This window comes from Arachis hypogaea, chromosome 18 (assembly GCF_003086295.3).
Source record: "Arachis hypogaea cultivar Tifrunner chromosome 18, arahy.Tifrunner.gnm2.J5K5, whole genome shotgun sequence".
Lineage (NCBI taxonomy): Eukaryota > Viridiplantae > Streptophyta > Magnoliopsida > Fabales > Fabaceae > Arachis > Arachis hypogaea.
This window is the reverse complement of record NC_092053.1, coordinates 17,536,682-17,608,770: the sequence shown is the minus strand read 5'-3', so window position 1 is coordinate 17,608,770 and position 72,089 is coordinate 17,536,682. Positions and strand designations below refer to the sequence as shown.

General features: G+C 34.7%; 2 protein-coding genes, 1 long non-coding RNA gene and 1 pseudogene across 3 annotated transcripts; all 4 read right to left on the bottom strand.

The window, feature by feature from the left end:
* Window positions 1-3,845: 3,845 nt before the first annotated feature.
* Window positions 3,846-6,327, bottom strand: LOC112769671 (uncharacterized). Its single transcript, XM_025814156.1, has 4 exons — window positions 5,195-6,327; window positions 4,810-5,121; window positions 4,611-4,719; window positions 3,846-4,520 (listed from the first exon to the last, which is right to left on the bottom strand). Exons 1-4 carry the CDS (start codon window positions 6,325-6,327, stop codon window positions 3,846-3,848), a joined length of 2,229 nt encoding a protein of 742 aa, XP_025669941.1.
* Window positions 6,328-6,381: 54 nt separating this feature from the next.
* On the bottom strand, window positions 6,382-7,521 carry LOC112769669 (uncharacterized). Its single transcript, XM_025814155.1, has one exon. The coding sequence runs from the start codon at window positions 7,519-7,521 to the stop codon at window positions 6,382-6,384; it is 1,140 nt and encodes a 379-aa protein (XP_025669940.1).
* A 29,882-nt stretch (window positions 7,522-37,403) lies between these two features.
* Window positions 37,404-42,716, bottom strand: LOC112771813 (coatomer subunit alpha-1-like; annotated as a pseudogene).
* Window positions 42,717-42,749: 33 nt separating this feature from the next.
* LOC114925837 (uncharacterized) lies at window positions 42,750-44,206 on the bottom strand. The gene is made up of 3 exons (XR_003815633.2): window positions 43,978-44,206; window positions 43,611-43,766; window positions 42,750-43,076 (listed from the first exon to the last, which is right to left on the bottom strand). It is a non-coding gene; the product is annotated as an uncharacterized lncRNA (long non-coding RNA).
* Between the last annotated feature and the right edge of the window lie 27,883 nt (window positions 44,207-72,089).

Here is a 72,089-nt window from a genome sequence, read left to right as displayed (position 1 = left end):
TAGTATCATACCATTATCCCAACTTTTATTTTTGTTCACTACTTTGATCCATAACTATCCATTGTATTAACTTTTGAGTTGTTAACTAATTACTTTCTTATTTGATTTAGATATCTAGATGTATACATATTATATAGGCACTTATTTTTCATAGTTGCTTTTTACTTCATATTTTATCATTCTAAGAAAAAATTAAGACTTCAAGCATTCAAAAATTTTGTATTGAATAAGTAAATAAAAATTTTTATAACTTATTCAATTTTTTTAACATGTAGAATAGTTAATTTTAAATTAATATATGTATAATACTAAAAGCATTATGTTATAGGTACCAAGAGTACATTAAAATAATATCATATAATAATTTAAAGGAAAAAATTATTCTTTATACATTAATTTAAAAAAAATCATGTGTAAACTATTTTGTTTTTATTCTATCAAAATACGTAACAATGATTTACATAAGAATTTAATAAAGTTGCTTTAAAATGGGTGAATTTATTTTTTATGTAAAGTAACTGACAGTGTACAAGAGAATTTCTGTTAATAATAAACCTTTCTTCTCAATATAGACAATATTGAAATTTAAATTGATATTTCAATAAATAATGTTGTTTATTAAAATAAAGCACAGAACTATGGATAAAAACTAAAAAAATAGATGCATATAGAAAAGGATAATGCTAAAATTCTATGTCATTGTGTATGAGAATAATGATTTCTTTTAAAAAAAATTTTAAATTTTTTATCCGTTTTTTATTATTTATTTTATTTAACTATAGTTATTTAAATTAGACTTTACATTTATTGAGTTATGTTTTCTTTCAACAAAAAATATATTTATGAAGTTATTTTCATTTTTTTGCAACAGTACATTCATTATATCATTATTTTAATAAATAATGTAAATTTTAAAAAATTGAAAAAATATAATTTTATGTTGATTATATTTAAGAGTGAATTATATGTACTCCTAAATGAAGCAATTACATAATTCTCTAGTGGATTAATATAGAATTTACAGAATGTGAATACATGATTGAGGACGCAATCTTAGATTATAAAATTAAGGGTAAGATAGGAAAAAAGAAGTGGATACCAAACTCCTCTATCCGCATTATATTTTGTTACAGATTATACTTTTTCAAATCTTCTAAACATATTTGGAGATATGGTGGGATGAGAACCTTTAACTTACGTATTAGTTTTATTTAATTGAATATTGGCAGTGAATTCAAGAATTAACTACTGTATTTGTTGGAAATACAATTTTCACCACAAATTCTTCGAATAGCTAGCATCAAGTAGGCAATAAAAATTTAACCATAGTAAAAGTAATAAAAATGTACCGAAAAAATTTGAATAGGTCAGCTAAACATCTTTGTGTTTGAAATGAATCTATGTTGAACTCTGTGCAAAAACACAAAAACAACTAGACATAACAACGAAAACATTACTAGGATGCAAATAAGCTAATAATGAGTCATATTATTTGACAAAAACACCATCAGAAGAAATCAGGTGAGAGCTGGATCATTCTATCTGGTTCTCGTCTGGTGTTTTATTGAGATCATAATTTCTCATGGTAGCCTTGTCATCGATCCAAACCTCCTCGTCGGAACTGTTGCTGGGCACGAGTTCTTCTTCCAGTGAGTCTGGAACTATCTCCCCTAAATCTTCTGATTTCTCTTGAAGCTCTTCTTGAGATATTCCTGAAAGTTAAATCGCAACAAAACAATTTGAATAACATTACTAAACTTTACAGAGAAAATGGTCTGGCTGCCATATTCTACAAGGTTTGTTAGACTTACGTTCCCAGATTTTTGTGAGTCCTTCTTCTATGAAATAGAATTTCTCTCGAGCCGCAATATCCAGTTCAACCAAGAGATTGTTCTCGCATCGAGCCTAAATCAGAACAAAAGAATCATCAGAACAATTGGGCATTCCAACAAACTACGCAGCCATTACATAGAGTTCTCTGAAAGTGTTCATGGGGAGGGGATTTGTTGACTAAATTCAGCAAGATTTATCCCAAAATTTTATCTTTTAACCCGATACTATTTACTACGTTCTGCTTGAGTTCTCAAGAATATAGTAAAAAAGATTTTGCCTCAAATATATATGCTTTATGGAGAAGTTCATTCATAGCAATCACAGCACATAGCCGAAGATGATGATCCGCATATGTCATAATAATGCAAACCCATTTAAGGTTCTAAAAATTAAATCGTTAATTAAACTGATACAGTTAAAAATTGAAAGTTTTAAAACATTAACCAAAATTTAATGAAAAGTTGGATACCCATATTACCTTTATAACCAAACCAGAAAATAGATTAGTATCATTAAGACGTTCGTCATTAGTATTATTTAAAATATGTTGACTTAGTAGTTTTTGATAGTTATGTTATATTGCTGCAGTCACCATTGAAATCGAATATAGATTCAGCTGTGGATCATTCTTGACCATGTTGAAAAAGTCCTCGTGCAACTAATTAATAACCAACAAGAAAAGAAAAAATCTCAAGTTTTTCTTCACTTTTTTTTTTGTTCTCGGAAAATCATATTTTATAAACTAAAGAAAAATACTAAAAATAAGAAATCTACATAAAATCTACTACCAATTTGGGTGAACTTCTACAAAATAACAATTCTTTTAAGTGATTTTTAAAAAACCCTGTATTTAAATAGCTCGTATAAAAATATTTTTTAATTTAACAATTTTGTTGGATAGAATAACATAACAAAATTTGTTTGTTTATATGTTATGTTAAAAAAAATTTATGTAAAAAAGGTAAAATAATAAATTATAACATTCTAAAAAAATATTTTTTTATTTTTTTAATATTTTTATGTTTACTATTGAATTTTATTAAACACAAGAAAACTATATATTTTATCAGAAAAAAATTTAATAACGTAATGAGACCTAAATAGGTACTTATGGGAGTATGTATATTTAAAATAGAATGAAAAGAAACTATATCTATATATTCAAACCAATAATTGTACCAATTATCCTATCCCTAGCATGCAACTGTACTCTATATATATATAGTTTGATTTTACTTTTTTTAAATCCAATAATATATATGTTAACATTAATTGAGACTTAATATCTTGCAAATTATTAAAGTGATATCCAAAATAATAACAGTAACAATAATAATAATAACAATTAATAAGCTGATTTATACCTTGATCTCCTCCAGTATTTTATGGGAATGTCTAGCATTTGTAGTTGTTAAGAATTCGAAGCCAAATTTCTTTCGATACTTTGCTCCGAATTGACACAAATCCTACAACGTTCAGAGTAGTATAAATCATCAGATAGTTGGCTTTGTCTTATGGTTATGGTTATAGAACCCTTGATTGGTCAGTCAGTTTGGATACGTACCGAAATTAGTTCAGTAGGCGCCCTACTAATAACTGTACCTATGTGACTGTGTGCGGAGAATGCATCCAACCATGCTCTAATAGGCGATTTGGTGAACCATAGATCTCTAGCGAATGAAATTGTGTGCTCAAGTGAAGAGAACGGAGATGCCTCTTGCATCGAGCGGACGAAAAAAAAGCTGCTGGCACACATAAAGAGGTCATTCTCTTCTAATTTTCCTGCTTAGTCCCAACACATAAAAGGGTGAGCGTGAGAACTCTAAGTATACATGTCTTGCTAACGTATTCTCAAGATCCATACACTTAAAAAAGGCAAAATTAAATAAGATCAAAGTCGATCCAGACGACTGATTTTTATTATTATGCTATTTGCTTATAAATAAAATTTCAAGAGTATAATAAAGGGAAAGGTACAAGTGTGCATGTCATATATTGGTAGCCAAATATATCTATGAATCAGCAACCTCTTCACCGGTTTCGATTGTGTTAGGTGTGGGTTCTTCTAAGTTGCCATCCCTTGTCAACGAGATACCTTCAATATCACACTTAGACAAATCAGTCAGACTTTGTTGGAGGGAAAGTTCGACCTCACATTGTTCATTGTATTCACCCATGTCGAACAAATCTCTCGGCTTCACATGGACCACTACGCTCCATTCCTTATCGACCTCATCCTCCACATAGTATACAAGGCGAGCCTCGGAAGCAAGAATGTACGACTCGTCATCTTCACGATCCCCAGTATGAATCGGATTGCTAAAGTTAACACAGGTGTGTCCCAAAATGTCTTGCTTTATGCCTCTACCAGACGTGGTGTCTGCCCAAATGCATCTAAACAAGGCCACAGAGAATTGGCCACTGTAATTCATCTCAATGATATCTACCAATCTTCCATAATAGGAGACGCCACCAACAGCCATGTTACTGTCACGAGCGCTTGCATAACTTCTAGTGTCAGATGTGACACAAACCCCGCTATTTTGGGTTCTCATTCCATCCTCTCTTGATAGTGTTCTAAACTTGAATCCGTTGACATTGTACGCCTTAAAGCGCTTTGCCTGAATATTGGGGCCACATGCGAGCCACTGCAATTCTCTCGGGTGCATCGTACTTCCCAGTGGTATCTACCAATGATATAATTATTTTTAGAGTTGAGTGGTAGGAGGCAATATATTAACGAAACTATAAATGGAAGAGCCGTACAGAAGATTCACCTCATTCTTGAACCACTCGGCGAATTCTCTATGGACAACCCTGTCAATGTAGGCTTCGTTTCTTTTGCCAATACTTCGTAGCTGTCTTTTTCTACTAGCCCTAAAATCCCTGAGTATACCGTGTGGATGTACTGTTAAAGGTATAAACAAATTTTGCCTTCGGGTACAATATGATTCTAAGATTAATAACTGCACTTACTCTAAGAAATTCTCTACACCTGCGCAATTGACCAATACGTGACGATGTGCTTGAAGTCTCTCGGTTGGTGAAAGATTCAAACTCTCGGAAGCCCCTACCGCTTTGCCAATTAGTGGGAACATGCTGGTCGCGTTATTAGTCGCATCTTCGCTCGGTCGATCATCGACACGCAATGGTCGATTGATCCTGCTTTCAACGTTATCTAGATATCTCGAACAAAAAGTGAGAATCTCATCAGATAAGTAGCCCTCGGCAATTGATCCTTCCGGTGCTGCCTTATTACGCACGTACTGCTTAAGACGACCTAGGTACCTTTACGAGCGAGATACGTGTTAGGTTGTTAACTTTTGAAATAACTCAAATGTAAAATTAGTCTTATAGGTACCTTTCAATTGGATACATCCACCTATAATGCACCGGGCCTCCTAGGCGTACCTCTTCAACCAGATGCGCGGTTAGGTGTACCATGACTGTGAAGAAAGATGGTGGGAAAATTATCTCCATTTGACAAAGAGTGAGGATCACATGTTCCTGTAGGAGAGGAAGTTGTTCAGGGTCTATAGATTTACTGCATAGTCGTCGAAAGAAAGTTGACAAATCAGCCAGGACGACTGCCACTGGGGCTTCCAATACATTCCTGATAGCTATTGGGAGAAGATGTTCCATGAGAATGTGGTTGTCGTGACTTTTCAAGCCGGAAATTTTTCGCTGTTGTAGGTCAATACAGCGAGATATGTTACTCGAATGACCATCTGGAAAGACCACATTCTTTAAGTTCCTAAGAAAAACGTCCTTCTGTGAATTCGACATGGAGAATATTGCAATGGGATATTTTCCATCTTCTCGTGGCCAAAGTTCACGCCTAATTCCCATCAGCTGGAGGTCTTTTCGAGCTTTGAGGTTGTCCTTGGACTTACCACTGTCGTTCAGTATCGTGTAGATAATGTTGTCGCACACATTCTTCTCTATGTGCATCACGTCCAGATTGTGACGCAACAAATTATACTCCCAATATGGAAGATCAAAGAATATACTCCTTTTTTTCCAAGGAGACTCATCTTGTAATGCAGCCTGTTGTCCGCGCGCTCTTTTACCGGCTTCCGTTTGCACCTTACCAAGCTTGACATGCACATTATCCAACTGTCTCAAAATATCTCCACCCGACAATATTATAGGCGGACCTCTGACCTCTACCTTCCCATCAAATCGGACCCGGTCCTGCCGAAATCTGTGGCTTTGATTCAGAAAGCGCCGATGACCCATGAAACACCATTTCTGACTAAACGTGAGTCGCTTAGACTCGGCATCCAGGTTGCACGTAGGACATGCTCTCCCACCGTACGTATTCCACCCAGATAAGTTGCCCAACCCTGGAAAATCGCTGATTGTCCACAACAACGCAGCATGCAGCTTGAATGTTTTTTTCTCGCTAGCGTCGTACGTATCAACACCACCCCACAGCTGCTTCAACTCATCTATCAACGGCTGTAAGTAGACATCTATGTCATTACCAGGCATCTTGGGACCGGGGATAATCATAGACAGCAAGAAAGAGCTGGGTCTCATACAACTCTATGGGGGCAGGTTGTAGGGGATGAGAATCACGGGCCAAATCGAGTACCTTGAGCTGAGATTTCCGAAGGGATTAAAGCCATCACTAGCTAAGGCTAAGCGAACGCTGCGTGGATCGCCACTGAAGTGAGTATATCTTCTATCAAATGCCTTCCATGCCTCTCCGTCTCGTGGATGCCTCAAAAAACCATCCGAGTTAGGACCTTTCTTGTGCCACAACATGTCAACAGATGTCTTACTGGACATGAACATCCGCTGCAGTCGTGGAACAAGGGGAAAGTAACGAAGAACTTTCGCCGCCTGCGGCTTTCCTTTCTTCTTAACAACCACGTTGATCCGGACAACGGAATTCCTCCTACTCTTTTGCTTCCATCTCGAGGTCCCACATATCTTGCACCTAGACAGTTCTTGATCGCTGCCTTGATATAGCATGCAGTCATTCGGACATGCATCTATCTTCTTGTACGCAATACCGAGCTTTCGTATGATCCTCTTGGCATCGTGCAGTGAAGCCGGAATCTTTGCATGCTCAAAGGACTCACACAGTAACTCTAGTATCATTCCGAATGCCTTGTCGCTCACGCCGCACATGCACTTTATATGGTATAGCCTGACCAAGAAAGCCAACTTCGAGAATTTCGCACAACCCGGATACAATTCCTGCTCTCCATCCTCAAGCAGCTCATCAAAATGACGGGCCGCCTGACTAGGTTCGCTATACAAATAAGGCAATTCTTCGGCATCCCCCTCAACATCTTTGTTTCCCGAGTCATCTTCATCGACAACAGAACCTGGAAAGTTGAATGCCTCACGAACCATGTCGCGCAGTGGATCTCGGTAGACGCTACCAGGGCCAACTTCTTGTGTCTCAGTAGAACTGTCTCCTACGCGTCTCTCCCCGTGATGTAACCAAAAAGTATACTTAGCAGGAAACGGTTTTAATAGCAAGTGATCATAAGCATCCTCTCTAGTTTGGAATAGCCGGAACCCACACGAAGGACATGGACAATGTATCATCCCATCGGATGATGCATTAGCAAATGCGAAATCCAAAAATTTGTTCAACCCGGCCTTGTATTCGACACTACCTCGTGGCTTTGAGATCCAACTCTTATCTATATCCACTTTTATGATGTTCATATAAACAAATGCATAAAAATTTAATAAGGAAACACAAATAGAAAATAAAAAAAAATACGGACAAACTGTTCAACGGGATATATCAAAGGAAAAATTATTATAAAGAACCGTTAGGAAGATTTAATTATTAAAAAGGACCTTTAGTACCAACATTATTAAGGAGTAACTCATTTTATAATGTTTAAGTCCTAGAATCAAATCTTTTATAAATAATTTTTAATTTTGTGATCTTTACCCAACAAAAAATAAGACAAAAGATTATAAAAATAATAAAAAATTAAATAAATAAATAATAAAATTACTGAAAATGTTAAAAATATAATAATAATTAATATAAAAATTAAAAAAAATAAATAAACAGTTATAAATTAATATTTTAATAATGAAATTTCCCTAACAATCTATTAGACTAAATTTTTTAAAAGTAATTAACTACTTAATCCCAAGTGAATATTCATACATATTTATATAGTGTTGAGAATCAAACAACATATGTTAAAGATTATAACAAATAAGTAAAAGTATAGTTAAGAATATATTTAGTTCATTATAATAAGATTTGGTTCTTCTTCACCAATATTATAAAAAGATTTGGTCATTTTTAATAATTTTAGTATTAAATATCCTTTTTAATAATTAAAACTTCATAACGGGAGAGTAATATTCCATATTAATGCAGTAAGTAATCCAAAAGAGAGAACGGGAGAATAACCCGGAAATAAAACATAGATAAAGGTACTTGTATCCGGGCTAATTGATAGAATATAAATGGTATTAGGAAGGTTGCTTACTCATGGTCTAATTCTGCACGTTTAAAAAATTACTGGAAAGAAGAATTTCTGGTTCCGAAGCCAAAAAATGGAATGGAAAAGAAGAGATTCCTTAAAAAAAAATGGGAGGATATGAAGTTAGAGTATAAAGATATAAAACACAAAAATATAAATAACAGATCACAGAGCCCAAACAAACAACAAATCCTTTGAATATTTTCATGTGGAGAGTGAAATAAATTGAAAAATATTTTGGTGAGCATCTTTTCTTTTTTCAAAACTTGATTTCCATCTTCCAAGTTGCCTTTTCATTTTGCGGTATCATTATTCATTAGAGTTTCAGTGGTACATCCTGATTTATGTTTCATTTATGATGATTTTTATAGATACATTGAGGGTACAGTGAGATAAATCACGGTTCCTGATATGAGAAGTGTAACGAATTCATCATACAAATCATTAATCAAAGTAAACAATATAAGAAAATGGCTAATGCATGTGGGAAGTGAGACTTCCAAAAAAATGGTAGCCACATGTATGTTACATAAAGAAAGCCATCTTCATCCTTCTCTTCATATATGGTTTAAATAATTGCTCCTGTAAGAGTGAGTACATTGTCAACTAAAATGAAAATGGCCTTTTCAGCGCTTAAATATTGATATTATTACCAAAAGAGTATAACTAATACTCCACCTTAAATTTGTCATTTAGCAGCTGAATAAAGAAAATCAATGACCATGATCACTGGCTAAGAACTAACTTGTAAATACACATATCAGATACAGTTCAAGAATAATTAATTCAGTCCTATCACAATATAAAGAAACATATCAAGTGAAGAAAAATATAGTAAGAAGTCTAGTTGACAGCTTTATTATATCATGCTGCATATATTAATATCAACTAAAGTTGATGTAAAATATTTCATTGAAAGTAGCATACCGCTGTACTATTCTCAACTATACCATTGGAAAAACGATTTCACTTGGTCATAAAAGTGAACACAATTTGATTAGTATCATTCAAAACAGCTCCAACAGTCATATTAGATACATCTTGCTGCGTTATTTTTATCCAACCCCTCAAAAGTTCCTCACTTTCAATTTATTGTAAGGCTACATAAACAGCTCTACTAGTCATTTTATATTATTAAATAAAAGATTAATACTAAAGCAAACCAAATAGTACAAATCAAAGTAATCATGAACCAATTTGAAATATAAAAAGTGCTAGAATCTCAACACAATCTTAGGGAACAAACTCGGTCAATGAAGTAACAAAAAAGAGAAACTTAATAAAGTCTTGAACAGAGTACTTTTTTTTTTTGTGCAAAGGTCTTAAACAGAACAATAAGAAACAAAAAATGGGATTAACAAAGTACATAAGCTAAGGTTAGTAACTACGAATTCTAAAAAAATGTAACTATATAAGTAAACACGCAAAGTCCATATATAATATCTCCATCAATTTTCATACTTGGAAAATTGCCCAAAATCCTATCTTATGTAAATCAAGTTCTCTAAGAATAATTAGTATATAAACCAGCCAAGATATCTAACTGCAGAAACTAATTAAGTACCAATTTCAATATTCACATAAATAATAATACAAAGGAAATCACTAATTATTTTTTAAAAAAAATTCAAAGTAATAAAAATAAGTACATTAAAATTATTTCTCTAATTGAAGATTATTAAGTCAAATCTCACTTCCTACTATAACTATTACTTAAAAACTCTAAGTGCATACTGTACTCGTTGATTAATCGTTATGTGTATATGGTTACATACTATTTTAATTTATTTAATATATAAACTAAAAGAATGGTCAATCATCCATTCATAGGATACATATATGAAATAATATCTGATTAACAATTGCTTCTCTTCTAGTGACATGTAAACATAAAGAGACTGTCATATATATTCTGATTTATCTGCTCCCTCTCTATCTCTCTTTGATCTGTTTCCTTTTATAATAATGTATATTAGAAACTAGGCCTTGCAGCTTGTATTATGGCATAACAGCAGATAAAATGAGACAGCATAAATCATGCAGGGTGAAACCAGCAGCTATGTCTGAGTATATGAATCAACAAGTGACATAACATATATTTCTATAGACCACAACTAGAATAAAATTAGCTCGTTCATTCTTCCGTCCAGGCAAATGAAGAGAAATATATAATAAATGAATAAATGTATTAATTATTCTGTTGCAATCTGTTGAACATAACAGGTACCAATCAGTCAAACTGAAAATAGAATAAAGAGTCATGTATCTATATGTTTGTTATAACTTAGTAATTCCTCTTGATCTCAACAGTTAATTCATAAGTCAGAGTTTTTGGAAATTAGATTGTCACCAAATATACTATATTATCAATTATCCAACATTATCCAAAACTCACATAATATTGCTTATTTCAAATTAATATTACTAATAACAGGCAAAAGATGCAGTGGTGAGAAGTTGTCAATGCAGGTAAGTATTGGTTATAACACATAGGCAAAAATAAGGTTACATCAGGATCAAATACTTCTTACTATAACCCTCGCCTCACTAGGAAAATGATCAATTCCACTACTCACATATGCAAAAGATGAATGGATGCAATATTAATAAATAAAATTTATCATAATGGATTTCAAATTTCCAAGCTTAGAGGCAGACCATAGATGCAGGATAGAATGCAAAGAGCACAATGGAGATCGTTATGAAAACTGTAGTTTTTTCACATGCATGATTTTAATTATTTTTACCCTTCTTTTGGTCTAGTTTGACATTGAATTATTTGATCAGCACAAGTTAATGATGCATGGTGGTTATGGAAAAAATTGGAGACCTTCACTTACATGTATCAATAATTGACTTAATCTTGTTCCATCTATAGTTGAAAAATTAAATGAGCTTATATATACTAGTAATATTAAAGGATAAATATGTCAGAAGTAGCAAAATATAGAGAAGGATAAGCTTTACTAGTATCAAATTTTTATTAATTGGATGCACAATAGAAGATTTCGATCACACAATTAATTCTTCTTAATTCTCTTTCTATCCCTTATTGTTACAAATAATCCCAATAAAAGATTAATACTAAAGCAAACCAAATAGTACAAATCAAAGTAATCATGAACCAATTTGAAATATAAAAAGTGCTAGAATCTCAACACAATCTTAGGGAACAAACTCGGTCAATGAAGTAACAAAAAAGAGAAACTTAATAAAGTCTTGAACAGAGCACTTTTTTTTTGTGCAAAGGTCTTAAACAGAACAATAAGAAACAAAAAATGTGATTAACAAAGCACAGAAGCTAAGCTTAGTAACTACAAATTCTAAAAAAATGTAACTATATAAGTAAACACGCAAAGTCCATATATAATATCTCCATCAATTTTCATACTTGGAAAATTGCCCAAAATCCTATCTTATGTAAATCAAGTTCTCTAAGAATAATTAGTATATAAACGAGCCAAGGTATCTAACTGCAAAAACTAATTAAGTACCAATTTCAACTTTCACATAAATAATAATACAAGGGAATAACAGAGGAATTCATCGTTGATGATGATGGACAGAGGTATTATACTATAATATTTGTTATCTTTTGGAAGATAAACTTGCAATCTGCTAATTAATCGTACTGAATCAAATCCCTAACTCGAAATCGCTTCAATTAGCCACAATTTATAGAAGATATACCCAAATCCATGTTTAGAACTCTGAACCAATAATGAAAACCACAAGAAAAGCTCAATGTGGAAGAACAAACCGGTGAAAGTGGGAGGTAGCGATAGCTAGGATTCGCGCACTGGAGAGGACGGTGTTGGGATTTCACGCACCGCCAGTGAGATGCTCAACTTCGTCGCTGGTGATGGAACCACGGTTGGCCGCTGCGCGATTCGACGGCGAAGACGGAAGCGCCGAGTGGAGCAGATGGTACGCGGCTCTGCTCCCGCTCGTGTTTGGCTTGCTACCAAAATGAAGTGACGGGTTTCTGCAAATTTGGGGGGAGGAGGGTTTCAATTAATGGCAGTAAAGTAAATGGGGGAATTGAATTAAGGAATTGAATCTCACCTGGCAGAAGTTTCTGGGTGTACTCGCGGGTAGGTTGCGCCAGAGGGAGGTTGGGTGCTCTTCGCGCCTCTGCTCGTGCTTTCGTTCGCGCCAAGAGGTTAAGTGAAATCAGGAGGGTTAGTATGAAGATATATACACCAAATTCGAGGCGGTTCGGACTACACGGCCGATATCCAGGAAGGTTTAGCGGTACCTGCCAGACCGCCAATGATCTTTTCCGGGATCTTCTCAACTAGCGTCGTTTTTGGCATGAGCCGTTGTTTCTCCGCCGCTAGGTTCCGCATCTGTTGTAGTGTACACAAACACAAACAAATGCTTTCTAAAACTTAAATATGTTACCTACCAGAAATGTTTAAGTGGATCCTGATATAATTTAGATGTGTACAACATAACCTAGATTAATAGCGTATGCACAATCAATGGAACAGAGTATTAAGCAGTGAATGAAACAAATCAAATGCAGAAACAACACAATGGCCTCACCTCCAGAGACAGAGAGGCTGAGAATTGTGGAAGTGAACACCTCTAAGGCTCTAACGGGGCCATCATGCTCGTCGAACCTGTCGATGAGGGTTCCCATGCGGTAATCCCATAGTTGAATCACACCACTATGAAGACTCGCAAGGATCCAGGGCCTCTTGCTGTGGAAACTAAGCCCCTTCACTCGGTTACTCTTGGTCTCGAACTTGGTCAACATCTTCTTCTTCTTCCCCCTCTATCACAAACCACTCTTTCATGCCCTCTAACAAATTCAAATTACCAGAATAACTGGGAAGAAGAGATTTGAGTGATGAAGAGCGTGACCCTATAATCCGCATGAAAACTGGGAAGAAAAAAATTGTGTGATGAAGAGCAATCTTTGTGTGTACGTAATACCCTCTCTTTCCCTATATATATTCTACATCATCTATCATTTATGCACAACACACAAAATGGTATTAGTAAGGTCTGTTTTTATCTTGATCATCGTTACGTTTTTGCTCCTCCAACAATGTTCAGGAATAAGAGAACTCGCGAATAAGCCGCCGCCGCACTGTTTCTGGTGGATACCATTTTTACGTTGCGGTGGTATCGATGCCGTCCCTCCTGCCGGCAATAATTAAGATAATATAAAATTAATAATGTAAAACCCGCGCTAGGTGGGTTCCTTTTAGATTGGAATAAAGTTGCACACTATAGTGCTTGGTTATAACATCTATTTTTTTTTTCATTTTTACTTATGTTTAAAATTTTAGTAAAGTACTCCGTGCATGTATGATCTATGATAAGTATAATAAAAAAAAATTATTAAGATATTGTTAGATTAGATACTTAATATGGATTTTTTATATTAAATTAAATTATAAAAATAAAGATATATAATTTTTTCTATTACTTTTTAAAAGAATGCAAGAGTTTATAAAAAAAAATAAAAATATCGCTTAATTATAATAAACACAATATAATATAATTGTATAATAAAATTATGAACAAAACAATTTAAAAGTCTCGTAAAAAATTGAACTATAAAATTAAAATTTTAATGAACAAACCTTAATATAACAAAATATATTTGTTTCTACCATTTACTATAAAATTATAAAAAGATGACAAAATTTTATTAATAAAAAATTATAATAGAGTGTAATATAATTATCACCATATTTAGATAATAAACTTTTAAAAGTCATCATTTGAAGATAAATAATATTATTAATGAAACTAAAAAAATAATATTCATACGACTGGCAAGATTTTCTGCCAAACTAAAATCAAGTCACACGCTAAAAAAATTTTCATCAACTATCAAACCCGGTCAATTAATGAGACACTATGTAATAAACCAAAGTAAAAGTATGACCTGTAAATTAAAATCAATTACAATGACAAAATAAAATGTCTGTTTAGCACCAATTAATAAAAACAAAAAATCTAAAATTAAGATTTCAAACTCAAATTAATAAAAAAATCAACCAAGATGATGAGGATTCTATTAATTGGACCATTGTTTATTAATGACATGTATTTAATCCTTAGTCAAGGTTTAAGTCTATAAAATAATTCTGCTAAACTTGTTGATTCTCAATTAATTATGTAATTTTTTTTTTTGACTAAATTAATTATGCAATTGGAATATCTCAGAGAGACTAAAAAATAAAACACTATAACCATTTGAAACACAATCGCTCTATTTTTTAAAAGTAATTTATTAAATATTTAAAACATCTTATAATGCTAAAAATCTTTAGCACAGTTGCAACATATGAATGAAAAGAATGGTAAATACAGTGAATGGCATGAGGTAGTCCTGGTTCCATCCTTCCTGTCATCCTCGTAGCAAGGCTTGCACATATGGAAGGCATACAAACTGCATACAGTGAATGGTTCGTCGCGCATAATCTTTCCAACATTATCACCACAGATTGACACATTTGTTCATCCAAAGCTGTCATTGACTTTTCCTGAGTAATACCAAAAAACAAAGACATAATTAATGTTATTTAATTTATCATTTAATCACTAAGATATTTAAACTCATAATACCATAAATTGAAGAAACCTCTCCGTGCAACAGTATATGTTGATTATTTGAATTAATCATTATATGTTACATAAGTTCAATCACAAATAAAAAAATAATTTGAAAAGAAAACAAACATATATATACTCTAATGCATACTCTCACAGATTAAAACATGAGCAAAACTCTGCAAAAGTAATTCCAAATCTTATTCACTATGTCTAACCAAAACTTTGAAATGGTAGAGAGTAAAGGTAGTATTCAACTTGATTATCAATATTTGTTATTTTTCACAATTTTGTTATCATAAAAACTTTGACCTAATACCCTCCTGTGCTGTGATGTCTTTCAAACATACCATAATACACAAAGCAAACCATATAATTTCAAAAAGGATAAAAATAAAATACAAATCCTTATAACATATAGCTCGAATTTAACTAGGGGTGGCAAGCGGGGAAGCCCGCCCCGCCCCGCCAGAAGCCCGCCCTTTGGCGGGCTGGCCCGCCCCGCCCCGCCTAGTGAGGCGGTCCCAAAATCCCAGCCCGCTCCGCCTAACGGCGGGCTGGCGGGCCGGCGGGCTAAGCCTGCCAAATATCTTTTTTTTTTTTTACTTTTAACTATTAAATAATATATATAAAAGTATAAAAAAATCTCTTCTATTTTTTACTTTTAACTATTATAATTTTTAAAAGTATAAACAAATTATAATTTTTATATTCACAAATATTAAAGTCTTTGTAATTATAAATATCTAATAAACATAATTATAAACCAAGTTTTCATCCAAAACATAATTATAAATATTGTTTCCAAAGTAAAATAAACATAATTCAAAACATAATTATAAATAGTCTCTAAAACAAAATAAACATAATCCAAAACACTCAATTTTCATCTTCATTCTCTTGTAAGTTGGGGTGGGAGAAGTTGGATTTTGGCAAAAAAAATTGTAAAAATACCCCTTGATAAAAAAAATACTAAGCCCGGCGAGGAAGTCCGCCCCGCCCCGCCAAAGCCCGCCAAAACCCGCGGTTTAAGCGGTGCGGATTAGGCGGACTTTTGCTATTTGGCGGTCCTAATTTTCCAGCTCAGCCCGCCTTTTTTGGCGGGTTACGCGGGCCGGCCCGGCGGGTTTAGGCCCGTTTGCCACCCCTAGCTTTAACCATCCAACGAAAAAAATAACCTAAAGAACAATAGTCAATCAATCAATGATAAAGATGACAAATAGACCTTTTCAATGAAAATGTATAACATAAAAATATTTATCAGTAGGTGCTACGATGTTACCATGCTTTGATATAAAATTTTCAATAACTTGATTTCTTTTATAGACAAATAATAATAAAAGAAAACTACAAACTTCAAGATTCAGATAGATGAGAAAAACTTTATGTATCTTCATGACAGGATTTAGCAAATGACGAAAAATTTGAAGATAGCATTCATCCCCATAAGCTCATAAAACAATCCAATAATTAATAATAGAGGATAACACATAATAGACATAAGTGTTTTTTTTCATCTCACATCAAGCTTGAAAACCATGTCTATATAAGTCATATAGTACTTACTTGACAATTGTGCAAGGGTTGAAAGCATGCTATTACTCTAACAACCATTGTTGATCTGCCTTCAATTCCATTCACATGTTTTAATGCACCCCAAAAGATATGCCACAATAGAGTATACCAATGAAGGCACTAAACTAATAACTACAAAATAAAAAATAAACTAATGTGAGAATGGGTACGGCAGTGTTAATGGAACCTATGCCACCTACAAAAATAGAATAATCTGAGTTAGTTACGTTATTTATGAAATGAAATTGTCTCAATTTGTGGATTCATTCATATCCATCATATATACCTTATTTGAGGCACAACTGAACCAAGTATTAGAATATTATAATTAAGGAACAAAATCAGAAAAATATCAAAGAGGATTATCAATGTAATTTATTAAGATATTATTCCATAACGAGTGTACTCTTAGCGTACTCTTGGTCTATATATTGGTAAGAACCTTGTAATCACATATGAGAAACATGAATAATAAAAATAATACTCTTCTAAATAATTCTTCGTTTCTTTCCTAAACTCTTTGTACCATAGTAACATGGTATCAAAGCAGAGTTTGGTTCTAGGGATTCAAAATTCTGAGAAATTCACATTACAAATTACAAATATGCCACACAATAGTTTTGGCATGCGATAATCACAAACCAATTCTGACAATTTGTCAATTGGTTTTAAACTAAACGGATATAATTATCCATTATGGGCAACTCTGATGGAAAAAGTAATTGGTGGAAGAAGAAAGAAGAAACACACCAAAGAAAACTGCTTTACGATTGTGGGTTACCCAAATTAGTGGAAAAATAATTCCAAGTCATCAAGAAATCATAATAAGGGAGCCGCCGCTGTGAGCATCCCAGAGATCACCAGCAGCGGTGGCGAGGCCAAAAGAGATGAAGCAAGTCATGATGGCAAGGTAGTAGCGGCGGTAAGGGCAAGGACTACTGGACTCGTTGGCTGCTCAGCCCATACTGCGACTCAATATAAAAGGGAGACCCAAAATCAGAATCCAATTAAAAAGATAAATGAATGAATTTTTGATTGTGGGGCTACCGATACTATGACTCATGACCTTCACGATTTTAACAGCTTGACTATGCCCTCAAAAGCTCATATTGAAACAACTAGTGGAGAATTAATTGATGTTAAAGGAGGAGACTCTATTACTTTTTCAGAAAAACTAAAATTAAAAAATTACCTCTATGTCCCTGCACTATCATCAAAATTATTGTCTGTTAGCCAAGTAACAAAGGAACTAAATTGTGTGGTACTCATGTACTCTACCTTTTGTCTTTTACAGGACATTCTTACGAAGGAGATCATTGGGCGTGGTACTGAGCGAGAAGGTATTTACTACGTTGATGAAGTAGTACACCAGGGTCATGCATGCTTGCTCACTGAACGGTTACTAGGCAACTTTGGTTATGGCACAGGCGTCTCAGACATCCTTCATTTGGGTACCTCAAGTTACTATTTCCTAGTCTTATTAAAAGTAATACTGAACCCCTCAAATGTGAAACTTGTATTCGTGCAAAAAATCACAGAGTCTCTTTTTCTTCAACCAACACTAGAGTTAATTCCAATTTTTCTCTAAATACACTCTGATGTGTGGGGTCCAACTCCTATTTTCCATAATAATTTTCAATATTTTGTGTTAGTTGTGGATGATTTCTCACGCATGACTTGAGTATATTTTTTAAAACACAAATATGAAGTACCTGATAAGTTCTTTGCTTTCTACCAAATGATTCAAACTCAATTCAACAAGAAAATCCAAGTACTTCGCTCAGATAATGGTGGGGAATTTATAAACCAATCAATGCATAATTTTTTTATGAAAAATGGTCTTATCCATCAAACTTCCTGCCCAAATACACCCCAACAAAATGGTGTAGCTGAGCGGCAAAATCGTAAGTTACTTGAGATGACCCGAGCCATGCTTTTTGATGCACAAGTTCCAAAAAAATTTTGGCTTGAAGCTATAGCGACCTCTACCTACTTACTAAATCGCCTACCTACCCAAGTTCTTCACCACAAAACATCCTTACAAGTCTTGGCTACTCATACTGCAATCCCGCCTATTCTAACCTTACCACCTCGAGTATTTGGATGTTTCGTCTTTGTCCATATTCCCAAAGCCAATAGAACCAAACTTGATCCTTGTGCAGAAAAATGTATTTTCGTTGGGTATGCTACACACCAAAAGGGGTATAGGTGCTACAATCCAATCACTCATCGTATTCATGTGACCATGGATTGTGATTTTTTAGAATTTGAATTTTACTTCAGCCGCCAACATGGCATTCAGGGGGAGAACAATAATGAACCACCAAGTTGGCTAAATAATCTTTGTTGCCCAGAAACTGTTCAAACAGAGCAAGTAGATGGAGCCACCGAGCATACTTCACTCAACGTAGAAAACAACTCGGTACATACAACTAGTGAGAGTCCTTTTGAGAATGTCAGACAAGAGGTAAGTAATTGTCAATCTGATAATTTACTCCCTAATTTTAATGAGGCCACTAACAATAACAGTATAGCACTGGAACATGAAGAACCAGAGCCCAATACTTTTACTCTTCCTCCAAGAAGAAATAGAGGGATGCCTCCTGATCGGTACTCACCAGAACATGTTTTTCGTAACTCAAGATACCCGATAAAAGTGGCTAGAGAAGGAATAGCATATGTTGCAAAGGCTTTTTCCACCAGACTCTTAACAGAAGACATTCCAAGAACTGTTCGAGAATCCAATGAGAAAGCTGAATGGCAAAAAGCCATGAATACAGAAATGGAAGCTCTAGAGAAGAATGAAACTTAGGAGAAGTGTATCCTACCGACAGGAAAAAAGCCAGTCGGGTGCAAATGGGTTTTCACCATTAAACACAAGGCATATGTCACTATTGAACGGTACAAGGTAAGGTTGATGGTCAAAGGTTATACACAGATCTATGGTATCGACTACACTGAAACTTTTTCATCGGTTGCAAAGATTAATACTATCAAGGTGTTGTTTTCAATAGCAGCAAATGAAGATTGGCCACTCCATCAATTTGACGTCAAGAATGCTTTCTTGCATGGAGAGTTGAAAGAAGAAGTGTACATGGAAGCTCCTCCAGGTTTCTCAACGGGATTTAGAAAATATGAAGTTTGCCGGTTAAAGAAGGCTCTTTATGGACTTAAACAATCTCCACGTGCCTGGTTTGGAAGATTTACAAATGCCATGAAAAGGTACGAGTACAAGCAAAGTAACTCTGATCATACCCTTTTTTTTTTGAAAAAATGGGGAGATTTAATTACTTGCCTAATAATCTATGTAGATGATATGATCATAACGGGAAGTGATGCTGAAGAAATTGAAAAATTGATAAGAAACCTATTTACAGACTTCGAAAATGAAGGATTTGGGAAGACTAAAATATTTCTTAGGAATAGAGGTTCTACGATCCAACAAAAGAATCTTTATCTCCCAAAGAAAGTACATCTTGGACCTTCTGGCAGAAATAGGAATGGTAGATTACAAACCAATAGATATGCCCATGCAAATTAATCACAAGTTGAAGATAGTAGAAGGTGCCACCCTAGCAGATAAGGAAAGGTACCAGCGACTGGTTGGAAAACTAATTTACTTATCACATACTCGGCCTGATATAGCTTATGTTGTGGGAATAGTAAGTCAGTTTATGCATAAGCCACAAGAAGATCATATGGAAGCTGCCATGAGGATAGTTCGATATTTGAAGGGAGCTCCAGGAAGTGGAATCATTTTCAAAAAGAATGGCCATTTGAAGGTTGAGGCATACACTGACGCAGATTGGGCGGGCAACCCAAATGATAGAAGATCAACAGCTAGTTACTTTACACTTGTTGGAGGTAACCTGGTAATTTGGAAAAGCAAGAAGCAGAAAGTTGTAGCTCTTTCAAGCGCAGAAGCAGAATTTTGAGAGATCGTTAAAGGCATAACTGAAGTATTGTGGATAAAAAAATTAATGACTGAGATTGGGTTTCCACCACAATTGCCAAGCCATTTGAAATGTGACAACAAAGCCGCAATCAGCATTTCAGAGAATTCTGTACAACATGATAGAACAAAACATGTTGAGGTGGATCGACACTTTATCAAAGAAAAAATTGAGAATGACATTATTGAGCTTCCATTTGTGAGATCAAAAGATCAGTTGGCTGATAATTCTTACTAAAGCAGTTTCAAGACAAGCCCTTGCTAAAGTTCTAACCAAGCTGAGTATTAGTGATCCCACTACTCACCTTGAGGGGAAGTATTAGAATATTATAATTAAGGAATAAAATCAGAAAAATATCAAAGATGGTTAGAAAAAAATCAATGTAATTTATTAAGATATTATTCCATAACGAGTGTACTCTTAGCGTACTCTTGGTCTATATATTGGTAAGAACCTTGTAATCACAGATGAGAAACATGAATAATAAAAATAATACTCTTCTAAATAATTCTTCGTTTCTTTCTTAAACTCTTTGTACCATGGTAACACCAAGCACCATAAGCAGAACCATTAAAGCTAAACAAAAATTTCAATAATGATTTGATTTTCCATTAATCCTAGAAAAAGAGCAGAAATTAAAAAAGAGCAGCAGCACAAAATCAATTATTTGATTTTCCATTAATCCATCCACAATTTCACAAAAACAGCAAACAGAGCATAATAGGAAGAGAATAACTGAAGAAGTGAAAGCAGTGACGCTAACCTTCGATGGAGACACGAACAGCGACCGGCGACACGGCGGTGAGCTACTCCAAGTTCGAGAGAAGCCAGGGAGGACGAAGACAGGGGAAGAAGGACGCCGAGCTACAATAGAGGACACAGACAGCACGGACGGTGGCAGAATCGTTGCAGGGAGAACCTAGGGTTTTGATTGAGTGATTTTGAACTTTTCTTCAGAGTTCATAGGGATAGTGATTCACGATTTTGTGGGGGTGGGGGGCGTGTGTTGGGGGAAGGGGTTGGGCAAGTGAGGGCTGAATGTGGGTTTTTTTTAAATAAAAAAAAACGACGCCGTTCACAAGAATCGGTCAGTTTCCGATCCGATCCAACTGGCCGGTTCACCAATTTCTAAGTGGTGTAGAAATTAGCGATTTTAAGAAGAGGATCAGACCGTTTTCCATGCCAGTTCCTGGTTGAACCGGTTTAATCGGCCAGTCTGATCCGATTTTTAGAATATTGCATATAATCGAAGTTGAGAATAAACCCGATAAATGACATGTAGGACTTTCACTATGAGAATAACCTTCTTTTCACTGTATGTTATAGGACTGAATTAACTATTTTTATTTTTTAATTTTTTCTATCTCCAGCCTCCAAAGATGATCAGCATAAAATATAAAGTGTGGACTACTGTTGTAACTTTTTTTTTTCTAAAGATAGTAGGTTATATTTCATTAATTATTGAAAAATGAAATACAAAGATGTCCAAAAACAGGACAGCATCATAAAAGGTGGAGATTTTTCAAAACAATACACTAAAGGTATTCATCCAATGGTGCATGGTTGAAAAACGAAAAAAAAATCTTAAAGAAGAAAGAATGATAAATCAAATTGAATGAAACCAAGAGTTTGCTTCATGGAGATGACAATCTAAACCAGGAGTTCTTTAGATTTCACAGAGCAACTTGACAGAGCTTGCTAGAATGGCAAACGGCATTGAAGTAGAACCTTCAAAAATTAACTGGTTGCGAGCTTTCCAGCAGTTCCAGCAAATGATGGCAAGCAATTGAGGATTACTGTCAGCATTCTTCAACGGGTTAAGCATCTCTGTTGATGCAGTCCACCATGTCTAAAAGTCATTAGGATTCTGAGGGAGAAGACAGTCACGAAGATAACTGTGAGACCATACTTCTTTAATTCTAGAGCAAATGATCAAACAATGAGTGATTGTTTTTGTTGCTTCATGACAATAGGGGCATATTGGTGATATAGATGGAATGCAGTGATGAATCTGAGAAAGCGCCGGAAGTCGGCCATGGAGAGCTTTCCAGATAAATAGCTTAATTTTGTGAGGCAAGTTCAACTTCCATAGATCAATCCACGGATTTTTCTGCTGCATATAATTAAGATAAAGCTCCAGAGGCTGATGGTAAAATAAATAGCCAATTCTGTAACCTGAAGTTGTATCATATTGCTTGAATTTGTTCAAATTCCATTCCAATTTGTCCCTACTCTGCTGAATTTTAACTGACAAAATCCTGCTAGTAACGTCTTGGGATATAATTCTTAAATGAGATTCTGATTCCAATTCCTATCTTCAGTAATTAGATCTTTAACTCTTAAAACTAACTCAGAAATAGCTTGTCTGTTTGGCATGTCAAAAATTATTAAAGGATATGGAGGTGGCAGCCAAGGATCCTCAAAGGTTCGGATATTCTTCCCAATACCCACAGCCCAGTTAAGACCTTTTTCAACAATCTTTCGGCCTTCCAGTATGCTCCTCCATCTCCAAGAAGGTAAAACTCTAATTTCTGCCGTTATAGCATTACCATTACTAAAGTATTTACCTCTTAGGATTTTGGATAATAGGGAAGTAGGCTGTGTTACGAGTCGCCAAAACTGTTTGCCCAAAAGCGCCAGATTTTGGATTATGAGATCTTTAAATCCAAGACCTCCTTCTCTTTGTGAGCGAGTCATAGTGTCCCAACTAATCCAAGCCATCCGCCTTTCAAAACCTTTTGGTCCCCACCAGAATTGAGAAAGTAGAGAGCGAATTTCTGAAATTAAACCATCAGACAACTTGAAGCAAGACAATGTATAAATAGGAATAACTTCTTTCGCTGCCTTAAGCAATACCTGTCTACCACCTGACGATAGAAGACTGCGCTTCCACTGTTGGATTCTTTTCTGAACCTTCTCTTTGATCATACTAAAAGAAGCCTTTTTCGATTTAGAGACTGTAGAAGACAAACCAAAGTATCTATCCTTAGCCCTAATATGATTAATATTCATAGAGTTATCCAGTAGCGTACGAGTAGTGGAGGGAGTGTTGTGGCTAAAGAATACAATAGATTTATTAAGATTTACCCTCTGGCCACTGATGCTTTCATAAGAATTCAATATATGCAAAATGTCTGAACATGCTTCACGATTAGCCTTATAGAATAAGATAGAATCATCAGCAAAGAGGAGGTGGTTGACCTTGGGACATTGCCTATGTATCTGAAAACCCTGAATTAGTCTGTTTTGTTCTGACTTGTGTAGCAAGAAGGAGAGATCTTCTGCACAGAAAAGAAAAAGATAGGGAGATAGAGGATCTTCTTGTCGAATACCTCTATTTGGTTTGAAGAAACCATAGGGCTGTCCTTCCACAATGACAGAATAAGAAACAATTGTCACTAATTCTCGAATCCACATGATCTACTGGGAGTCAAAACCAAACTTCTCCAATATAAACCAAAGAAAGTGTCATTTCACCCTATTATATGCCTTACTCATATCTAATTTTAGCGCCATTTCATTTTTGAGTCCCCTTTTTTGTTCTTCAAGTAATGCATACACTCATGGACAATTAGGATATTATCAAAGATTAATCTGCCTTTAATAAAAGCACTATGCATAGGGCTAATTAGTCTATTCATCATACCCTGAAGTCTATGATGCAAAGTGGGAGACAGAGATTTAAAGACTGAGATTGAGAGACAGAGACTGAAATAAATTTCAGTATTCTGTTTGGTGCAAAGTGGGAGACAAAAATTGAAACAAGAATGAAGCTCTAATTTAATTTGTACAAAGGGTAAAATTAGAATTAATTAATTGAAATGAGGGTATTTTAGGTATAAAATGTTATTAAAGTTTCAATCTCTGTCTCTAAAAATTTCAGTCCCATGTGTACCCAGTTTTTGGAGAAACTGAAATACTGAAATTTTAGGGACAGAGATAGAAATTTTAGTACTAGTCTTTAAGCCAACAAACATGATATTGAGTCTCAGTCTCCCAGTCTCTGTCCCAGTACCTCAAAACAAATACTACCTTAGAGATAATCTTGTAAAAGATTGAGGATAGGCTTATTGGTCTTACCTGAGTCATATCTTTAGCATAAGAAATCTTAGGAATAAGACAAATCTAAATGTGGTTAAAACCCTTCAAAATTCTACCCCCTGAAAAGAAGCTCTTAACTGCTCGAAACACATCATCACTAAGTATGTTCCAGAAGCTTTGAAAAAATTTTGCTGTCATACCATCATCTCCTAGAGCACTTTGAGGATGAATGCTAATTGTTGCACGTTTTACTTCTTCCATAGTCATTGGTCTTTGAAGCCTATGGTTCATGTGAGCTATAACCTTAGGTTCAAAATCAGTAAATAGGGGTTTAGGGTTCTTATGACAAGTGGAGGAGAAGATGTCCTTGAAATAAGATTCAGCCACAGAAGCAATATCAGCATTTGAAGTAGCCACTTCACCATCACTGTCAGTTAGTTCCCAAATTTTATTCCATCGGGTTCAATTTTTAAATTTCTGATGGAAGAAAGCTGTATTCTGATCACCGGATTTGAGACCTTTAACTTTAGACTTATCTTTCCAATAAGATTCCTCATTTTGCAATGCTTTTTCAAGTTTGTCCTCTATTTCTGAAATGATGTCACTTCTATGAATTCCTGCTAAACGTAGTTCCTCTAATTCAAACTGTAGTAAATCAATCTCCACCTTCGAATTAGATCTGTGTTCTTGCTACCATATGACAATCTTATGCCGATAACGCTTTATTTTTTGAGCTAGGATATACATGGATGAACCATCAATCTGTTCGTGCCAAACCTCTCTAACAATCTACCTTATTTCATCATTGGAACACCATCTTTCTTGGAATTTGAATTGCCATTTAGATCTCTCAGTTCTCGGATTAGAGTCTAAGAGAAGAGGGGAGTGATCCGACCCTAATTCTGACAGTCTAAGAACTGATGCATTGGGATAGAGTTGCTGCCAATCAACTCCTACCAGGAATCAGTCCAGTCTTTCCTGTATCAACTCATCACCAGTCCACCTATTCGACCAAGTGAATGGTCTTCCGACCATACCAATATCAATCAGGGAATTATCATCAATAAAACTGTTAAAAGCTTCAATAGAAGAAGGAGATTTAGCAGGATCTGTAGGAAGTACTATTGGGTTATAAGGAGGTACAATGGTAGTCATACTTGTACCAGAGACACCAATTTCTAGGACCATTCAAAGCTAGATTCCAACACAATTGCAGAAGTAATAAAGCAGTTAATAGAGGCTGACCCCTCTCTAAAGGTGAAATCAGTTACTACGGAAGTATAGTTGAAGTTCAATTACACCATCAATTATCGAAAAACATGGTTGGCAAAGCAAAAGTCAGTGAAAAATATTTTCAGAGGTTGGAAAGCATCATACGAAACTTTGCTCATATAGTTTAAGGCTATGTGTTACAAGGAGCCATCAGCAGCCGTCCATTTTAAAATTCTGCCTACATATCAGGGCCATGACTTTGTAACTGATATTCGGGTATTACATTGAGTCTTCTGCAGTTATTACCCTTGCATTAGAGCATTCAAACATTACAAACCAATTCTACAGGTAGATGGGACTCACTTGTATGAAAAATATAAGGGTTGTCTTTTGGTTGTAGTTTCACAGGATGGTAATAACATTATTGTGCCTATTGTATTTGTCATTGTGGAGGGAGAGACTTCTGATGCATGGCACTTTTTTCTCAGTAACTTGCAACAACTTGTGATGATTTGAGACGGTGTAGAACTTACTCTGACCGACACAACTCCATTAGTTCAGCTATTGCTCGTAGTAACGGTGATTGTGACTGCTGCTCTTGATTCTCATGATCACCTACCAGATTTTCCTCTTGGTTATCTTGCTCCACAAGATTCGATAAGTTTAAGTGGTCGTCGTATTTTGCGTGGTACCAATATATGTAAATGTCTAGGGGATGTTGTAGTTGCACGAGAAGCTCAGCAAGATCATAATTATACATGTTCGTCCATTGCATTACCCAAAACGAATGGGTGGTGGATCAGTCAATATTCCTAAGGTCAGTTAGGACTTCTTTGTGTGGTTGGTCCAGATTCTATGGCACTCTGCACAACTAAATGCTAACAAATGTCTGTCGGAATCACGTTTGACTCAATTAGACCATCACCATAAGCCTCGCACACAAACTGGACACATATAAGAAACACACGATTAAACACTAAAAAATAATCAAGTTCAACCAAAAATAGACATTTATATCATGATAACATACTCGGCCTTCTTACAGTTCATCTAATGACTTCTTAAAGTGGGCAAGCGAATGAAATCTGTAGTGTCGGTCAACACGCTCCCAATTACACATTTACACTCGCTGATATCATTTATTTTGTTAACAAAATTTCACCGATATATTAAAATACAAATTGCAATACTTAGTTGAAGTTGTTACTAGATAGTTTTACGTGTTTGCTAGCGCAAAAAGTCAAGGCTGTCGGGAATCAGTGCAAAAAATGATAGACAGATCCAGGCCCAAGTCAAGAAAAGTGTTGACCATCGACCTCCTTTCAGTCGAAACAAGATGCCCTACAAAGAGCTCTGTACAAGTGCGTTAGGCATGCTGATCCCCAACTAAATTCTCTGATACTGGTGAAGTCGGACAACAAAGGCAAAAATTTTCAGTGCACCACTCCTTTAGACTTGTCTCCAAATAGGATCATTTCGAATAATAACATGATGTGACATTTTACGTACTTCTGCATCCCAATTTCATCAATCAAGACTAAACAATCTTTCATATTCCGTAGCCACGTCAACTTTATAAAACTTTTCCTACAATCTATCTTCCTAGGTACAATCCCAAACTGGTACAAGTATTTAACCTCTAAGGCATCGAAACTACTAATGATCACTTCTGTCATTGAAAGACCATTAGTCGAAAGACCAAGAATTATAGCCACATCTTTTAATGTGATGGCACGCTCACCAATCAAAATGTAAAATGTATGCGTCTCAAGGTGCCATCTTTCGATCAGTGCATTAACCATTGACAACTGACACCAAAATTACTTTAGTATATATATATATATATATATATATATATATATATATATATATATATATATATATATATATATATATATATATATATATATATATATATATATATATATATATATATATACTATGTCTAGTATATGTCTATTCAGAATTCATTAATTAATAAAATTTAAATATATTTTATTTTTATTAACACATAATTAATATGATATAATTATAATAACAATTGTATCATTGGCTATTCAAAATATATTAAATCTACCTTTCAAAAATTCTACAATTATATTTAACTTCTAACAATAATTAACAGAAGCTAAATATATCTAAAATATGATTTAAATAATTACTATTTAATACATAAAAAATTTATTTTTTAATATCTAAACCTATGTAATAATAATAATAATAATAATAATAATAATAATAATAATAATAATTAATGACTTATTATTAACTAATTCTATAACCAAAAATTCTAAAACGTATCTAAATTACTTTAATATCACTATAATAATATTTAACACTAAATTTATTATAATAATATTTAAGATAACTAACTAATTCCTTCTTCTTGTTCACGTACGGCAAAATGATATATGTTAATTACTTAACTAATGTTATTATAATGATAACAATAATAATATCCAAAAATTTAAAAACATATTATAATACAATAAATATATTAATTAAATCGTTCAAAAACATAATATGATAACATATTATATATTTTTAAACGGTTTAATTTGTTTACTCTAATTGAACTGTGCGATTACTTTTCTCATTAAATCGGATCTACTGATTTGTCTCTCCTTTTGTTATAACAACGTAAAATATTGTATTCTCCAATAACGCTGCCACTCTTCTCACTATTTCAAAGTTAAAAAGTGTGAAATAGTGAGTGCAATAATGTATTACTAAGAAATTAATTTACTTACAATATTTGATTTATGCATGCAATTAGAGAGAAGTTAATGCGTTTAACCACCCTTTTATGAACAAGTTGTAAATGAGATAAAAGTAGCATAATAGTAAGATAATATTTGTATTGGGAATGAATTTTCTCAATTTTTTTGTTTAATTATTTAGTAAAGTGTGATCTTTCACTTTATATTCTTTAAGTGAGACTAAAAAAAATATGTGAAAAAAATATTAAATGATAAAATATCATACTTTATCAAATAATTAAAAAAATGGGATCTATCCCTTCATATTTGGTAATTGAAATTTTACCAACGTCTTAATTTGGTCTTTCAATTTTTTTTTTATTTTTTATTTAATTGTATGTATTAGTTAAGAAAATATTTTCATTGATGTTATATTTTTCCATGCATTGCTTAAGGTCTCAAAATGCAGCGATATCCAACTCAACCTAAAAGTTAAATCAGCACAGTACATGAATGGAAATAAACTTCACATGCCAAAATATTGATAGACTTTTTTTTTTTCCGTTGTCCTCTTATATTTGGTGAAGAGTGAAAAAGAACTAAAGAAGGAAACCATGAAAAATAAGAAAAAGAAGTGAAAAAACACACTCAAACTTCTTTTAGCTGCAATTTATTTTTAATATGGGTGTAAGATTGGTGTAATAATATTGGGATATTGATAATGTATATAAAAGAGATAGAGTAGTTAAAGGAATGAGAGAAATAGATAAATGGAGAGAAAGGATGAGAGAACTCTTTAATTTTGGAGGGAAAATTTCATTTCGAAAAATTTGATTTCAAATGCAATGAAGGAATAACATACAGTACATTTTGGTTGTAAAATTAGTAGGGAGAAGGAAAGAACTCTTTAATTTTAAAAAAAAAAGATTTAATTTTAATTACAATGAGAGAGTGATATGTGGCATATTTTGGTTGTAAATTTAGTAGGAAAAAGAGTAGAACTCTTTAATATTGAAAAAAAAATCTAATTTCAATTACAATAAAAAAATGATATGACACATATGGATTTGAAAAGTCACTTTAAACAAATCGTGAGTAACGATTAGTTTTTGTTATTGTGCACATCAAATTATGAGTCACCATTTACCATTAATAGCTCATTGGTTTTTTTTAATAAATTTTTACTTTCAAAATCGTAAGCCACGATTTGCTATTACTCCCATATTTGATAAACTAAACAAAACACATCCACATTTTTTAACCTGCAGTATATTGTTATGATGCTGAATATATTATTTTTTGTACTTAAATTTTTAATTAATATTAATAATATTTTTTATTATTATTATTATTATTATTATTATTATTATTATTATTATTATTATTGTCTTGATCTATTTTAATTAATAAAAATTAAAGTTTTATTACTATAATAAATTAGAGATAATTATCAAATTTATTAGAATAATATTTAATTTTTGTTATCATTAACATATTTTAGAACAGATTTGTTACTAAATTAACATATCTAGATAATCTCAATTACACCAAAGATATATCATTTTCATATAAATTACATCCAAAATAAATCATACCTTAGAGATAATCTTGTAAAAGATTGAGGATAGGCTTATTGGTCTTACCTGAGTCATATCTTTAGTATTAGAAATCTTGGGAATAAGACAAATCTGAGTGTGGTTAAAACTCTTCAAAATTCTACCCCTTGAAAAGAAGCTCTTAATTGCTCGAAACACATCACCACTAAATATGTTCTAGAAGCATTGAAAAAATTTTGCTGTCATACCATCATCTCCTAGAGCACTTTGAGGATGAATGCTAATTGTTGCACGTTTTACTTCTTCCATAGTTACTGGTTTTTGAAGCCTATGGTTCATGTGAGCTATAACCTTAGGTTCAAAATCAGTAAATAGGGGTTTAGGGTTCTTATGACAAGTGGAGGAGAAGATGTCCTTGAAATAAGATTCAGCCACAGAAGCAATATCAGCATTTGAAGTAGCCACTTCACCATCACTGCCAGTTAGTTCCCAAATTTTATTCCATCGGGTTCAATTTTTAAATTTCTGATGGAAGAAAGCTGTATTCTGATCACCAGATTTGAGCCCTTTAACTTTAGACTTATCTTTCCAATAAGATTCCTCATTTTGCAATGCTTTTTCAAGTTTGTCCTCTATTTCTGAAATGATGTCACTTCTATGAATTCCTGCTAAACATAGTTCCTATAATTCAGACTGTAGTAAATCAATCTCCACCTTCGAATTAGATCTGTGTTCTTGCTACCATATGACAATCTTATGCCGACAACGCTTTATTTTTTGAGCTAGGATATACATGGCTGAACCATCAATCTGTTCGTGCCAAATCTCTCTAACAATCTACCTTATTTCATCATTGGAACACCATCTTTCTTGGAATTTGAATTGCCGTTTAGATCTCTTAGTTCTCGGATTAGAGTCTAAGAGAAGAGGGGAGTGATCTGATCCTGATTCTGACAGTCTAAGAACTGATGCATTGGGATAGAGTTACTGCCAATCAACTCCTACCAGGAATCAGTCCAGTCTTTCCTGTATCAACTCATCACCACTCCGCCTATTCGACCAAGTGAATGGTCTTTCGACCATACCAATATCAATCAGGGAATTATCATCAATAAAACTGTTAAAAGTTTTAATAGAAGAAGGAGATTTAGCATGATCTGTAGGAAGTACTGTTGGGTTATAAGGAGGTATAATGGTAGTCATACTTGTACCAGAGACACCAATTTCCAGGACCATTCAAAGCTAGATTCCAACACAATTACAGAAGCAATAAAGCAGTTAGTAGAGGCTGACCCCTCTATAAAGGTGAAATCAGTTATTGCGGAAGTATAGTTGAAGTTCAATTACACCATCAATTATCGAAAAACATGGTTGGCAAAGCAAAAGTCAGTGAAAAGTATTTTCAGAGGTTGGAAAGCATCATACGAAACTTTGCCTATATAGTTTAAGGCTATGTGTTACAAGGAGCCATCAGCAGCCGTCCATTTTAAAACTATGCCTACATATCAGGGCCATGACTTTGTAACTGATATCCGGGTATTACATTGAGTCTTCTGCAGTTATTACCCTTGCATTAGAGCATTCAAACATTGCAAACCAATTCTACAGGTAGATGGGACTCACTTGTATGAAAAATATAAGGGTTGTCTTTTGGTTGTAGTTTCACAGGATGGTAATAACATTATTGTGCCTATTGTATTTGTCATTGTGGAGGGAGAGACTTCTGATTCATGGCACTTTTTTCTCAGTAACTTGCAACAACTTGTGATGATTTGAGATGGTGTAGAACTTACTCTGACCGACACAACTCCATTAGTTCAGCTATTGCTCGTAGTAACAGTGATTGTGACTGCTGCTCTTGATTCTCATGATCACCTACCAGATTTCCCTCTTGGTTATCTTGCTCCACAAGATTCGATAAGTTTAAGTGGTCGTCGTATTTTGCGTGGTACCAATATATGTAAATGTCTAGGGGATGTTGTAGTTGCACGAGAAGCTCAGCAAGAACATAATTATACCTGTTCGTCCATTGCATTACCCAAAATGAATGGGTGGTGGATCAGTCAATATTTCTAAGGTCAGTTAGGACTTCTTTGTGTGGTTGGTCCAGATTCTATGGCACTCTGCACAATTGAATGCTAACAAATGTCTGTTGGAATCACGTCTGACTCAATTAGACCAACACCATAAGCCTCGCAGACAAACTGGACACATATAAGAAACACATGATTAAACACTAAAAAATAATCAGGTTCAACCAAAAATAGACACTTATATCATGATAACATACTCGGCCTTCTTACAGTTCATCTAATGACTTCTTAAAGTGGGCAAGCGAATGAAATCTGTAGTGTCGGTCAACACGCTCTCAATTACACATTCACACTCGCTGATATCATTTATTTTGTTAACAAAATTTCACCGAAATATTAAAATACAAAGTACAATACTTAGTTGAAGTTGTTACTAGATAGTTTTACGTGTTTGCTAGCGCAAAAAGTCAAGGCTGTCGGGAATCAGTGCAAAAAATGATAGACAGATCCAGGCCCAAGTTAGGAAAAGTGTTGACCATCGACCTCCTTTCAGTCGAAACGAGATGCCCTACAAAGAGCTCTATACAAGTGCGTTAGGCATGCTGATCCCCAACTAAATTCTCTGATACTGGTGAAGTCGGACAACAAAGGCAAAAATTTTCAGTGCACCACTCCTTTAGACTTGTCTCCAAATAGAATCATTTCGAATAATAACATGATGTGGCATTTTACATACTTCTGCATCCCAATTTCATCAATCAAGACTAAACAATCTTTCATATTCCGTAGCCACGTCAACTTTATAAAACTTCCCCTACAATCTATCTTCCTAGGTACAATCCCAAACTGGTACAAGCATTTAACCTCTAAGGCATCGAAACTACTAATGATCACTTTTGTCATTGGAAGACCATTAGTCGGAAGACTAACAATTATAGCCACATCTTTTAATGTGATGGCACGCCCACCAATCGAAAGGTGAAATGTATGCGTTTCAAGATGTCATCTTTCGATCAGTGCATTAACCATTACTAACTGCCACCAAAATTACTTTAATCTAAAAAATGTGATATATATATATATATATATATATATATATATATATATATATATATATATATATATATATATATATATATATATATATATATATATATATATATATATATATATATATATATACTATGTCTAGTATATGTCTATCCAGAATTCATTCATTAATAAAATTTAAATATATTTTATTTTTATTAACACATAATTAATATGATATAATTATAATAACAATTGTATCATTAGCTATTCAAAATATATTTAATCTACCTTTCAAAATTCTAGAATTATATTTAACTTCTAACAATAATTAACAGAAGTTAAATATATCTAAAATATGATTTAAATAATTACTATTTAATACATTAAAAATTTATTTTTTAATATCTAAACCTATGTAATAATAATAATAATAATAATAATAATAATAATAATAATAATAATAATAATTAATTTATTATTAACTAATTCTATAACCAAAAATTCTAAAACGTATCTAAATTACTTTAATATCACTATAATAATATTTAACACTAAATTTATTATAATAATATTTAAGATAACTAACTAATTCCTTCTTCTTGTTCACGTACGGCAAAATGATATATGTTAATTACTTAACTAATGTTATTATAAGATAACAATAATAATATCCAAAAATTTAAAAACATATTATAATACAATAAATATATTAATTAAATTGTTCAAAAACATAATATGATAACATATTATATATTTTTGAACGGTTTAATTTGTATACTCTAATTGAACTGTTCGATTACTTCTCCTCTTTTATTATAACAGCATAAAATATCGTATTCTCCAATAACGCTGCCACTCTCCTCACTATTTCAAAGTTAAAAAGTGCGAAATAGTGAGTGCAATAATGTATATATACTAAAAAGTTAATTTACTTACAATATTTGATTTATGCATGCAATTAGAGAGAAGTTAATGCGTTTAACCACCCTTTTATGAACAAGTTGTAAATGAGATAAAAATAGTATAAGAGTAAGATAATATTTGTATTGGAAATGAATTCTCTCAATTTTTTTGTTCAATTATTTAATAAAATGTGATCTTTCACTTTATATTCTTTAAGTAAGACTAAAAAAATATGTGAAAAAAATATTAAATGATAAAATATCATATTTTATCAAATAATTAAAAAAAAATGAGATCTATCCCTTCATATTTGGTAATTGAAATTTTACCAACGTCTTAATTTGGTCTTTCAATTTTTTTTATTTTTTATTTAATTGTATGTATTAGTTAAGAAAATATTTTCATCGATGTTATATTTTTTCATGCATTACTTAAGGTCTCAAAATGCAGCGATATCCAACTCAACCTAAAAGTTAAATCAGCACAGTACATGAATGGAAATAAACTTCACATGCCAAAATATTGATAGACTTTTTTTTTTCCATTGTCCTCTTATATTTGGTGAAGAGTGAAAAAGAACTAAAGAAGGAAACCATGAAAAATAAGAAAAAGAAGTGAAAAAACACACTCAAACTTCTTTTAGCAGCAATTTATTTTTAATATGGGTGTAAGATTGGTGTAATAATATTGAGATATTAATAATGTATATAAAAGAGATAGAGTAGTTAAAGGAATGAGAGAAATGATAAGAGAACTCTTTAATTTTGGAAGAAAAAATTTGATTTTGAAAGATTTGATTTTAAATGCAACGAGGGAATAACATACGGTACATTTTGGTTGTAAAATTAGTAGGGAGAAGGAAAGAACTCTTTAATTTTAAAAGGGAAAGATTTAATTTTAATTGCAATGAGAGAGTGACATATGGCATATTTTAGTTGTAAAATTAGTAGGAAAAAGAGTAGAATTCTTTAATATTGAAAGAAAAAATCTAATTTCAATTACAGTAAAAAAGTGACATGTGACACATATGGATTTGAAAAGTCACTTTATACAAATCGTGAGTAACGATTAGTTTTTGTTATTGTACGCATCAAATTATGAGTCACCATTTACCATTAATATCTCATTGGCTTTTTTTTAATAAATTTTTTACTTTCAAAATCGTAAGCCACGATTTGCTACTACTCCCATATTTGATAAACTAAACAAAACACATCCACATTTTTTATCCTGCAGTATATTGTTATGATGCTGAATATATTATTTTTTGTACTTAAATTTTTAATTAATATTAATAATATTTTATTGTTGTTGTTGTTGTTGTTGTTGTTGTTGTTGTTGTTGTTGTTCTCTATTTTAATTAATACAAATTAAAGTTTTATTACATAATAAATTAGAGATAATTATCAAATTTATTAAAATAATATTTAATTTTTGTTATCATTAACATATTTTAGATATTATTACTAGTAGTTATTATACAATATCATATATTTTATTTTAGAATAATATGATATATTTTTGTTATTATGCTAATAGTTTTACTATTATTAATCTTAGACAATAAACACCGTGAAGTTCTATTATTATTATTGACACTAATAAATTGTGACCAACGTTTTTATAATATTCAAAATTTGTTGTTTACAAATGGTTTGTAACGATTTATTTATTTGCTTTTCATAGAAAAAAAAATTAGTTACTACTTTTAGATAACGTTTTATCTTATTTGAAATCGTTATTCACTATTTCTTTTAACTTTAAATGTTCCATACCAATGTATTATACAAAAACATCATAATATTAAGTTAAATTACATTTAACAGTACAATATCGAAATTGAACAAAATGCTTATGTTCTAGCAAGCAGGGACGGTCATAAGCGGGAGAGTAGAGGCCTCAGTCCCTAACTTTTTTTTTAAATAATAATAATAAGTTATTAAGTATGATTTAATTTTTAAAAAAAAATATTTAATATTTAGTCTAATATAAATAAAAATCCAATTTAACTTAAATATTAATAATTTTTAATATCTAAAAAATAAGTAACAATATTAAAAAAATTTAAAAAAGATATTATTACTAATATTTAAGGGTGTCCGCGGATCGGATCGGATCGGATATGGCCAAAATTTCTATTCGATCCGCACTAAAATTATCGGATCGGATCGGATTCAATATCCGCAGTTTTTAAGGTTGATCCGATCCGATCCGATCCGCACATTTGCGGATCGGATCGGATCGGATATCGGATATATCCGCAAAACACAAAAATATTTTTAAAAGCTTATTTTTATTAAAAAATATCAATAAAATTTATTTTTTCTATTCTTTTAAATATGTTTACTCTTAAAATAATATTAAACATACTTTTCTTGAATAATAAATTAAAATAATTTAACATATATGATAATTATTAGTTAAAATAAAACATAAAAAGAATATTTTACTTATTTATTTCTTTATTTTTGCGGATACGCGGATATGCGGATACCAACACAAAATCCGCAATCCGATCCGATCCGAAAGCCTTGCAGATCGGATCCATATCCGTAATTTTCGGATCGGATTCGGATAAACACCGCGGATATGCGGATCCGATCCGATCGATGGACACCCCTACTAATATTTTTTAATTAAATAAAAATTTTCAAATTCTATAAAGTGGATTCTTTTTTTGGTTGTGACTGTCCTTCTTGATTCGTTTGGTATTAATTTTCTCTATTTCAACTGCTACAATGGAGAGATATTTTTCAATTACGAATATTGTGAAGAATAACTTAGAAACAAAATAAAAAATTAATTTCTTGCTAATTGTCTTTTAATTACATTGAGAAGAAAATTACTTAAAGATTTAATACAAATTCTATTATCGATGAATTGTATGATACGAAGAATCGATTATTTCGTTAATAAAGAGTACATATATTTTTTATACTTTTATCATATATTTTTCTATCGGTATATTTTTATAATACATCTTACATTATATAATTTTTTTACATATTTTTTAATATTATATGTATTATACCCCCACAATAATATTCCTAGTTCCTCCCAGTGGTGGAGCTTAGTTCAGACAAGGGGGGCTATGGCCCCCCCAAACTTTTTATAAAAAATTTAGTAGTATTTTTTCAAAAGATAAAAAATAGTTCAATTGACTTAAATACTTTACTATGACTTAAAGTATTTAATAAGTTCAATAAACAACACTCTCTCTATCTTTAAGTTCAAATATAAAAAATTAGATATTTTTTATTTATTTAATTTAATATTATTTTATATTTTACTATTTATTTAATTTAATTTTTTATATGGTAAAAAAATAGAACATTCAATGAGTATTAATATTATTGTATTTATATAAATTGATAAAAAAAATTCAATAAATATTATAAATTTTAATATTTGTCCTTCTAACTTCTTCTTTACATATTTTACAGGATATATATTCAAATGTTTATATAAAATAATAATGAAAATCAAAGAATTGATATATTTTTTAAGAGGAATGCTAATATTTAAGAAGGAGAACATATAACTTTTATAATATCAACACCTGTAGATAGTTCTTCTACTTTAATGAATCACGAAGAAAGTGAGATATAACCTTCAAAAGTTCAAAAAGTTACATATGATGACTTTAACCTTAACTTTTTGGAACGAGATCTTGAAAAACGGCATTAAATTTAGCAATATCACCCAAACCAGAGAGATGAGATTAGACGAGCTTATCTTAAATGAGGTCCATATGAAAAATATTTTGACAATTATTTTCTATCTGACCCCCTCAAAATTTTATTTCAAGTTCCGCCACTGGTTCCGTCCAGCACCAAGTTCAACCAACCTATCTGGGAAGGACAACAGAGCAATCCAGAAGAATCGGCCCCTACAACTGCAAGGTCACACACAGTGCATAGCTGACCCTCCTGGCCCAGCACAAAGCGTGCAGTGCAATACGGGCAAGAAACATCCTTCTGTCCGCGGTAAATTGGCACATAAGTTGCACCACAAACCACAAATGGGTTTCTGAAATCATAGTTCAACTGTGGTATCAGTCATGTTTTTTTCCGTCAGCTCCCAGAACTTGCCTTGCTGTCTTGGCATGGTTTTCCGATAGTAGGGTTGGTCTCGAGTAGCCTCCTCACAAAGTTGGCAGCTGTGGCAAGGTTCTTTGCCTTGTAGCAAACAGTCATTGCATTAAGCAAAGCTGGCCTCAAATGAGATGGGTGAAATAAGCGGCAAGCTCCTGCTGGCGTGCCGGATTGTCCTTAATTTCCCTTAATTTCTTTGACTATGATAATCAACTCCTTCACATCATCAACTTCCCTCCTCGACTCAAGGATAATCAAAGGAATTGTATGAAGGATACTGGTAAATGTCTTTAGGGCCTCGGTGAATTTGCCTGCTGTAGTTGATTTATAACCAGCTTTGAGCTTTTCATCTAATTGAGACGGTTTGAAAAGTAATGCAGGTGGGCCTCTTACATTTGGACTAGATGACTCACACCCACCTCTTTCTGGAACAGATGAGAAGTCACGCAGATTGGAGTGGCTGCTAGTATGAAGATCGAGGAATGGATCTCAAAGGAGTGAAGTTCTTCATTGCAAGTTGCCTGTTCAGTAACCTCATTGCTGTATCAAAATTGCCAGCAGCAGCATGATCAGCTGCAAGAGATGATTTCTGAATCCACATCTGGCTAACTCGCATCCCAGGTGTTGGGGCCACGAAAACTGAAGATCGAGTACCGGTAGAAGCTTTTGGAGTTTCAGCTGCAGGAGGAAGCTCCAGGTCTTCCAGCTCCCATCCGCCTTCTCCATCATCCTCTTCACCCGGCTCTCCGTCATCCAAAATTGCAGAAATGTCTCCATTTGTATGCCATCCACATCAACCATATCAAGCTCCTCACCCCAATCACCATTAGCAGCTTCATACTCTTCTTCAGCATTGCCGTCTGTATTGCTAAAGCCACCGTCAAATATGCCTCGCATGACCCTAAGAAGGGGTCAATCACGGCTGGTTATTAGAGGTGATGGTAGCATCAAGAGAGATGGTTTTTTCCCCTCAGGCAAAGATGGAAGATCATCCCCCAGTTCAGCTGCAAGCCTTTCAGCAACATCATGTAGTCCATGGACTTTGGCAGTGATGTATGCAAGATGCAAATGACCCACATTCTCCAAAATCTTAACACGCTCTCGGACATCACCCAGATATAAGCCATTGTGAAACTGGCCCATCACATCACTCTCGACTTCGGCAATTTTCAACATCTTTGCAAGTTTCTCCACATTACCAGTAATGAGATAAAGGAAAGACAATCTCTCATAATTTTTGGTCCTCTGGCATGCATATTCTACTATACCAGCATTACCTTGTGGAAGAGCTTCAACCCCTAATCGATACCAGTGATCTTTCTCATCAATTGCACTGGCTGATGCAACAACAATTTGAATGTTCCCACTCTCTAACGTTAAATTGAACCGAATTCTCTCATCTTTCACAAAATGGAGGGCAACTTCAGGAAACCCTTGCTGCTGTAGATATGCAATCATAGCCTGCCCACAAAGTTGGGAGTTCTTTATCATGTTCATGACATGGTCATATCTTTTCTTCAAGAGAGAAAGCTTAAAGATATATTCAGTCGCATCAATAGCTATAGCTCTGGTTTTCCCATCCCGACCCAAGCAGCATATGGTGTTTCCAACAACCTTTGTGATATAAATTGGGACATCCAGTGTTTTTATTATCCAGCTATCTCCATCAGGAGGGCAGTACTTGATATGATTTAATGTTGTGTAAATAAGGTGGATTCTGTGGTGGCATAGTTTTAGATGACTAAGGTTGGCTAATATTCTGTGCTTAGTCATTATTGCAATTACTTTGGGTATTTTAGCCATAGCAAAAGGATACCTAGCGTAGATGAATACAAAAAGCAACTACTTTCGTCTCTAAAAACTATGGAATCCACAACTACAACCAGACTATGTAATCTACGTTTTATTGCTAACGACACAGAACCTAGTTATCATAATTTTAGCATGAAACATAGCAATTGGAAAAGGAAAATACGCATTAATAAACAGAGTAAAGTGACAAATGAATTATAATATATCCAAAATTGTGGAGAACTTAACTTCCAAATACAATAAGAGAAATTAAAAAGAAGAAACCAAGTGAAATAACTATAATCACACATAATTGACATAAATGTCTAACTCAAAGTCACATGTAACACAACAACTATAATTTATATCTTACAAACAGATCTACAAATAAGAACAACAAAAGCAATACAATAATTCAAGAACAAACAACAATTCAATAACTCAACAAAAAATACTTCAGAAGTTCAGAACACTATCACTATATCGTATGCCTAACAGAAAGATTCACACAAGCAAATCAGCATATTTAGAACAACTGCATATTCATCGGATTTAGAACCAAAAAATAAAATTAGCAGATTTAGAGCACAACAGAACAGGTTCATACAAGAACAAGGAAGAGGAGGCAAAGTCCGCAGATTCAGAACAAGAACGAGACCGAGGAGAAGAGAGGGGAGAGACTAGGGGAGGCAGATTGCCAGCACCGGCAGCCAGGGTTGAGGATTCAGAGAGAGAGAGAAGCCTAGGGTTTCGCTCTTCTTCTCCACCCGAAACTAAACCACCCACGGCGGGCTTGGACGCCAAAGTCAACAAGCCACTCCGTCACCGATACCGCCACTTACCACACTAACCGTTACGGATGTCCTCCTTCACCGCTCGTACTGCATGCGACATCGCATTTGTCAGCTATGCTCCGCCGACACTATCAGTCAGAACCCTCGATTAAGAACAATGAAGCCCAAAAGGCCAAAACGACAGACAATGAACTCGTATGACCACTTTTTCTATCACCCATAATCAACATCTTAATTAATTTGGATTAAACATTCAAAACATTAACTCCACTTTCATTACAGTTTTCACCGTGCTTCATGAGTCAAACATGTCGACTCTAAGCTTTGGAAAGATGCCACGGCGTAACACTCTTATTGTAAGTGTATCCCTGGTCATCTTAGCCATTGATTTTGCCTGGCCACCACAGACGTCACCAAATAAAAATGCCATTTTCATCCCATGCTCCACTTTTCACGCGGATTGTCTCATGGAGAGTGCATTGGTGAACAAGCTTCTTGCTTGCAATGACAATGACATGTTTGCTGAGCAAGGCAACACTTTCCATGTCATTAGACCAGAAAACATACTTGATAAAAGGTGGGTCTGAAGATCACCAATAACAAGCCTCTGCTGAGGATCAAATATAAATACCCTATCCTCTGACCTACATAACAAGTTGCCTGTTCCAGCATAAAATATGGCATCTGTGGCAATCGGGAGAGCACTCTTTTTATCAAGCTCATTCTTCAGATTTTTAACTAGGACTTGATTGCTGGTTTTATCAAGCACAACAAACCTATTCATAGCCACAAAGACAGTTGATCCATCAGGACCTTTCTTTGGCTCTTGCATATCGCCCCTACCAATAAATGAGTCATCCTTGGATATGGTATACAACTCATAAGACCCGCCCTCCACATCTGAACAGAGAAGAACTGCATTTTCAGACGGGGTATAGGAAAGACTCTTCGGACTTTGATAGAGAGTTAAAGAACCAGGTCGTCGAATCGGAAGTACTTGCGTCTCTCTCTGTGTTGACAATCTGTGTTGACAATTGGTAGTAACGCAAAAACCGGTCTTTTGCATAGAATAAAAAATCACCACCAACTGCAAAAGCAGGCCTTTCTCTCTCCAAGCTTAAAGACAATCATTCCACTGTCATGACCAGCTGCCAACAGATTCATTTCAGGATGTATTGCAAGAATCCAAAATCGATCATGCTCTCTGCGGAAGGTTTGAAATTTGCGAGAAGACAGCAAATACTTTCTCGTCTTGGTTAACCATCTAGTACAAAAGTTAACACACACAAGAAATGTATTTTATGAAACATTTTTGTTGCCAGCTCTAAACAATGATATGCTAATATTTTTAATAACCAGAATGGCATCAATGAGTATAGTATATGAAAGCCTACGGCAGCTCAACTATAGTATGCAAAATAGAAAGTAATAGATACTACCACTCGGTTGTTATCCAGGAAACTAAAGAAAATAACTAGGCTTCAGTTTTACCATTCATCCTCCAAATTTCACTTGTCGGTCATAAGCTCCAGAGACAATGAGAGGAAGTGTAGGATGAAAAGCAGCCCAGTTGACCCCACGATCATGACCTTCCAACACATATTTAACAACTGCATCAACACCACCTAAAAGATCCGTGTTCATCTGATTCAAACGCAATATATCATCTGAAGGAGGCCCAGCCTTCTTTTCGAGAGAACCAATATCCCAAACACGAACAGTCAGATCCAGAGAAGCTGACACCACAATATCCTCTTTCGGATGGAATGAAGCACGCATAACGTAATGATTATGCCCTGTTAGGACAGATATACATGTTCGTGATTGCCAGTTCCATAAGCGAATAGTCTGATCATCACTTGCACTCACAATCCACGGGTTCTCATGATGAAATTGCACAGTGCGAATATAATCAAGGTGTCCTAGAAGAGTGAACAAACACCTATGCAACTTGTAGTTCCAAACCTTAATCTTGTAAAAATCCCGTCCTTGGAAAAAAAGGAAAAGAAAAGAAAGAAACCACCACCAATAAGCAGCAAATAATATGAACTTCCCCCTTCTACAAGTGACAAGATATTTTTTTTTTCTTAACAATAAAATACACCAATTTCCCTTCCTCTCTTTATGAAGTGATAAACATAAGTGCAGGAAAAATCACATTCAAACCCAACCAATGACACACAGAGCTTAGTTTAAAACTTAAAAGAACGGATTTGTTACTTAATTAACAGATCTAGATAATCTCAATTACACCAAAGATATATCCTTTTCATATAAATTACAGCCAAAACAAATCACGAAACATTACAAAGTGTACCCCTCAAGTGTACTGCTCACTGTATCGAGAGTAATGCTAGGGGGCAGCAACTTTTGTGATTGGTAGCCATCAAATAGCCATCAATGATGATTTAATGGTGTGAGATTGGTGTGAGGTTTCATCCAATGACTCACCTTACTCTGCTGGTTACATGCTGGCCAAAATTCAATAAAATTGCTGGCCCCCTAGACTTTCCCCTGTATCAACACCATGGGGCAACCAAAGATTAACAGGTAAAGAGATAACTAACAATTATATATTTATATATATGCAGTGAGCAGCACATTTTCCTTATTGTTAACATTGTTACTTGAAATAAATCTTCCTCGAATCTTTCTTGAAAAAACAAGTGTCGGCGGTCGGTGAATATTTAAAATAAATACTTTTATTGTGATGATTTTATATATCAAATGAAGGAGAGAAAAAAAGTAAATATATATGTCCTAACGAAAATAAAATCTCACCAGTGAACACGGATTTTAACTACGAAAAATGTGAGGTAGATCCACCCTTAAAGTGGAAGACAAGAAAGATTGATGTTTCAATTATTCTTTTTCTCCAGATATATCACAATTGTTTTCAGGTAATTAAGTACCCAAGTGGTTCCCAACAAACGTTTGGATGAATAACGCAAAAAGGTTAAATACAATAAATAACAATCTAGTTTAGAGTGGAGTTGGATTACTCCATGGCTATAGTAATGAGAAATTGTTAGTGGTAATCATCTCTACCTCGGTGTGAAATTCTATTTCCCCTTGCTTGGAATTTGTTGCAGGAACTTTAACCGCAACAGAGTCTCTCCAATATGTATTTGAGCTTTATAAACAGTACCAAAGGCACCTTGTCCTATGAGTGTTGTAAAATTATAGGTTGTTTTCTGCAAATCCCTGAAATGCAAATAAAAGTATTAAACAGAATGCAAATAACAAGTAAGAAGTAACAACCCTTCTCTTCATGTTCTGATCAGAAGAACAAGAATAACAGCAGCAAAAATAAAAAAATCAAATTCGATGAAGAGCAATGTTTGTGTGACCCTATAATCCGCATAAAAACTGGGAAGAAGAGATTTGAGGGATGAAGAGCAATCTTTGTGTGTACCTAGTAACCTCTCTCTCCTTATATATATATATATATATATTCTACATCATCATTCATGCACAACACACAAAATGGTATAGTGAGGTCTGTTGCTTTCATCATCATCATCCTTGTGTTTTTGCTGCTCCAACTAAGTTCAGCAAGAAGAGAACTCGCCCATGGTTCGCAGCGGCCCAAACATGGACGGCTCTGTTGTTTCCCACCATTTATATGTTGCGGCAGCATCATTGTCGTCCCCCCTGCCGGCAATTAATTAAAATAATGTAAGATTAATAATGTAAAACCCGCACTACACGGTTCCTTTTAAATAATTGGAATAAAGTTGCTCACCGATTCTACTGCGGTGCTTGTTACTAATGAATAGTGTGGGTATAATATCTATTTTGCTTTAATTTATTTTTTATTTTTATTTATGTTTAAAATATGAATATAATACGTATTATCTAAAATAAATATATATATTTTGCATATATTTATTTTAAATTATACATATTATATTAATATTTTAAACATAAATAAAAATAAAAAAAATTAGAGCAAAATAGATATTATAGACACTACTCATTAGTGACAAGCACCACAGTAGAACCAGTGAGCAACTTTATTCCAATTATTTGAAAGGAATCCGTGTAGCGCAGGTTTTACATTATTAATCTTACATTATTTTAATTAACTGCCGGCATGGGGACCGCAATGACGCCGCCGCAACATATAAATCGTAGGAAACAACAGAGCCGTCCACGTTTGGGCAGCTTCGAACCATCGGCGAGTTCTCTTCTTGCTGAACTCAGTTGGAGCAGCTAAAACACAAAGATGATGATGATGAAAGCAACAGACCTCACTATACCATTTTGTGTGTTGTGCATGAATGATGATGTAGAATATATATATATATTATAGGGAAAGAGAGGTTATTAGGTACACACAGATTGCTCTTCATCCCAAGCAACAGACCTCACTAGACCATTTTGTGTGTTGTGAATGAATGATGATGTAGAATATATATATAGGGAAAGAGAGGTTATTAGGTACACACAAAGATTGCTCTTCATCCCTCAAAACTCTCCTTCCTAGTTTTCACACAAAGATTCTGGTAAACATTTTTCTTTAAACCACAATTTTTTATATTACGTGTACAAGCTTATGTAATCATAAACAGGTTATGAGTTATGACCACGATTTTTAATTTATGAACACGATTTTTAATTATAATTTTATTTGTAAAATATTTTTAAAATATTATAAAAAATTATTTTAATTTATTATTTTTATTATTTTTAAATTAAATATTAATTATTTAACTTTTTTCGGTAATTAGAATCAAATTTTTAGATACCATAACAAATATTTTATATTATATATATTAAAAAAATATCAAATTTATATGTATCATATTCATATTAAATTAAAAAAAATTAACTTACAATAATCAAATTTAAATTTTTTAAATTTAATTTTAGTACATTATTAATTTAAAATATTTTTATGTATCTATTTAATTATGTATTGTTACGTAAAAAAAAAAAAAACTATCTTTTATATTCATTATATGAATAATCATAAAAAAAATGAATACATTGAATAATTATGTAAAAAAATTTACATTGCCGATATATCAAAAATAAGTTTTCTACTCTTAAAACAATTACTCTACAACTAATTGTAGTTTTCAACTATTGATTACCTTCCATTTAATTAGAAAGTCTATTATTATAATATTTATGGCATAAATTTTTTTTTTTTAACCAAAATAGAGATTGCAAGAAAAATTATTTAAGAGTTAAAATAAAAAATATAATTAATAAATAAATTATTTTTTTTATCTCAACTAATTTTTTAAGAAAAAAATACTAAAAACTTTATTTATATTTAAAAAACTAAGCTTCAGTAATGAACTAGTTAGCTAGTTTTATAAAATACATTATGGCTATTTATTATTTTTTATTGAATTGATTTAATTATTTATTTATAAATTTGATATTAAATTAAATTTAACAAGATAAATATTACTGCATACTAAATTTAATAAAACAAAATCTTTTTCAACATGATAGATGACGAGGGGTGGAAGTTAGACCAATTAAGAGATTGTAATATAAGAACAGCGTTGTGAGTATAGCTCTTAACCAGCAAAAATTTGCCTCATCAATTTAGAAAGATTGTCACAAAAAAGGTTTAGAATAAAAATAATGGGAGTATGAGTCCCAAGTCGTCTCCCAACGAGTTGCTAGAAAGGGTGCTAATTTATTAATCAGGAGTTTCCGAGAGTTTTGAGAATTGAGTAACAGAAAATAAACAGTTGTAATTTAGTGCAATAAAAATTAAAAGAGATTTATAATATTCTAAATAAAAAGCCTTGACTGGGGGAATGATTAATTGGAAGTTTTATCCTTGTTGGGATCTCTTAAGTGTAGTATTAAAAAGGTTGTTGTTTTCACTTAGTTAACCCTTACTAAATAAAGGAAAGTCAAGCGATTGAGCTAACTCTTATTCGTAAATCCTAGTCCTCTCCCTTGGGAAGGTCTAGCGTTAGTAAATACAGAACTAGCCAACAACTTCTAATTTAACCATCACTTAAGCCTTCCAACTCAAGTGTCTCCTCATAATCAACCCCATGTCAAGTATGGAATCTACTCCATTGACATGAATATAATACTCAGAAAAATATAAGAAGAAGACATGATAAATTGAATAAAATAAAACTTTGAAAATTAATTAAGATAAAAGTAATCATTTTCACTAACAATCCATGAAAATAATCCAATTACCACTCTAAACAAGAATTAAGAATATGGAATAAATAAAAGAGTAAGTAAGGAAACAAATTAGAATAAAATCTTCTACGGAAGTGATGGCTCTTTAGTATCCAAAATCAAAAGCAAAAAACTATGAAACTATAAATGTAAACAGAACCTAGAGGAAGAGTAATTCTCTCTAGATTCAGATCTAAAAACCTAAAAACTATCCTAATGAGAATATGTGAATGTGTGTCTCTGTGTGTTGAGTCTCTGCTTGTTCCCTGGCTTTATTCTGTTTCTGGGCCAAAAATTGGGTCAAAACGCTGGGTCAAAACGCGGCCCGAAATCGCCCCCAGCGTTTTCTGTTAATTTTGCAGATCGCGCAGGTCACGCGTACGCGTCAGTCACGCATGCGCGTCATTTAGCGAATTTTCTTGTCACGCATACGCGTCGTCCATGCGTGCGCGTCATCTTGCAGAATTTCATTCCACGCGTACGCGTCAGGCACGCGCACGCGTAGCTGTAATTTTTTCCATTCCGCGCGCTCGCGTGAGCCATGCGTGCGCGTCGGTGCTCGCTAGTCATCTCCTTAGTTTCTTGTGTTCCTTCCATTTTTGCAAGCTTCCTCTCCATTTTCTAAGCCATTCCTGCCCTATAAAGCCTGAAACACTTAACACACGGATCACGGTATTGAATGGTACAAAGAAGAATTAAAATATACTAATTAAAGATCTCTAGGAAGCAAGTTTTCAACCATAGAACAAGACTAGGAAGGAATTGTAAAATCATGCAATTAGTATGAATAAGTGGGTGAAGACTTGATGAAACCACTCAATTAAACACAAGATAAATCATAAAATAGTGGTTTATCAACCTCCCCACACTTAAACATTAGCATGTCCTCATGCTTAGCTTAAGGAGATAAAATAAATAAGTAGGAAAAAGTAAGACTCATGCAATGCAATGCAACCTATGTATATGAATGCAACTATATGCTAAAATGATTTTGCCTACTTGGTTAAAAGTAAATAAGTTCTTCAAGACAAATATAAATCAAATATCACTAATTAAAATCATATAGTAAAAAAAAGTAAACTTGTAAGAAGACAGTTCATGAAAGCAGGGAACATAGAATTAAGCATTGAACCCTCACTGATGGTGTATATGCACTCTAGTCACTCTAGTGTATAGGATAATCACTCTACTCTTCTCTAATCATGCTTTCTAAACCTTGTTCTTCACCTAACCAATCAACAAGTATTTAATGTACCAATGCAACCATCATGAGGTCTTTTCAAGGTTGTAATGGGGCTAAGGTAAAGGTGAGGGTATATATATGGCTAAGTGAGCTATAAATTGAATCTTTGATTAACCTAAGCTCTTATCTATACATATACTCTATATACTTTTTAAATTCATACCTAGCTACCCAAAAATTCTGACTTTTGCATATTTCACATACTCATGTATCAACTTTTCTCTTAACTTTGTATCACACATGCATTGATCTTTTCATTAAACTTAACATTGGAGTAATTTTGTCCCCTTTTTCATTTACTTAATTACTTGAATATTTTTGGATTTTTTTTAGAGCATAAGAATAAACATAACATTACCAATGCACATGGATTTTTTATTTTTTTTTTTTTTTTAGTTTCACATGAGTAGGTACCCAAATTCTCAATATTTTATCATGACACATTCCCTTATTAACCCATGTTCCCACAGTTTTTTCACACTTTATTGACACACAATTTCTATCTTAAGTTAACCAAAGATTCAATTTGGGGTAGTTAATTTATTTTTCCGCTTAAGGCTAGTAATGTAGTAAAATATAGAACAAATGAGATTTTAAAAGGCTCAAAGTGGTTAACAAAGGTAAATAGAAGGGTAGGCTATCTGGGATAAGTGAGTTAATAAAATAATGGTCTCAATCATATGCATGCATATAATACATTAAATATTGGACATATAGGATGGAACAAAATATAGATTACAATAATAGAGAAGCAAACACACAAGAATAAAATTTTTATGGTTAAATATTGTAACCATATAATTAAGCTCAAATCTCACAGGTCGTGTGTTCTTAGCTTTTTAAACTATGTTCCAAATACAATCTTCAAACAAGTTTTAACACAAAAAATTTTGATTTAAATTAGTGAAATTTTTCAAAGATAGGATCTTTAAAAGAAACTTATTATTTTTCAACCAAATAGATCATGCATGCAAATAATATACTACTATGCTATCTATCCTATCCTAATAAAAGAAAAATAAATAAATATCCTATTTTATTGGTGTTAAGAAAGAGAACTTACCTCCGGAAGTCAAGTACTGACCGACCTCCCCACACTTAAAGCTTGGCACTGTCCTCGGCACCATCAGTCAGGAACAAAGGAGGGTTGGTAGTAGCATCTCCACAATCGGGACCATCATGGCTCTATGTGTTGGTAAATGAAGTGGAGTCCCGGGTGTCTGGATTTTCTTCAGGTGGATGGTTGCCAACAAGTAGCTCCTTGAGGTATGTAAATCTGCGCTTGTTACGGCGCTCTCTTTGTTTTCCTTTCCGGTCAAGCCGGTCCAATCTCTCAAGTATCTGATGGAGCAGTTGGTTTGTTGAAGGTGCTTGTGATGTGGGAGGAGAAAGAATATCTTCCGCTGGTTCTATGCTCTGGTTGAAAGTGGCTGCTGAAGGTCTGATATACTTCCCGTTAGGGACGTACTGATCATCCTGTAGAATCATGGCCTTGGTGTCCCCAGCTCTGTAGGAGACTCCGGCTGTTGAGACTAGATTTGAAACCAAGGCGGGAAAAAGGTATGTTACCCGCAATCTGTACATGTCCCATAGCATGCCGAATGTGTCTTGGTAAATTGAGGTGCTAGTCTGTAAGGATACACCAGAGTAGAACAGCCATGTCTGCAGTGAAGGAGGACTCGTGAGTGCTCGGAAAGACGTAATGGGACATGATCTGTGCCCATACTCGAGCCTCCAAGGTGAGTGCTGAAGCCAATATGCCCTTAGGTCGGGATTGATGGTATTCATAGATCCATCTGCTGCCAGGTTGTGCTATGACTCTGAGAACGGCGTCCCAGTCAAATTGGTATGTTTGGCGCTTGAATGAGGCTTTTTGGAATGCGTCCAATCCTTCTGGAGCAGGGGAAAGATCTAAAGCTTTCTGAATGGCCTCTTCAGTTATGGGAACTTACTTCTGACAGACATAGACAGACTGCAGGGTTGGCATGTGAAAATTGGAGTAGAATTCAACTACCCATAAAAGGTTAACCTGCCGTGGCTGTCTCCGTAGGAATCCCATTGTCTTCGTTCAATTCGGGGCTCAACAAATTCAACAATGTTGGTCGGGAGGACGAGAAGGTATTCATTATTATAGTTCCTCTCCACCAGGATAGGGAACATCTGCTCACAGTAGCGGTTAGTGAACCGCGCAGTGTCCTTTGCTAAAAAGGCTTTTTCTTTTTCATCACTTGATGATCCTCTTGAATCGCTTTGTTGAGGGCCTTACTGCTGTTGAAGATGGCTCTGCAACTAGTGCTCTTTTTGTTCCTTTCCTTGCTAGTGGTTTGGGAGTAGCTTTCTCTTTACCCTTCTTGGTGGCCATCCTGAAAAGGGAAAAGGTAAGTAACTTTTGAAGCTAAGGGTTAGAGCAAGGAAGAGGATGGTACAAGTGATAATCAATGCACGGTAAAGAAGGATGTCATTAACACATGGTCGCGACTTCATGTGAGAAGTTCATCAATAGAAATATAGCAAGTGCATGTGATGGCAAGTAGATGCAAGATGTTTATTGGCATGCTGGCAAAGGCATGAGTAGCATAGATCAATCATCAATTGCTAAATTGTATTATCACTCGTAACAAACTAACCATCACGTTTGTATTGACAATTATATTTAATTAATAAAATAATAAAATAATTTTGTGAAAAACAGGCATTAGAGTAGTAGAATAATTTAAAAATAGTGCGCAATGCCATACGGGCGTTTTCACAAACACGTAGCATGCATGGTAAATATGTTATTGTAAGTATTGAATTTGAACATGCAACATCCCTTAAGAAGTAATATTAATTGTCAAACAATTCCTTAATAATCCACAAGCAATTGTAGAAGAAAATAATTACCCAAATAAATTTCTAACACCAATAAAAAGAATGTAAAAAGAAAAAGAAAGAAGAAGGAAACATAGAGTATGAAAGTAAAAAGAAAAAGAAGAAGAAAACATAAATAAAAATAATAATGGAAAAGTAAAGAGGGGAGAAGGAAAGAAAAGAACCTTGATATTGTATGTGAAAAAGAAAAAGGGAGAAAGTAAAAAGGGAGAAAGAACAAAGAAGGAAGAAGGAAGGAGAAAGAATTAAGAAGGGAGGAGAAAAAAATTAGGATTTGGGGAAGAAAAGATAAGATATTTGGCACTGATTTGGATAGGCTGTGCGTCGCATGCGACGCGGACGCGTGGGGCATGCGTTCGCGTAGTTGGCGCTATTTGCAAGTGATGCGGACGTGAGGGTCACGCGTTCGCGTGAAGTGGATTGTGCCATTGGCGCGAGAGCAGCCTCGCGTATGCACAACTTTCTGTTTTGTTTCGCATTTTGCAAAAATTTTGGGCGACGCGTGTGCGTGGGTGTCGCGCACGCATGAATGGCCTCTTTCGGAAAAATGACGCAGACGCGTGGGGTACGCGTTCGCGTGATAGGGCTTGTGCTTCCAGCACCATTCCAGCCCCACTCCATTATAACTCTCTGCCATTTACCTCTTTACGTCGATTATGCAGGGTCACGCGTGCGCATGGGCGACGCGCACGCGTGGGAGGCTGATTTTTCAAATGACACCAACGCGAGCGCATGGACATGCTTGTGCCTAAGGCGCGCCTCCAGCCACGCTCTCGCGTGACTCTCTACCTCTTTCCTTCTTGGTTTGAAGGCACGTATGACGCGAACGCGTCAGTGACGCTTGCGCGTCGCGTGCATTTTTTTATGTATACATAATGCAAATGCAAATGCAAGCTATATGCAGAGAATATGAGAAGAGTCATCAACAGAAACAAAATAGAATAAAGTAAAATAAAACTAAGACTGGAACGGAACAATCATACCATGGTGGGTTGTCTCCCACCTAGCACTTTGCTTTTATGTCCTTAAGTTGGACGGTCTTCAGGCTCATTCTGCTTCTGTTGGTGGGTTTTCCAAGAGAAAAACATCTAACTCTTTGTGATCCTTCATCTTTTCTCCATGATAAAGCTTTAGGCGATGTCCATTGACCTTCATGAATTTGGAGCTTGAAGGATGACGTAGGTGAAAAACTCCATATGGCTCTGCCTTCTCTACTCTGTAGGGACCTTCCCATCTTGATCTTAGTTTGCCTGGCATAAGCCTCAGTCTGGAGTTATAAAGAAGAACTAACTCCCCTGGTCTGAATTCTCTCCTTTTTATGTGCTTGTCATGGACAGCCTTCATGTTCTCTTTGTATCGCCTGGAGTTGTCATATGCTTCTAGGCGAAGATTCTCCAATTCTGCTAGTTGCAGCTTCCTTTTAGCACCAGCTTCTTCAAAATTCATGTTGCACTCCCTCATAGCCCAGAAAGCCTTGTGTTCTACCTCTACTGGGAGGTGGCAAGCCTTTCCGTATAGTAAGCGGAAGGGGCTCATCCCAATGGGTGTTTTGTATGCTATTTTATATGCCTAGAGTGCATCTTGTAGCCTGGCACTCCAGTCCTTTCTATGAGACTTTACTATCTTCTCCAGAATGCGTTTAATCTCTCTGTTAGACACTTCTGCTTGTCCATTGGTTTGGGGATGATAAGCTATTGCTACTTTATGAACAATCCCATGCTTCTTTAGTAATCCTGTCAGTCTCCTGTTACAAAAGTGAGTGCCTTGATCACTCACAATTGCTCGTGGGGATCCAAAGCGGCAAATAATATAGTTTCTAACAAAGGAAACAACAGTGTTAGCATCATCAATACGGGTAGGAATTGCTTCCACTCATTTAGAAATATAATCTACAGCTAACAGTATATAAAGGTAACCATTAGAGTTTGGAAATGGACCCATAAAGTTAATACCCCAAACATCAAAAATTTCACAGAAAAACATAATCTGTTGAGGCATCTCATCCCTCTTGGATATTTTTCCAAACCTTTGGCATGGGAACAAGATCTACAAATTTTAGCAGCATCTTTAAAAAGAGTAGGCCACCAGAATCCACAGTCTAAAATTTTTCTAGATGTTCTTTGAGGGCCAAAATGTCCTCCACTCTCAGAAGAGTGACAGGCTTCTAAAATGGATTGGAATTCTGATTGAGGCACACACCTTCTAATTACCTGGTCAGCACCACACCTCCACAAATATGGGTCATCCCATATATAGTATTTAGACTCGCTTTTCAGCTTGTTCCTTTGATGCTTAGTAAAATTGGGAGGGAAAGCATGGCTAACTAGATAATTAGCTACAGGTGCATACCAATGAGCTACTTCAGATACTGCATGCAAACTATCAAATGGAAAAGTATCATTGATAGGAGTGGAGTCATTCTTAATGTGTTCAAGGCGACTTAGGTGGTCTGCCACTAAATATTGGTTACCACTCCTATCCTTAATTTCTAAGTCAAATTCTTGTAGCAACAGTATCCAACGTATTAGCCTTGGTTTGGACTCTTTTTTTGCTAATAAATATTTTAGAGCTGCATGGTCTGAGTACACTACTACCTTAGTACCAAGTAAATAGGCTCGAAATTTATCCAGAGCAAAAACAATAGCTAGAAGCTCTTTTTCAGTAGTAGTGTAATTAGACTGAGCAGCATCTAAAGTCTTAGACGCATAAGCAATTACGAAAGGATCTTTACCTTTGCGCTGAGCCAGTGCCGCTCCTACTGCATGGTTGGAGGCATCACACATAATCTCAAAAGGCTGGCTCCAGTCTGGTCCTCTCACAATCGGAGCTTGAGTCAGGGCGATCTTTAGCTTATCAAATGCTTGCATGCAATCCTCACTGAACTCAAACTCAATATCTTTCTGCAACAATCTGGATAAAGGTAATGCTACCTTACTGAAGTCCTTAATGAATCTCCTATAAAAACCTGCATGGCCAAGGAACGAACAGACTTTCCTCACGGAGGAGGGGTAAGGTAAACTAGAAATGACATCTACCTTTGCTGGATCTACAGAAATACCAGTATTAGACACAACATGTCCTAGAACAATCCCTTGTTTTACCATAAAGTGACATTTTTCAAAATTCAGTACAAGGTTTGAACTAACACACCTGTCTAATACTCTAGCTAAACTATCCAAGAAAAGGTTAAAGGAATTGCCATATACGCTAAAATCATCCATAAATACTTCCATACAGTTCTCAATAAGATCTAAAAAGATACTCATCATGCATCTTTGGAAAGTAGCCGGTGCATTACATAAGCCAAAAGGCATCCTTTTGTATGCATACGTTCCAAAGGGACATGTAAAAGTAGTCTTCTCCTGATCTTCAAGAGCTATATGAATTTGAAAATAGCCTGTATAACCATCTAAAAAGCAATAATGGGATTTACCTGACAGGCGATCTAGCATCTGATCAATAAATGGCAAGGGGTAGTGATCCTTGTGAGTAGCTTGGTTGAGACGCCTATAGTCAATGTAAACCCTCCATGAATTATGCACTCTAGTTGTCAAGAGCTCTCCATGCTCATTCTTTACTGTTGTGACTCCAGACTTCTTGGGCACCACTTGTACTGAACTGACCCATTCACTGTCTGAGATGGGGTAAATGATATATGCTTCAAGTAGCCTGGTCACTTCTTTCTTGACAACTTCTAAGATGGTAGGATTCAATCTTCTTTGGGTTTGACGGACAGGCTTTGATTCCTCTTCTAAATATATTTTGTGCTCACAAACTTGAGGGCTGATGCCTACTATATCCGCTAAGCTCCACCCAATTGCTTTCTTATGCTTTCTCAATACACCGAGCAGTTGCTCCTCCTGTTGTGAAGTGAGCTCCCTTGCAATGATAACTGGGAACTTCTGATTATCCTCAAGGTAAGCATACTTGAGGTATGGAGGAAGGGGCTTCAATTTCAATTTCTGCTCTTTGCTAGGCTCTGGATCATCCGGGGCTAGTGATAATGGTAAGGTGTCTTCATTATGTTCAGAGGGTGTCCCCATACTTGGACCTTGCTCCATGTGCTTCTCTTCTACTTCTTCTTGGTGAACTTCAGTTACAGTTTCATCAATGATGTCACACTGAAAGATAGAATGATCTTTCGAAGGGTGCTTCATAGCTTCATTTAAACTGAAACTCACTGTTCTGTCATCTATCTCAAAGGAGTAAGTTCCTGAGAATGCATCCAGTTTGAACTTCGAAGTCTTCAGGAATGGTCTTCCAAGCAGGATTGATGACGGTCTTCCTGAGTCATTAGGGGGCATTTCCAGGATATAGAAGTCAATGAAAAATGTGAGCCCCTTAATGCTCACTAATACATCTTCAGCAATTCCAATTACTGTAATAATGCTTTTATCTGCTAACACAAAACGAATTGTCGACCTTTTTAAGGGAGGGAGCCTCAAGGTATCATATATAGACAGTGGCATTATACTAACACGCGCTCCTAAGTCACACATGCAATCAGAAAATATTACACCTCCAATGGTACAGTTTACCATACATAGACCTGGATCACTACATTTTTCAGGTATACTTCCCATTAAAGCAGATATAGAACTACCTAAAGGAATAGTTTCTAATTCATTAATTTTATCTTTATGTATGCATAAATTTTTCAGAAACTTTGCATATTTAGGTACTTGCTGAATAACATCAAAAAGGGGAACAGTTACTTCAACCTTTTTGAAAATTTCTACCATTTTGGGATCAAGTTCCATCTACTTTCTGGATTTCCTTGCAAGATGTGGGAATGGGATAGGAATGGCGCCACTTGCAGCTTCTGCATCTTTTGGTGCTCCATTCCTTATCTGAGCTACTTCTTCAACCTTGTCCTGTACTTCTTCTTCCTCTTCAACATCTTCCATTTCAGCGTCTTCCACGTCCACTGAGTCTTCAATTGGGGCATGCTCTATTGGGCTTGGCTCCTCCTGGGTCCTCTCTTGCAGTGTGGTTCCAGACCTCAAAGTGATGGCATTGATGCCACCCTTGGGATTAGGTAAGGGTTGAGAAGAAATTCCACTGGAGCTTAAAGGTTGGTTAGTAGAAGTAGGTAATGAATCTATTCGGGCGGCGAGAGCTTGTAAAGTGGCATTCAGACCATTTAAAGTAGAGTTCAGTGTAGTCTGCATGTCTTGTTGTCCTTATGCAAGAGAACGAAGTATCTCGTCATTAGATGAGAAAGTAGGATAAGTGATCTGTGGGACTTGTTGTTGGTTATGCTGGGGTCCTTGTGACTGTCTTAGGTGAGGAGCTCTGTGAGGTTGGTTCTGATTCTGCTGTCTGTTGTTGTTATTCCACCTCTGATTTTCATTGTTATCTCTGCCTCCTCTGTTATAGTTGTCCCTCCAGCCATGGTTGGAATTATCTCTCCAACTTTGGTTGGAGTTGTCCTACCATCCTTGGTTGTAGTTCCCACCTTGGTTGTAGTTGCCGCCTTGTTGATTGTATCCTTGATTCGGGCGTTCATAGAAGTTATGAGTGGCTTCCATAATGTTGTCTTCTTGTTGGAGCTGCAGGCATTCATCAGTATAATGACTATAATAAGCACAGATTCCGCATACTCTTTGAAGAACTATCTGTTGGCTTTGTTGTGGTGGGGAAGGCTGAGCTTGTTGTTGTTGGTTCAACTGCATTTGCTTCAGTAGCTTGGTCATTTCACATATACTCTGTGTAAGAGCAGTAGTCTCAATGCTAAAGGAAACTTCTGCAACAGCTTTTGAGTGGTTGTTCCTGTGCCTGTGGTTCCTAGTGGACTCAGCTAAGTTGCTGATCAGTTGCCATGTTTCATCTACGGTTTTATACTTTTTCAGAGAACCATTACTAGCACCATCTAGTGTAGTTTTATCCATAGGCTTCATGCCTTGAGTGAAGTAGCTGATTAACACTAGCCTGTCAATCATGTGATGGGGGCATGTGTCTAGAAGGTTCTTAAAGTGCTCCCAGTACTCATAAAGAGTCTCTGATTCTCTTTGAACAATGCAGGAGATCTCTTTTCTCAGTCTGTCTGTAACTTCAGCTGGAAAGTATTTTTCCAAAAATTCTCTCCTGAGCGTATCCCAGTTGGTAACAGTTGCTTCAGGTTGGGAGTAGTACCACTCTCTTGCCTTTCCCTCAAGAGAAAACGGGAAGGCGGTTAACAGAATAGAAGTTTCATTTGCACCATGACGCCTAACAGTAGAACAGGCTGTCTGGAAATCCCTTAGGTGCTTGATAGGCTCCTGAGCAGGTAAGCCATGAAACTTGGGCATCAAGTTGATTAATGCAGTCTTTAGCTCAAAATCTGCAGCCAAAGTTGGATGATGCACTTGATATGGTTGCAGTGTAAAGTCTGGGGCTCCAGCTTCCTGGAGAGTAATCCTCCTAGGTGCTGCTATGTTATCTGCACGTGAATCAACTAAATAAGTAGTAAAGGAGCTTATTTTTCTCTCAGATGGCGGTTCATATTCGCCCTCAGATGAGACTGGTGAATCGATAACAATCACTTCACCACCCTCTGAGACTAACCTGCGTCGAGCTCACCTAATACGTGAAATAGTTCTTTCAATTTTAGGATCAAATGTGGCTAAGCTCGGATCAGACAGTGAACGCGTCATTCAATAAAAGAAACATATAGCTCATGGTAATAAATTAAAATAAAATATGTAAATAAAATAAAAATATGTACACTAATTAATAATTCAGCACACAATTGCAACTCCTCGACAACGGCGCCAAAAACTGATGAGGGGCGGAAGTTAGACCAATTAAGAGATTGTAATATAAGAACAGCATTGCGAGTATAGCTCTTAACCAGCAAAATTCTGCCTCATCAATTTAGAAAGGTTCTCACAAAAAAGGTTTAGAATAAAAATACTGGGAGTATGAGTCCCAGGTCGTCTCCCAACGAGTTGCTAGAAAAGGTGCTAATTTATTAATCAGGAGTTTCCGAGAGTTTTGAGAATTGAGTAACAGAAAATAAACAGTTGTAATTTAGTGCAATGAAAATTAAAAGAGATTTATAATATTCTAAATAAAAAGCCTTGACTAGGAGAATGATTAATCGAAAGTTCTATCCTTGTTGGGATCTCTTAAGTGTAGTATCAAAAAGGTTGTTGTTTTCACTTAGTTAACCCTTACTAAATAAAGGAAAGTCAAGCGATTGAGCTAACTCTTATTCGCAAATTCTAGTCCTCTCCCTTGGAAAGGTCTAGCGTTAGTAAATACATAACTAGCCAACAACTTCTAATTTAACCATCACTTAAGCCTTCCAACTCAAGTGTCTCCTCTTAATCAACCCATGTCAAGTAGGGAATCTACTCCATTGACATGAATATAATACTCAGAAAAATATAAGAAGAAGACATGGTAAATTGAATAAAATAAAGCTTTGAAAATTAATTAAGATAAAAGTAATCCTTTTCACTAACAATCCATGAAAATAATCCAATTACCACTCTAAACAAGAATTGAGAATATGGAATAAATAAAAGAGTAAGTAAGGAAAAAAAACTAGAATAATATCTTCTACGGAAGTGATGGCTCTTCGGTATCCAAAATCAAAAGCAATAAACTATGAAACTATGAATGTAAACAGAACCTAGAGGAAGAATAATTCTCTCTAGATTCAGATCTAAAAATCTAAAAACTATCCTAATGAGAAAATGTGAATATGTGTGTCTCTGTGTGTTGAGTCTCTGCTTGTTCCCTGGCTTTATTTTGTGTTTCTGGGCCAAAAATTGGATCAAAACGCGGCCTGAAATCGCCCTCGGCGTTTTCTGTTAATTTTGCAGATCGCGCAGGTCATGCGTACGCGTCAGTCACGCGTGCGCGTCATTTAGCGAATTTTCTTGTCACGCGTATGCGTCGTTCATGTGTGCGCGTCATCTTGCAGAATTCCATTCCACGCATACGCGTCAGACACGAGCAAGGGTCGCTACAATTTTCTCCATTCCACGTGCTCGCGTGAGCCATGCGTGCGCGTCGGTGTTTGTTGGTCATCTCCTTAGTTTCTTGTGTTCCTTCCATTTTTGCAAGCTTCCTCTCCATTTTTTAAGTCATTCCTACCCTATAAAACCTGAAAAACTTAACACACGGATTACGACATCAAATGGTACAAAGGAGAATTAAAATATACTAATTAAAGATCTCTAGAAAGCAAGTTTTCAACCATAAAACAAGACTAAGAAGGAATTGTAAAATCATGCAATTAGTATGAATAAGTGGGTGAAGACCTGATAAAACCACTCAATTAAATACAAGATAAACCATAAAATAGTGGTTTATCAATAGATCATTATAATTTATTATGGAGGCAAAAGAGATAATATAATGATAAGAGCAAATAATAATAATAATAATAATAATAATAATAATAATAATAATAATAATAATAATAATAATATATTTATTATTATTATTATTATTATTATTATTATTATTATTATTATTATTATTATTATTATTATTATTGCAAAACTCTAATGGGGCAAGTGCCCATGCTTCCTATATATATATATATATGTGGGGTAGATTTTAGTATATGTGTCTATGTTATAGTAATTATATAAATTTTGTTAAAACTAAAATTATATTTTTTTAATATTTTAATAATATTTTTAAAAAATGTTATTTAATGATAAGAAAACATTATTTTAATTTTAGTAATATTTTTTGAAATACTATATATATATATATATATATATATATATATATATATATATATCATATTTTTTATTTTTTTTCAATCAATTTTGATGAGATAAGCGGATCAAAATTATTTTTTTTAGTTTTTTTTGTTGTAAAAAAAGATATAGATACTAATACATTTAAGAATAAATTATCAAAAATAATTACCACAAATTGTTTGAATAAAATCATAATGATCATTACAAGTTATCTTGATAAGATTACATGAATCGTCACAGGTTAACTTGATAAGATTTCTCTACATAATCTCTCTTATTAGGAGGAAAATAAAAAAAATGTATTTTCACAATCAAAAAATTATTTATTACAGATAAATTTACAAATAGATTTTGTCTCTTTTATCGATAAATTTTTGTTACCAACAAAATTACCAACAGATTTTATCTTCTGTAAAAATTTCGTCAAAAATTACTTATCGATGGATTTTTTCATCGGTAATTTGCCGATAAATTTTATCCGTTGCCGACAAAATTTTTCTCAGTAATGGTCTCCGCCCTTTTGCCAAAAACTGTCAGTTTTTCCGACAGATTTTCTACTAACTGATTTTTTTCCATTACCAACAAATTTTTTTTTGGTAATCGTCACTTTAATTTAGCTTAAATCGTCTGATTTTCTGACAGATTTTTCGTCAGTAATTGGAACCTTGGAAAGCATTTCCAAACTATGAATACAGACGAAAAATCCATCTGTAAGGTAAAACAAAATTTTTTTAAAGATTTTTCCATTGCAAAATAAACATATTTTTATATAAAATAAATATAAATTTAATGAAGACAAATTTTCATCTAACTTGTATTCGAACATTTATAATATTTCAAAAAATAAACATGTTCATCGTATTATCAAACCAAAAGAAAAGTACCATAAATAAGCAAGTCAATTCAAAACATAAACAAAGTGTATTGATACATCAACTATAAACCTCATTGTATTGTTCAATCATACTAAAACTAACTATAGTCCTCAGTGTCATATTCATCCTCATTATCATCATAGTCCTCATCCGAAGAGATTGAGGGTGGCGACGACGACGACGATGCTAGTGGAACAACACTAGAACTACTTGACGCTCTAACCTACAAAGAACAAAATCTTTATCAGTACTGCTTAGTGTTATTTTTTTGAAGATATTTATTCAATCATGAATAATGATATTCAGAGGCATTTGCATAATTATTAGTATAAGTTTGTACCAGTATGTCTCTGAACTGCACTCAATCTCTATATCAAATGTCCATACTACAAAGATAAATGAAGGTTGTAGAAGGTTTAGAGAAAGGGAGGTTGAATCTATGACCTTCTTTTATTTTAATGAAATTAACCCTTTAAAGCAAACTTTCAATCTGAATCTGTTTGAACTCAGCAGTAAAAATTTATGAGACAATTTTATTTGTCTCATGAATATCAGAAAACAGAACAGAGCAGAGAAGAGAGAAGCTGACACCATAATTTATCCTGGTTCGGTTGCCTTGTGCAATACAACCTACATCCAGTCTCCACCACAACAGTGGTAGAATTTTCGCTACAGTTAAAGTATTACATACACTAATTTCACAGGATTGACACAATCCTTTCACACTCAAGTTCTAACTTAACTTGACTTGGTTATGCTAATACCTAACTATTCACTTTTAGTGCTAACGCAACTAAGAAATGAGTACCTCACAGGTACAAGATACAAGACACTTAATCAACCTAAAGAAATCTGAAATAACTCTAGACTTTTCACTCATGTGTATCTCTCTGCCTTTTTCCACTTTTAGGCTCTTTCAATGACTCTCTCTCATTCAGCCTTTTACCTCAAGAAATTATTGAAAGATAAATATTGAAAAGTAAATTACAATCAATAAACCATGAAGGAGATTGAGTCTTCAACAGCCTCTTTGCTATGTGATAAACCAGATTTGCTAGCCTCTGATTCAGTTCTTCATTCTGGCGGAATGCTCCTTTGACTAGGAAGCACTGTCCAAGTAGATGAACTTCTTCAGAGAGCTCTTCTCAGAACATATATCTCAAGAACACTGGTTATCTCTCCTTGTTCTTCTTAATGGTGAGAAATCATCTTTTGTATCTCCTTGCATGTTGTTGAGTTACACTCCCTAGGTCAACTCCTTGAGCTGTGTGCTTCACCAACCCACCATCTCACTTTTTTCCATTAATCCTCAAAATAGGAACTTTGGTTCTGACCTTCTCTTGTTGACCGAAAGCCACAGAGCAGTAAAAACAAACATTTTCAATGGTAATCCCAGATCTTTGCCATTAAAAAATGACGTCCCCAAGACACATATATGACCGTAGATGCACAGCAGTGAAGAACAGAAATCATCTTTCCCATGTATCCCATTTTGGACTGGCAGAGAGTTGGGAAGAAGAGAAGAAAGCAGTATGCATGCAATAGGAAATGGGTTACCTTTAACCTTTGCCTTAGCTTGATTTGGTTTGATTTTACTAATTTGACCTCAACCTTTCTTGCCTAAGCTTCTCTTTTTTTTCTTCTTCTGTGAATAGCTTAGGAACTAAGCACTCTCTCACTTCTCTGATTTCTGACCAAGAGAGAAAAAGTGAACGTTGCTTTTGGTGAAAACAAATTGGAGGGATTTGATTGCTAACGGGCTTGGATCGGATATCCATAAAGCAACCCATTTGATTTCTTTGGCTCAGCTGGTTTCATTGCTTTGAATCCTTTTGGGCTTCCTTTGTTTGTATAGCCCACCAGCCTTGTTTCTTATTTTCCATCCAATTGGGCTGCTGCTTTATATTTATTTTGGCCTACAACATATCATCATAAATAATCAATACTAATTATTTACTTTGCTCAATAAAAATAATGTTTGTCATCATTAATTAATTTAGTTAATTTCTTAACTCAACAATCTCCCTCTTGATGACAAACATATTTAAAACAAAGACCAAAAGGAAATGAATTTGAGTACGGTTTTGGAACTCCCTTTGATTTTTGTCATTTGCTTTTATGTTACTCCCTCTTTCCTTTTCAAGAGTAGCTCCCCCTGGATTTATGCTCTTCTCTTCTTTCCTGTTTGCATATACTTATTTGAAACCAAATAAATGCTATATGCTTAGTCAAAGATGCAGCAAGCAGAGATAGGTTTGAGTATTTTAAAATCTCATGACACATGGCTAAGATGATTTGTTTGGTACAAACCTGAGTCTTTCAAAAAAAAAAGCTGATCATGCTTTAGCCAAAACAGAGCATTAAGGCATCAGGGACAGGAATAAAATAGCAACATATCATAAAAACAAGTTTTAAATCTCATGCAAACAAAATTGTAGCAACAGTTATTAGCAGCAATCCCAGCTATTACTCCCCCTTTTGTTATCAAGGGTGGAAAATAGGCAAAATCAAGAAAAAAAAACTGCACCATAAAACCTGCAAAAAAGTGTTAATGCACAGCTTAAAATAGTTGTTAAGGTATTACAGTCATCCAAAGTAACAAAAGGTAGTTCAAAAGTAACAAAAGAAACATTTTTCATGAGACAAACGTCAGCAAACAGCAGCAATTTCATGAGACAAATCTAGGCATCTGAACCATTTTCCTCCGAATCAGCTTCCTCATCAACATCAGTAGCATGATCTTCATCCTTTTGAAGGTTATCAATGAACATCATGAACACAACCACTCTATCCCTTGATTTCCGGAGGAAATTCTCATACTTGCTTGCTAGTTTCCTTTGTTCCTTACTCATGGCAATCATGTGATTAGATTGGGAGACAAACTTCTGGACTACGTCTTTGACAATATTAAGCAGAGTAGATTTTTGTCCAGTGGAGATGGAAGTGTCCTCGATGGAAGGAGGAGGAGAATCCTCTGGAATGAACTCATCATCTTCATCATCTAGAACCACCGTCTCAGATCGAGTAGGTCCTTTTTGTTGTTTCACTGAACCACCCCCTTTTAGATATGAATGTCTGTTTTCATAATCCTCATTGGACAAGTCAACAACAAAATGCTCAAATACACAAGTTAGAAACATGCCATAAGAAAGGGCTTTGTCTTTCTCACTTCTAACAGAATCAAACATGTATCTAACCATCAAATAAGTAAATGAAATTTCTGTTTTAGTGAGCATGGCATACAAAACAAGAGTGTCAATATAAGATACCCTTTGATATGAACTACTTTGAGGAAGTATGATGTGGTTAACAATTCGGTGCAATTGAGCACGTTCATATCCTAGGGCTTTGTGAGTGGGTGTAATGCCATCAATCAAGGAAACATGTTCACAAATATGAGCCAAAGTATCATTGAAAGAAATACCAACTCCTTCATCCAACTTAACAGAAGTATAAGCACAAGGCCCAACATAAGTATACTTCAATGAATCACTGATTATTTCATCATTTAAAATAATGTCTCTGCCCTTAACAGAAGAATGAACACTGCCCTCATGATATGTCATGTTGGCATAAAACTCTCTAACTAATAGAGGATAAACAGGCTTCTTAATTTTAAAAAGGTGATGTTAGTCCAAAAATTCTAAGTGTTCAACAAAAGGAAAATCTTTCTTTTTCAGTGAGGGTAAATCAGCAAGAAAATAGGGACATAAGGTACGGTACTTAATAACTCCTTCATAAAAGTCATTGTTCATGGCAGACCTAAATCTATGAGGGTTATAGTTGGAGTGAGATGTCATGAAATGGGATTTATGTGCAAAGGGATCAATGTCTAGTTCTCTAACTGATTTAAGGGGTATTCGATGATTACCTCTCTGAGAACGCAAGGGAACAGACCTTGCCTTAGGTTGTGTGGGCTCAGAGGTAGGTTCAGGCGCTGCTGGTCATTTCCCTTTCCTCGGCTTCGATAACCTGGGTTTGGATTGAGGTTCCTTCGGAGGTGGCATTAGATTGGCTGAAGGAGTGAACCTTGATGGGTTCTTGGTACGAGCCATTGGATTAGATCGAGGAGGTGAGGTAGGAGGAGAAGGAGAGGGAGTGAAGGTTCGGTTCTGAGAGCGAGTTGAGGGTTTTGGTCTTGCAGGAAGCTTGTGGATCTTTTCACGTGGTGGCTTTTGTGAAATAACTTTCTTCCTCATTTGGTTGGTTTCTGAATTTTGAAGGAAGAGAAGCAGTAAAGGTAGTGGGGAGAAACCGAAGGGTTGGAGGAGTTATGGAGGGAAAAGAAAGAGTGTTGGTAACCGTACCCAAAAGAAAGTTTCTCAAACCATGCAACTGCATCACCTTCTGATTTGACTTGAAGGGACTTGACATCACAAAAAGAAAGATTTTATTTTATTTTAAAAATAAATGGAAATCAATTTTAAAATTTGAAACCTTTTTGACATAAGGACAAAAAAAAGTAAACTAAAGCAAACAGGCCAGCAAAAAACAAAACAAAAATATATCATTCATATTGGGCCCAGAAATGGTTGGATTTAAGGAAACACATTGGACCACTCCAGATCTGATTTTTGAGGTTGGCCCAGATAAATCTGCACGTGCAACAAGCCCAGAGAACACTGATTGAAGAGAACGTTCTTCACTTATCCAGAATTGTCTCACACATGTTTATGAGACAAAAACTCCAACAAACACATTAGCAACTTTCAAACAAAGAATCATAGCTTAAAATTTCTAGACTAGTCCTAAACATGCAAAATCTGTCATCAGCTAGTGGTTTTATGAAAATATCTGCTAATTGTTCCTCTGATTTAATAAATTGAATGCTAATATCCCCTTTTGAACATGTTCTCTTATTGAGTAAAATTTTACTTCAATATGTTTAGTCCTAGAGTGCAAAATTGGGTTTTTAGAAATATTAATGGCACTCATATTATCACACAACAAAGGAATATTTTTAGCATTTAATTTGTAATCAGCTAGCTGTATTTTTAACCACATAAGCTGAGAACAACAAGAAAAAGCAGCTATATACTCAGCCTCTGCAGTGGATAAAGCCAATGTTGTCTGCTTCTTACTTGACCAAACATTCAATGACTTTCCAAGGAAGCAACATAAGCCTAAAGTGCTCATTCTATCAACTTTATCACCGACAAAATCTGTATCACAATAACCAACTGCAGAAAAAGCATCAATCTTAGGATACCAAAGACCAAAATTGGATGTGCCATGAACATATCTAATGATCCTTTTTAACTGCAGAAAGATGAGATTCTTTTGGTTTAGATTGGAATCTTGAACACATTCCAACACTTTGTACAATATCAGGTCTAGAGGAAGTTAAGTACATAAGAGAGCCAATCATTCCTCTATACCTAGTCTCATCTACATCTTCCTTAGTTCTCCCTTATCTAATTTTGAATTAGGTTGCATGGGAGTTCCCATGGATTTGGCATTTTCCATACCAAATTTCTTAACTAGTTCTTTGGCATACTTTTCTTGATGAATGAAAATATCATTTTCAGTTTGTTTAATTTGTAGCCTAAGAAAAAAATTAAGTTCACCCATCATATTCATGTCAAATTCACTTGTTATGAGTTTTCCAAATTCAGTATAAAGAGATTCATTGGCTGATCCAAAAATGATGTCATCAACATATATTTGGACTAGAATGAAGGAGTCATTAGAATTTTTGATAAATAGAGTAGTGTCTGTGGTGCCTCTTTGAAAATTATTTTTCAAAAGAAAAGAGCTAAGTCTCTCATACCAAGCTCTAGGAGCTTGTCTTAATCCATAGAGAGCTTTTGATAATTTGAAAATATGGTTAGAGAGTTCTTTATTTTCAAAACCAGGTGGCTGCTCCACATACACTTCTATATCTATCACACCATTCAAAAATTCACATTTCACATCCATTTGATATAATTTAAAACCACAAAATGCAGCATAAGCTAAGAAAAGTCTTATGGCTTCCATTCGGGCAACAGGGGCAAAGGATTCATCAAAGTCTATTCCTTCTTCTTGGTCATATCCTTGTGCCACTAGCCTTGCTTTGTTTCTTGCAATGCTACCATCTTCTCCTAGCTTGTTCCGAAATATCCACTTGGTGCCAGTCACTTTCTTTCCATTTGGCCTTGGAACCAATGTCCACACTTGGTTCTTCTCAAATTCAAGAAGTTCATCTTCCATTGCCTTTACCCAAAAAGGGTCATTAAGGCTTCTTTGACATTCTGAGGCTCCATTTGAGAGAGAATGGCAATGTTTGTTCTTCATTTGCCTTTCTAGATGAAGACCGAGTTTTAACTCCATGAGAGACATCCCCAATGACAAATTCTTCAGGATAATTCTTCAAGAATCTCCATTCACGAGGTCTAGTGGACTTAGAGGCAGATTCAGTTACCAAGGGATTCTGGATACTGCTGGTTTCAGGATCTCATTCAGATTCATGAGACAAAATAAAATTGTCTCTTAAATTTTCAGCAGCTGTAGTTTCTGGTTCAGCTTGTCCAAAATTTCATTTTCATGATTTTGTGCAGTCTCATCATCCTTTTGAGCTTGATTTCCTGCATCACAATCTTCTAAAATACTTTACACTAAGTTAGTATCATAAAATGTAACATGTATGGACTTCTCAATAATCCTAGCATCTTGATGATAAACTCTATATGCTTTACTAGTTGTGGAATATCCTACAAATAAACACTCATACGGCTTTGGATTAAATTTACCTAAATTATCTTTGTTATTAAGAACAAAGCATTTGCATCCAAAGATGTGCAAGTAGTCCAAGTTTGGTGGGTATCCTTTCCAATTCATAAGGGGTTTTCTTCAAAAATTTCCTTATGATTGTTCTATTCAAAATGTGGCAAGCTGGTTAATCGCTTCATTCCAAAGGAATTTTCAAATATTGCTCTCACAAAGCATAGCTCTTGTCATTTCTTGTATGGTTCTATTTCTTCTTTCCACAACACCAGTTTGTTATGGTGTCCTTGGATAAGAGAAGTTGTGAGATATTCCAAATTCCTCACAAAAGGATTCAAATAAATTATTTTCAAATTCGGTTCCAAGATCACTTCTTATAGAAGAGATTTTTAAATCCTTTTCATTTTGAATTTTCTTGCAAAAGATTTCAAAGGCCGAAAAAGCTTCATTTTTGTGTGCAAGAAATAAAACCCAACCAAACCTAGAATAGTCATCTACAATCACTAAACCATAATGTTTACCACCTAGGCTTTGAGTTCTTGTTGGACCAAATAAATCAATGTGTAGCAATTCAAGTGGCCTTTTAGTAGAGATGTCTTCCTTTGGTTTAAATGAACTTTTTGTATTTCCCATTTGGCAAGCATCATAAGTGATATCTTTGTCAAACCTTATCAAAGAAAGACCTCTTACTAACATAATCTCTTATTTGAAACATACTTGCATGGCCCAATCTCTTGTGCCATAGCCACTTTTCAGATTCTTTAGAATAAAAACAAGCTACATTTTGATCCTTTAGTTCATCAAGGGTAAGTCCATACACATTATTACAACTCTTGGAAACAAAAAGCACTTCATTAGTCTTTTCATTTACAACACAGCATTCAAGTCTTTTGAAAGTCACTAAATATCCTAAGTCACACAGCTGACTTATACTCAAAAGATTGCGCTTCAAGCCACTTACCAAAAAAATATCATAAATAAAAGTAGAGTTTTCATTACCTACTTTTCCAACAACAACTATTTTACCTTTTCCATCATCTATAAAGGTCACAAAACCTCCATCATACTGGTTTAGCTTGATGAAGTAAGTTGACCTTCCAGTCCTGTGCCTTGAGCATCCACTATCCAAGTACCACATATTCTTTTTGTTCTTGGATACTAGGCAAATCTGTATGAAAAACTTCAAGTAACCTTAGATATCCAAATTAATTTGGATCCTTTGAAGTTAATCTATCTTGGTTGCCCAAGTGCATTGAAATCATAAACAACATTGTAAATTTAGTTTTCCACAACTCTCTTCTCAATGAAACATGGTGCATATGAGTGACCAAATTTCTTGCAATTAAAACAATAATTTTCTGATGCACATCGCTGAAATTGAGGTGAGTTATTGTGCTGGAAATGATTAAAGGGATGAAACTTTTTAGTTTTTGGAAGAGGTGCATTTCTTTTGACAAACTGGTTTTGTTATAATTGTTCCACTTTACAAAAGCATTTCCACCAGAATTTTTTAAAACTTTTGAATTTTTCGAAAATGAGATTTTGTTGTAAAATGGTGGTTTCTTGAAAGCAACCTCATTTTTCGAAATGTACCACAGACCTAACCTATTTGAAGTAGGTTCGGTTCTTGGTGAAAGCTCAGTTTCACTTGTGTAAACTTCATCAATTTCTCCTCAAGTGTGGGAACATAACCAATACCAGATTTGTTGGATGTGGATTTAGTATTTGATGAAGAAGCCACAAATTTCATAAAGGAATCATTAAAAACTGCACTTTCCTTGGTTATATAACCTAAACCAGATTTTTCAAACAATGGTCTTTGGCTTGCAAGTAATTTGTCCAAGTTACTAGAACTTTGAGCAAATTTTGCTAAGTCACCATTCAGCCTTTTAATCATATCATTTAATCTTTCATTTTCAGCAATTAACTCTTGAGAAGGATCCACAATGTGCTTTCCTTTTAATTTTTCAAGTTCAGATTTTAGAAATCTGTTTTCTTCAATAAGATCTAAAGCACATTCAGTTTCCTTCACTTTTTCTTTTAAAAAATCATTTTCAGCTTTTAACACATCTTTTTCAGATCTGCATTTATTGTACTTATCTAGCAGTTTTGAGGTGTTTTAGAGTAAGATCATCAATAATAGCATGTAAATCATCTATAGACAAGTCATAGTAATTTACCTCATCAAGATGATTATTTCCAGCCATGAAGCAGGTTTTATCTTCACCTTCAGAATCTTCTTCCTCATTGGATTCGTTCTCAAGATCCTCCCAAGCTGTCATGAGCACTCTCTTCTTTTCTTTCTTTCCTTTGTCCTCCTTCTTGAGCTTCGAGCAGTTTAGCTTGAAATGACCAGCCTCCTTGCAATGATGACATGTCACCTTGCTCAAGTCCATCTTGTGTTCCTTTGAGCTTGAACCCTTGTACTTGCCCTTGTTCTTCATCATCCTTCTAAATCTCCTAACAAAAAACATAAGCTCATCATCTGAAATACCATCACTAGACTCACTCTCTTTTGATTCTATTTTTGACTTGAGGGCTATTTCCTTTTTCTTTGAGTCCGGGTTTGTGTGTATGGTTTCATAGGTAAGGAGTTTTCCTCTCAGCTCATCATAGGTTATAAGGCTTAGGTTATTGCTCTCGGCTAGGACAGTGGCAGTGGTTTCCCATTCTTTTGTGAGGCTTCTAAGGAGTTTTCTCACTAGGGTTTGTTCTGAGTAGTTTGTACCCATAACATCAAGGTTGTTGATTATGATTGAGAATCTCTCAAACACTTCATCAATGCTTTCTCCATCCTTCATATTAAACATCTCGTACTCTTTTTGTAGCATATCAATCATCGTTTATTTGACCTGTTTAGTGCCTTCATGTGTAACCTGAATTTTCTCCCAGATTTCTTTGGTTGTCTTGTATCTAGACACCTTTTGGTACTCTTCAAAGCTGATAACACAGTGAAGAAGGTTGATTGCTTTAGCATTCAGCTCCATCTTCTTCTTGTCGTCTTCATTCCACTCAGCTTCTTCTTTTGGAGTCACCACTCCATCAGCACTTATTTTTGTTAGAATCTTGGGACTGCTCACAATAATCTTCCATATGTTGTAGTCAATGGATTGGATGAAGATCCTCATCCTCTCTTTCCACTAGGCATAGTTCTTCCCATTGAAGAAGGGTGGCCTGTTGTTTGACTGGCCTTCAGTTAGAGTGTAGGCAATTGTGGTTGAGCCCAAGTTGTTTGCCATATGACCTTTACTCCAAGCAGTGAAGCTTGATTCTTGAGACCTTGGCTCTAGATACCAATTGAAGGTTATAGAAGGTTTAGAGAATGGGGGTTGAATCTATGACCTTCTTTTACTTTAATGAAATTAACCCTTTAAAGCAAACTTTCAATCTGAATCTGTTTGAACTCAGCAGCGGAAAACTTATGAGACAATTTTATTTTATCTCATGAATATCAGAAAACAAAATAAAGCAGAGAAGAGAGAAGCTGACACCATAATTTATCCTGGTTCGGTTGCCTTGTGCAATACAACCTACATCCAGTCTCCACCACAACAGTGGTAGAATTTTCGCTACAGTTAAAGTATTACATACACTAATTTCACAGGATTGACACAATCCTTTCACACTCAAGTTCTAACTTAACTTGACTTGGTTATGCTAATACCTAACTATTCACTTTTAGTGCTAACGCAACTAAGAAATGAGTACCTCACAGGTACAAGATACAAGACACTTAATCAACCTAAAGAAATCTGAAATAACTCTAGACTTTTCACTCATGTGTATCTCTCTGCCTTTTTCCACTTTTAGGCTCTTTTAATGACTCTCTCTCATTCAGCCTCTTACCTCAAGAAATTATTGAAAGATAAATATTGAAAAGTAAATTACAATCAATAAACCATGAAGGAGATTGAGTCTTCAACAGCCTCTTTGCTATGTGATAAACCAGATTTGCTAGCCTCTGATTCAGTTCTTCATTCTGGCGGAATGCTCCTTTGACTAGGAAGCACTGTCCAAGTAGATGAACTTCTTCAGAGAGCTCTTCTCAGAACATATATCTCAAGAACACTGGTTATCTCTCCTTGTTCTTCTTAATGGTGAGAAATCATCTTTTGTATCTCCTTGCATGTTGTTGAGTTACACTCCCTAGGTCAACTCCTTGAGCTGTGTGCTTCACCAACCCACCATCTCACTTTTTTCCATTAATCTTCAAAATAGGAACTTTGGTTCTGACCTTCTCTTGTTGACCGAAAGCCACAGAGCAGTAAAAACAAACATTTTCAATGGTAATCCCAGATCTTTGCCATTAAAAAATGACGTCCCCAAGACACATATATGACCGTAGATGCACAGCAGTGAAGAACAGAAATCATCTTTCCCATGTATCCTATTTTGGACTGGCAGAGAGTTGGGAAGAAGAGAAGAAAGCAGTATGCATGCAATAGGAAATGAGTTACCTTTAACCTTTGCCTTAACTTGATTTGGTTTGATTTTGCTGATTTGACCTCAACATTTCTTGTCTAAGCTTCTCTTTCTTGTCTTCTTTTGTGAATAGCTTAGGAACTAAGCACTCTCTCACTTCTCTGATTTCTGACCAAGAGAGAAAAAATGAACATTGCTTTTGGTGAAAGCGAATTGGAGGAATTTTCTTGCTAACGGGCTTGGATCGGATATCCATAAAATAACCCGTTTGATTTCTTTGGCTTAGCTGGTTTCATTGCTTTTAATCTTTTTGGACTTCCTTTGTTTGTATAGCCCACCAGCCCTGTTTCTTATTTTCCATCTAATTGGGCTGCTGCTTTATATTTATTTTGGCCTACAACATATCATCATAAATAATCAACACTAATTATTTACTTTGCTCAATAAAAATAATGTTTGTCATCATTAATTAATTTAGTTAATTTCTTAACTCAACAATAAAAAATATAATTAGATCAATAACACAACATGAACCGGG

Excerpts from the sequence above, each read along its gene's own strand:
- LOC112769669 (XM_025814155.1), bottom strand. The coding sequence starts at position 7,521 with ATGAACATCATAAAAGTGGATATAGATAAGAGTTGGATCTCAAAGCCA.
- LOC112769671 (XM_025814156.1), bottom strand. The coding sequence starts at position 6,327 with ATGCCTGGTAATGACATAGATGTCTACTTACAGCCGTTGATAGATGAG. Across the intron at positions 5,122-5,194 it reads TGGATGTATCCAATTGAAAG|GTACCTAGGTCGTCTTAAGC; the intron begins GTACCTATAAGA and ends TCGCTCGTAAAG. Across the intron at positions 4,720-4,809 it reads GGTGTAGAGAATTTCTTAGA|GGATTTTAGGGCTAGTAGAA; the intron begins GTAAGTGCAGTT and ends CGGTATACTCAG.